This window comes from Stegostoma tigrinum, chromosome 13, assembly GCF_030684315.1.
Source record: "Stegostoma tigrinum isolate sSteTig4 chromosome 13, sSteTig4.hap1, whole genome shotgun sequence".
In the NCBI taxonomy this organism is placed as follows: domain Eukaryota; kingdom Metazoa; phylum Chordata; class Chondrichthyes; order Orectolobiformes; family Stegostomatidae; genus Stegostoma; species Stegostoma tigrinum.
Genome location: NC_081366.1, coordinates 31049577 through 31121665, shown reverse-complemented (window position 1 = coordinate 31121665; position 72089 = coordinate 31049577). Strand labels below are relative to the sequence as shown.

The 72089-nt window shown below is 38.7% G+C and overlaps 2 protein-coding genes across 6 annotated transcripts; both read right to left on the bottom strand.

The window, feature by feature from the left end:
- Positions 1 to 8047: 8047 nt before the first annotated feature.
- On the bottom strand, positions 8048 to 18099 carry txndc15 (thioredoxin domain containing 15). Of its 2 annotated transcripts, none has more exons than XM_048543871.1 (5): positions 17911 to 18099; positions 14864 to 15378; positions 12002 to 12165; positions 9249 to 9379; positions 8048 to 8439 (listed from the first exon to the last, which is right to left on the bottom strand). In XM_048543871.1, the coding sequence occupies exons 1-5, from the start codon at positions 17978 to 17980 to the stop codon at positions 8243 to 8245; spliced, it is 1077 nt and encodes a 358-aa protein (XP_048399828.1). In that variant the 5' UTR covers positions 17981 to 18099; the 3' UTR covers positions 8048 to 8242. The 2 variants fall into 2 exon arrangements, with proteins under 2 accessions (XP_048399828.1, XP_048399829.1); XM_048543872.2 differs by lacking the exon at positions 17911 to 18099 and adding an exon at positions 17734 to 17896.
- Positions 18100 to 35334: 17235 nt separating this feature from the next.
- LOC125458407 (UPF0461 protein C5orf24 homolog) lies at positions 35335 to 68729 on the bottom strand. 4 transcript variants are annotated; one of them, XM_059650644.1, is made up of 4 exons: positions 68378 to 68729; positions 57189 to 57228; positions 45157 to 45582; positions 35335 to 42628 (listed from the first exon to the last, which is right to left on the bottom strand). In XM_059650644.1, exons 2-4 carry the CDS (start codon positions 57199 to 57201, stop codon positions 42576 to 42578), a joined length of 492 nt encoding a protein of 163 aa, XP_059506627.1. In that variant the 5' UTR covers positions 57202 to 57228; positions 68378 to 68729; the 3' UTR covers positions 35335 to 42575. The 4 variants fall into 4 exon arrangements, with proteins under 4 accessions (XP_059506627.1, XP_059506626.1, XP_048399618.1 ...); XM_059650643.1 differs by lacking the exon at positions 35335 to 42628 and adding an exon at positions 54508 to 54553 and having other exon boundaries at positions 43306 to 45582; XM_048543661.2 differs by lacking the exon at positions 35335 to 42628 and having other exon boundaries at positions 43306 to 45582.
- Between the last annotated feature and the right edge of the window lie 3360 nt (positions 68730 to 72089).

Here is a 72089-nt window from a genome sequence, read left to right as displayed (position 1 = left end):
ACTGTGGAGCTCTGCTGGTCACAGGCCTCCAGTCCAAAAAACAACCCTCTACTATCACCTTCTGTCTCCTACCATCATGCCAATAATGTATCCAATTGGCAAGCTTACCCTGAATCCCACGTGATCTAACTTTACTAATTCAGCTACCATGCAGATCCTTATCAAAGGCTTTATTAAAATCTAAAATAAACACCACTATGCCTTCAACAATATTTTTGGTTACTTCCTCAAAAAACTCAATCAAGGTTGACAGACACAATTTCCCCTCACACAAAACCATGATGACTATCTCTAATCAGTCCTTGCCTCTCCAAATGCATGTACATCCTATCTTTCAGAATTACCTCCAACAACTTAGTCACAAGTGATGTCAAGTTGCCGAGTCTATAGATTCCCTGGCTTCTCCTTACAGCTTTTCTTAAATTAAGGCACGACATTAGCTACCCTCTAGTCCTCCAACACCTCACTCCTGTTATAGATACAAATATTTCTGCTAGGGACCCTGCAATTTCTTCTATAACTTCCCATATAATCAGGTCCCAGAGATTTATCTAACATTATATTTCTAAGACCTCCAGCACTTCCTCTTCTGTAACATGAATTGTTTTCAGAGCATCAATATTTAGTTCCGAGTTCTCATCTACCTTTGTTCCTCAACCGTGTTTGCTGCAAAACAGCCTTCATTCCTCTGTAATTAGTCTCATTTAAGTCTAGCACAATTGCTTCTAAATTAAGTTTCTCATTTTCAAATGGAATGCTCAATTCTACCATGTATTGGTCATTGTTTTCTAGTAGATCTTTTACTGAGATCATCTATTAAATCTCTCTCATTGCCAGATTCAATATATCCTAGCACCTGGATCCTCAGCATTGTCATTGAAAACTGTCCCAAACACACTGAATTCTTACTCATGGCTACTACTGTCAAACTGAAATTTTTCCATACTACATGAAGTCTGTTAAAAAAATGTCCTCCATATCTTATTTATTGTCTTACCATAACACTACTGTTAGGAGGCCTGTAGACTATCCCCATATGTTCATCCCTTGTTATTTCTTACCTCCACCATATTGATCCTATAGTTTCCAACTGAAGGACATTTCCTGCTATTGTATTTATTCAATCCCACACTAACAATACTACCCTGCCAACCTTTGCTTCCTGTCTGTTTAAAAAGTCACATGCCACTGAATATGTAGTTCCATGCTTAATTCTCATTGTAACTATGTCTTCATAATGGCCAAACTCATACCCATTAATCTGTACTTCCACCATTCATTCAGCTGTTTTACTCTGAATACTATGAGCATTGAAGAGCTATTAGTTTTGTCTTTTTACCATTTTATTCCCCTTTAATCCCATTTGCTCGTTGTTTTTGATTTGAAGTACGTTCACTCTGGGAATTGTTATTCAACAAGCTCTGCTGCAAAGCTGTCATATCCTTTTCTAAGCATATATTTCACTTCTCCCAAACACTCTCCCAATAAATTAAATCTCCAACTCTCAACAGGTCTAGTTATTCAGTTTGCCAGGACACTGGTCCCAGTGCGGTTCAAAAGAAGGTTGTCCCACCAGAATGTTTCCCTTCTACTCCAGTACTGATGCCAGAGACCATGAATTGAAGCCCATTCCACCCGAATCAAACTTTAATGCTGAAATTTGACTCAAAAATTTACGCTGTACTTAAGTAAATTATACTCCATACCGGAGTAAAATTATACTCTATACTTCATCCGTGGCTCAGGTATTACCTTGGGAGTGTTACTTTATAATTTAGGTCCTAACTCTTCAAATGATTTCAGCATAACTTCTTCTCTGATTTTATCAATGTTATTAATACCAACATAGACAAATATGATCCCTCCTCCCTTTCTAGCATGGAGATTTCTTTAACCTGGCATTCGACGGCCATTTCAATCTTCAGACTCAAACTCATGGCTGTAAAGGACACCCTAATTATACTGTCCCTCACCATTATTACTCATTTCTCCATCCCCCACAGTTGAATAGCCTTAACACCGCGGTGCCATGGTCAGTTCATTCATCCTCCCTGCAGTCCCCACTCTCATCAAAAACAGCTTGCAAAAACCTCATACAGACTTGGTCCCTACAAATCCAACCCTCTGCATCTCCATATCTGACTCACCTGCTGTCACACCCTCCTGTTCTTCATCACTGTCCAAATCTGAATTACTTGGTCTAAAGGGTATGACCATCACCTGAAGCAAGGTGTCCTCGTAAATACACCCTTCCCTGATGTGGCACACCATCTGCAAAGACCAGCTTCTCAACTCGGAACCAAAACTCCAAGCTGCAAACATTTACTACAGATATGTCCCGCAGTGCCAAAACGCTGCAATAGTACATCACGCAAATTCCCTGTATCAATATTTTATTTATTAATGTACAATCTTATTCCACAAAAGGAGAACATATATTAAACCATGTGTGAAATTCATTTATGACACTGGCGTTCTCGTTATTTGAATAATTCAATATTCTATTAATAAAGATCAGCAACAAGATCACTAGAATTTGTAACCAGTGTCAAAACGCTGTATGTAATGTGCAAATTCTTACATTGATAACACTAACAACTGTTGAAATGCTGAAAAATTTTTTAAAAATACCCAAAGTTGCAATAACACATCATGAACTAAAGTGGAGTGATAATGGGAACTGCAGATGCTGGAAAATCCAAGATAACACAGTGTAACGCTGGATGAACATTATCATCAATTCGTGGGGTGGTACATATAATCAATTAACTCCATGCTCTTTCTCCATAGTCTAGTTTTATCTCCCTTTCAGGTATTTATCAAACTTCCTTTTGATAGTCATGATTGTATTTGCTTTCATCACCCTTTAAGGCAGTGAATTCCAGATCAAAACTAGTCTGCAAAAGGAAGACAGTGTCCTTCTATCCCCTCTGGTCCTTGTGTCAAAACCTGCACTATCAGTAGTTAATTATTTGATCACTGCTTCATATTTAAATCTATTAAAATAAGGTTTGAACAGCTCTAATAAATCTCCCGATTCTAACATGTAAATATACACATGAAAATGAATTTGGAGCTCTTGGGAAAGCAGCCAACACAATCAAACCGCTACCCCCCCCCCCCCCCCCCCCCCCCCCCCGGTTATACTGCCTTCTGTCAAGCACATTTAACAACAGCCACGGTTATCAGACTTATGAAAAGACCTCTCATATGATTTTTCTCTGTACTTTCTCTGTAGCTGTAACACTATATCCTACATTCTGTTCTATTATCCTGATGTACTTATGTAACATATGATTTGTCAGGGTAGCACACAAAACAATGCCTTTTGCTCAATCGTGGTATGTGTATCAAAAATAAATCAAGTCAAATCAAATCATTCAACATCACGATGACTGACTGGAATACTTCACATTCTGGCCAATCACCAAACAACATTCCACCCCCTTGCTTATCAAAATCTTACCTACCTCTGTTTTAATACTCAAGGACTTTATTTCAACTGTCATTTAAATAAAGTTTCACAGACTAGTGGCTCTAAGAAAGCATCTCATCTCTGCCTTAAATATGCAACCTTTTTTTTAAAAAGCATGACCCCTAGTTCTAGATTCTCCCACAAGAGGAGACTTTTTTTGTACATCTGCACTATTAAGACCCCTCAGGATCTTGTATGTTTCACTCAAGTCACCTCTTACTCTTCTAAAGTCTGACAAATAAAGCCTAGCCTTCAAAAGTCAAACCATCCATTGGTAGTAGTAGTTTAGTAAACCTTCTCAGAACTCCTTCCAGTACATTCACATACATCTTTAAGACCAAAACTGTAACTAGTAGTCTAAATGTGGCCTCACCAGCACCCTATCCAACTGAAGTACAACTTATTTTTTTAAATTCAATTCTCTTCACAATAAATAACATTCTATTAGTTTTCCTAATGACTTGCTCTACCTACATCCAAACCTTTTGCAATTCACAGGCAGCCAAATTCCTCTGTTTCTCAATTTGCAGCCTCTTACCATTTACATAATACTTGTGCTATTTTCCCTACCAAATGAACAATTTCACATTTTCTCACATCATTCTCCACTTACCTGTTCATTGTCCATCCACCAATCCTAACCAATATCTGTTGTAATTTCCTATATCCTCTTAATACTGCATCCTTTTTTTAAAAAACAAAAAGTCAGCAAATTTAGCAACCACACTTTTGGTCCCTTCATCCAAGTCATTTATATACATTGTAAAAGTTGAAGGCCCAGCACTAAACCTTTGTCACACCACTTGCTACATCTTGCAATTAGAAAATGACCCATTTGTGTGTACTTTCCATTTTCTGTTGGCGAGAGAAAAAAATTTATTTTCTGTGCCGATGTCACCTGCACCCCCCCCCACCTCTGCTCCATAAACTTTGGTATCTTTTAATGCGTCACCTTTCCAAATCCTTTCTGAAAATCAAAATACAATGCATCCACTCATTCCCCCTTCATGCACAGTATATTACATTTGCAAATAACTCCAATAAATTGGTTAAACATGGTTACCCTTTCACAAAAGCGAGTCAACTCTGCCAGATTACCTTTAACTTTCATGGCCTTGTTTAAAATACTTTCTAATAGGTTTTAGCATCTTCTCTACAACTGATGTTGTTAGCTAGTTGACGTTTTCTACTGGTTTCCTCCGTTATTCGACAAAGAAATTACGAATGCAACTTGAGTCTAATGAAACCCTCTCCAAATTGAGATAATCTTGGAAAAATTAAAACACACTAAAATCTGGTACAAATAAAACCAACACATCAACTTTCTTATTTCCTTAAAGATCCTGAGGTGAAATCCATGAGGATCCAGAAATTTGTCAGTGTGCAGTGCCAGTAATTTTCTCAGTTCACTCTGAGAACTTAACTGTCTAGAGATCCACCCTCCGTTCCTTTTGCTGATTGATAGCAACTTCTGGGATGTTACTTCTACCCTTTACAATGAAGGCTGATGCTAAGTACCTATTCAACGTAATTCATGTGCCATCTCCCATTTTCCATTATTAATTTCCAGGTTCAACATCTGTTCATTGACCATTTAAATATCTATAGAAGATCTACTAGAAATATAAAAATAAACTCACTAAAACTTTCCCCATTTGCTTCTTTTTTTGCTGCTTTTCATCTGTCCAAGTCTTTCCATAAAACTATCTTCTATTTTAATCAAAATTCCAATAAATCTCATTCACATTCCCTCTAAAGGTCTACAGTGTGGTGTCCAAATTATCCACACAAAATTTCTATGCAAATTTAGCATAAACTTCCTTGCTTTTGCAACAAAAGGCTTGGCTTCCACTGGTCTTTTAAACACTGCAACTTCTCTCTAGTCTGAAAAATGAACCGTTCCCATTCCACTCCCACCCTAAGCTGATTTCAACACCAGGCAGCTACTGTCCCTTTTATTCTCAAAGCTTGGATTTTGCTAACAAAGTCTATTCATGCTATGCTTTACCAAATTCCTTTTGGAAGCCCCATGTACACATCAATCACACTACCCTTATCCACTCTCTGTAACTTCAAAACAGTAACACATGATCTTGTATTTATGTTGAATCACTTGCTATTACTTAATTTCAGAAAGACCAGCACAGAAGCTTGCATATCATCATACCCATGCTTGCAGAGTGCTACCCCACAAGTTATATTAGAGAAACAGTCGGTTAGTTATAAAGAGGGGTCCATGATCCTTTGTGGACTACAACCAATTACTTTATCTAAATTACCTTACACACAATCAAGTTACACAATACTGCACTAAAATGTAATAAAAACAGAATGCTGGAGAAACGCAGATCTATTGAGCAAAAACAAAGTTTACCTTCCAAGTCCAGTGACCCTTCATCAGAACATTAAATGTGGAGCCTATTTTGACCTTAATCTTCCTCAAACTTATAATTGCGATGTTCAACACCTGGATACAAATGTCACAAAATTATATCCATCTAGTCTGCTCCTATTTGATGAATAACAGGATCTCAAAATTCCATTCAGAACCAGAGCAACTATTGTTGAAAGTGAATAAGATTCATCTAGATGCTATTAGAGACATTATTTTAAATCAAATTATATACCAAATGCTTGGGCTTTCTGGCAGACAACACCTGAGATACACCAAAACAAACTGGGTCACAATTGAAAACATAAAAGCATCACTTATTAAGTATGGTAGGGCTTGTGGGAATACAGCTGTATGCCTGAAAAACAGTCAGTTGTCAGAATGCAAGAGTGTAGTTTCATTGCTAGCCAATCTCTCTGCTATGATCTATAAGCAATCATTCCTCACTTGACTGTTCAATTATGAATATTACATCACTAAGCTGATTTAAATAAACTGACACAAAAAGCCTCTAATAGCAAAGACTCAGGACATTGAGACAATAATATTAATGCCAGCTTTTTTTCTGATAGTGCTCCAGTACATATTTGATAAATTGATAGAATCAAAATTGTTTGAGCATAAAGGACATTTGGCCCATCATGCTCTTACAGGCATTTTGCAAGAGCAACTCCACTGGTCTCACATCCCCATTGTCCTACAATTATTTTTGCTGCAGCTGCGTATCCAATTTCCTTGAAAATTCCAGTTGTATGTTCCATGCTACACTTAGTGCGGGCAAAATCTAAAACACTTAGAGCCTGAGAGTGTTACAGCACAGAACCCGACCTTTAGGCCCAATATGACCTGGTCCCATTTGCCAGCATTTGGCCTACGTTTTTCAAAACCTTTCCTATTCATATACCCATCCAGATGCTATTTAAATGTTGGAAATGTACCAGCCTCCACCACTTCTTCTGCCACCGTGTTCCACACATGTATCACCATCTGTGTGAATAAGTTACCCTTATAAAAGGTCCCTTTTTAATTTCTCCCCTCTCACCACAATTCTGTCCACTAGTTTTGGGCTCCCCTGCCTTGGCTATTCACGTTATCCACCAAAGGCAAGCGTGCCAAATGCCTTCATCACCCTACCCGTGACTCCACTTCCAAGGAATTTCACACCTGCAAGTCTCTTTTTTTCCCAGGAACACTCACCAGGGTCCTCCCATTAATTGTATAAATTTGTCTTCCCAAAATGCATCACCTCACATTTAACTCCATCTGACATTCTTTGGTCCATCTGATCAAGGCCCCACTGAATTGACATATTCTTCTTCACTATCCACTAAACAACTACTGCAGTGTCATCTGCAAACTTAGTAAACATACCTCTTATACTCACTTCCAATTCATTTAATAAATGGCAAAATGCAAGGGAGGGCTTCTCATGACATTACTGGGTCATTTGACAGTCATCTTAAGTGTGCTTTTTCTTGATCCATCCAATAATTGGAAGTTTTTCTATTCATTGTCTAAACCACTCATCGTTTTGATCACTTCTCCATGTTATCCCAACCTTTTCCGCTCTTTTGCATCACTCTATTCATGTCACAATATACAAGATGTCCAAGATTTATCATGTAAATTTTGAAATCATGCTCTACAGAACTTCTCTGGCAACTCAATATCTGCTTCTTGGAATTAAAATCCAACATATCCCCTTCTCCGTATAGCTTTGGCAACTTTTCAGGTTTAATACAAATTTAAGGTGTACAAAGCATGTCTGTAAAATATATTCAAGATTGTTCCTTCCGATTTCCATTTGTCTTCAGCACAAGACAAACAGTAAACAGACTTGAGTGACATCTTGATGCTCATAATATGCTTACTCAATACTTAAGCTGATGTAAATCTGGAACTTGGTCCTCAGGATCCAATGGATGTAATTTTATTCTTCAGCAAATTTATTCTTCAGCAAAGTTGAATGCCAAGTTACCTATCAATGTTAAACTTTACGCTGGATTCCTCTTCCCTGCCTCAGTGTAACTGAAGACACACATGCCTAATCATGGGTTCACAAATAGTTAATCTTCTAAACTTGACAAGTCAGAGCATCTTAATTTTAAGAAGTGTTTGGTGCATGAGCAAATTTTTTAAATGAAGGTTAAGGAGATACAATTTAATATCAAAATACTAAGTTTGTGAAAGGATTATTTATTCATAACCGATAAAACACTTTTAGCTTCTGAATATTTATATACACAATTCAAATGCTGTGGAACAGAAGACTTTCAAATGATTACAAAGGTGACATGTTTGAGCATCTTCCATTCTCATTCATGTTCTTGTGAAGCTGCTCATTGTGATGGGCAATGATCACTATTTGTAGGAATTCAGTCTTGATGTTCATGCTCTTGTCCTGTGATCAACCGCTTGATACTATCCGACTGCACTGTACCATAAATTATAAAACCACAAACAAACACCACAGAGAAGACAAGCAGCCAGTCAATGCCTCTTACAGCAGCACTGGGAAGTGGACCACTTAGATCTTGTTCTATCACTTCGACAGCATCATTCGCTTCTATGCCTGGAAAACAGATCAGATTATTTAAAACAGATTGCAATGAAAAGAGTATGTCATGCAGATTATAGTTGAACAAAAACTAATATCTATTATTTTTGTGACTTAAACATTGCTGAAAATAGCATTTCTGAAGAAGGGTCTAGGCCCGGAACGTCAGCCTTCCTGCTCAGCCTGCTGTGTTCATCCAGCTCTACACCTCGTTATCTCAGAAAATAGCATATGTTATTTCAGAAATAGAGAACTTAAATATCATCAGCATATTAACAGGTTTAAGAAAGAAGGCGATGTATTGAATTAAGGAGGAGTACTGTAGAATGCTGAGGTAAAAACCATTAATTCCTAATTGTAATATGTGAAGTAACTGGAAAGGAAAGAGTCACAAAAGGGAAGAGACAGGAAAAGAAAAGTATACTAGTGAGTACTCTGAATATGTTTCATGGCTTGTGGAAGTTTGTTAGTTCGACAACTAGAGAGAAACAAGGGAGAAACAGGAGAACTGAAAAAGAAGAGGGACAAAAGACAGACAAGCACGCTCTATTAAAAAAGTGCATGTAACAAAATCAGGACATACACGAATCCTGTAAAACTAGAAAAATCTTAGATCCAGGTAACATACGAATATCATATTGGATCAGCAAGGCAGATAGGCCTTATTCCTTCTAATTTGTAGAACATGAGGCTAGTGGATGCTAACTTTTCAAAGAGACTACTAGATTGAAACTTTTAAAGTGTACCCATTGAGCAAAAATTGCTCTAGTTTTACGAACAACAGTGAATACTCAAATACAAATTTAAGAGTGAAAATTACTAACCGGTTTGATTAAAAATGAAAGCTCTCAATGTTGACAGCGTTCTATCTGTATGATTAAATCTGGCCATTGGTTTGACACCTTGGAACAGGAGGATATTTGGAACAGCTACCGTACCAAACCTGGTGGAAAGACTTCAAGTAATAGGAACAAATAATTAAATCAAATGACAATCACTATTTGCTCAATAGTTACTGAAGTACAACACTAGAAACTCTACTTTCAAAAAGGTCACATGTGCAAATTGTCAAATCCCAATGCCTGCAATTTAGAAATATAGTATTCATTAGTGACCAACAAAAAGGCTAAATGGAAATGTTCTATGTATTGAAGAGACAAAAAAAAATTTAAAAGTCAATAATTGACACAAATAAAAAGAATGGAGGCATATTCAGATAAGCAAACTAAATTTTTGTAAATTACTTGCAACATTGTGTTTGGGTAACGCTTGTTAATGGCCAAGTGCTCTAGCTGCAATGGGGCTTAAGAAGGCTATTAAAAAATTGGTGCTATATTGCTGCTTAAAACAATGCCACAAGAAAACTACACTTAAGTATATTTGCACATAGAGCTGTGTTTCTCTAAATGTTGGGGAGGTAGGAAGGGGAGATGAGGACCATTTAAAGAAAAGTTTTGATTTTCTTTTAAAAGTATGCATGAGCACATACTTAGAGTCATATTAAAATTGGTTGTGAACCCCACATTGTTGCTACATTCAATGCGCACATGGAATTCCAAAGATGGTCTGGGTGCTTTGCAGAATGCATACTAAGAAACATGTACTTTTAAAAAAATGTTACTTTTATTTCTGAGATAATGGGAACTGCAAATGCTGGAGAATCCAAGATAATAAAGTGTGAAGCTCGATGAACACAGCAGAAGCAGCATCTCAGGAGCACATTGATTTCCAGCGTCTGCAATCCTTGGTTTTATTTTATAATATAGCAGGATACTGTTTAGGGGATAATTGTGCTCCTGAGATGCTGCTTGGCCTGCTGTGTTCATCCAGCTTCACACTTTGTTATCTTACTTTTATTTCTATTCATTTCTTTGTGCCTTACTACTAGGTAAAATTCCCAAATCAGAATCTCTTACTCAAAACAGTTAAAGACATATTATGAAGCAAGTTCAGGATTACAATTAAGTTTCTTGTACATCCAAATGGAGCACAATCAACAGATCCTCATGATTTACTAAGTCAAGTGCTTTGATCAAATTAAACGAATACAGCAAAAGATTTCATATTGTTGCTTGATATTGTATCAAATTTGTCTCATACCAAAGGCTAAGTCAGAGATTTCTCCTCAAAGATCTAAACCAACACTGTCTCTTGAAAGTACATCTAGGGGAAAAAGTATTTTGCTTCTGAGCAATGGTCCTTGATGAACTCTGGAATACGAGTGCCTGTATGCATTCTAAACAATGCAGTTTGGAATATTGAAGTTTTCCTTTATTTTGGACTACAAAGGTAGTTGTCCCGCATAGTGTGGTTTCCCTGCCAGTAAGAAGTGACACAGACTATTTTCAGGGCACCTTTTCTAGCTCCGTCCCCATTTGGTATAAAAAGAAGAGGTATCCTGAAGAGGACTGCTCTGTCTCAGATGCTGCCACCCAAAGAGAGAACAGACACTTGTGTGCAGGTCATTTGTCCCAGCACATCAGTTGCCTGTCAGTCAATTGTTGACCAAGAACTCCCAGGTTCACAGCTCTATCTCCATCGGACTTGGCAAATAGGATCCTGGTGAATGCTTGGGTATGAATTTGTTTAACATGGGGACTTAGTGTCTACACAAACTTGATGAACTGATAATCTGATTATTTCAATGGCAGACAGCTGTTGAACATTCCTCCAGCCTTTGCAGCCTGCCTGCATGGAGGAACATGTTGGATCACCCATTTTCTGGCACCACATCCAAGCCTGGATATCCTTACTAGGAATATTCGAGGACTTTGCTCAAAAGATCATCAAGGCAAGCTTCTTCACCACGTTCAGATGTTCATATTGGTCCCTTCTTAAATTTTATACTTTTTCCTTGGCCTTGTGTCAACCAAAGATGCCAAGAAATCTGTTCTTAAGATCCTTGTGATAATGCATCCAGCTCAGTTAGAACATACAAAACACTGAACCGTGGACACAAATTCCTTTCCACCCTATGGGAACATGATATCCCTCTAATTGATACCTCACTCTTCAGAAAACCTAGAAGGCACCCTGCCCATGTCCCCCAATCTAATCATTTGCTTAAGCTCCACGGATGAAAAAATGTTGGACTCCGCCTACTTCACCCCAAAATTATTAGTAAAATACAAAATAATGCAAATGTTGGAGATGTGAAATTGAAAAAGTAGTGCTGGAGAAAGCCTGCAGGCTTGATGGCACGTGTGGAGGGAGAATGTGTTAAAAATTTGACTCTTCCTCAGTACCCGAGCTTTTCCAGAATTTCTAATTCAGAAGTATTACTCCCTGGCAAAAGCCATCATGTAAAACAGAAATCAAGCGGAACATCCAAGTTTACTGAATAGTCATTAAAATGTTTTTAAAAAGTTTTTACTCATCCATTTCTTCCCATTTAATTATTGGAAGAATTTTTTTTCTAAATGTTTAGTCCCTTGGATAATTTCAGGATCTGTGCATTATTATGAACGCTTATTGGTTTCCAGCTTGTCAACAAGCTTGCATTTGAAATGCATGACAATTTGCCCCATTTTTATGACATTCTTTCAGTTTCCAAGGAGACGTATGTTACTGCTAGTACCTGCTGTGCTGCGATGCATCCAAAGCCAGAAACTGTATTGCCGGGAAAGCCCGTGGCAGTGCATTGAAATGTGGACCAAGGTCTGCTGAGAACCGGCACCATGGCGTATAGAAGAGGACTACAGAGCAATCAGTGCCATTGGCATTCAGGAAATCCATCAGGTCCTGTAAATATATGTATTGCATTCTTAGCAATATTACTTAATTCTGTTGAAAGTACAAAGACAACAGAATAAATCAAAGCATATGCTGTTTAGCCACTAATAATAGCTTCACCTCCGTGCCTGCACCAAGTTGAAATGCATTTATTGCATAAACGTGAGCAAAGCAATGGAGTTGCATGGCACAAATTTGCAATTAAATCTACCGTGAAATTGCAAGCAAAGTCTTCCATTATCCCCTAAACAGTATCCTGCTATATTATAAAATAAAACCAAGGATTGCAGACACTGGAAATCAGTGTTTTGGGTCCAATGACCCTTCATCAGAATAGATGCTGCCAGATCTGCTGAGTTTCTCCAGCAGTTTCTGTTCCTGCTTTACCATATTCTTTATCCAGCTCTTTCTCCCATCTTTACACATTTTAATCTGGGCAAACGTAAAAACGTTTCAGTAACTTCTGCGTAATGGCACGAGGAAAATAATGTCAAGAAGCATCACCATTTGGAAAAAGTATGCTGTAGGAGACTTGGAGGTAGCAAAGATCAGCACTTGCATATGCTGGCAATTGGAGACAACAGCATGAAGCTGGGGGAACACAGCAGGCCAGACAGCATTAGAGGAGCTAGCAAAGTTGACAATTCGGGTCAGGACCCCTTCTTTTCCTAGCTCCTGCAATGCTGCCTGGCCTGCTGTGTTCCTTCAACTCCACTGTGTGTTGACTGCTGTAGGTGAATTATTTGCTGATTTCACTGGTCTTGTTGAATGACACTGCAATCAATCTCAGTTATGCACTTGACAATGAAATCCATAAATGATATACACATTTCTCATCACTAAATCATAGCATAAACACATTTTGATTCTGTAAAACTACCAAGCCAATTCAAGACTTCTACCCCATTTTTCCTGTCTTAAATTATACTGATTTTTGCTGGCACCAGTTCCACACATGGGTCAAATAGCTGGTTTAGGCAAACAGACAGCAACCGTTTGCACTGCTCTTCATGACAACAACAGAGCAGAGCCCAAATAGTGTCCTTGCCCAATACCATAGATGCACACTTTTTAACCAGTAAGTGACTAGAGTGAAACTGATTGTATGTTGGACCTTCCAGTCTGAGATGTTGTATCAAATCAATACTTTTACTAAGTTAACAGTTCTATTCATACTATAACTTCTTACATTTGTTACAAACAAGCTTTTTCATTCATGATTTGAACAACTAATTAACAGCTAATTCTAAAAGATTCTTGTGGGAAGCAAGTATTCTTTGGAAAGAGCGATTCAATACCCGAAGCAAACTTAGGCTCGATACATATATATTTTAAGATGCTGGGGCAGCACATGACAACATAACTATCTTTGTACTCTGGCAAAGCTCAGCTACTTAAGTGCTTCAAATTCAAATGCATTAACCAGTTTCTCTTTTAAATCCATGTCTGCTCTTCAGATTTTCCTGGTTCCCGCAGAAAGCTTTTTGAGCAGAAGCTAGCCCGAAAATTTGGTAGCATTGGTTAACAGCATGTTTGTAATGAAAGCAGAATGAGCCATCTTCCATTCCTTTGCAGAAAGCACCTGGCATTCAGTCTGCACCTGTCCCTGACTACATGGAGAGATAAGAGATCATAAACTTTAATAGGGTATTACAAACATCAAAACATGCATAATCTTTGCTGCACACAGCTATAACTCTCAACCAATACCCTATTTTTAAAAGGAAAAAGAACTTACATTTCAGGAGCAATTCCATACAAAGTATGTAACAGAAACATTTGCAGATTGATTCCTCATGATTAACCAATAGCACAGGGAAGTCTTTTATAGCTCAACGCACAGCTCCAGCTTCCACTAATTAACCAGTGGGGAGCAGTTCAAATATTCAGGCAAGAACTCATATAAAGCTGTAAATCTGGAGTATGTGAAGCTAGAGGGGTTGTCAGAATTGGAAACACAAAATGTGGTCTTTTATTTCTATCAGCACTAAAACATCAAAGTAACTGAGCCAATAAGCCAAAAGTATCTTTCAAGTCCTGGTTTACAATCAGGTAACCTAGTAACTACAATTTTCAATCAGTTAGTCCATCACAAAAGAACAGAATTTTGGATTATAATTTCTGAATTTGCACAGAACTTTTATACAAAAATATCCAAAGTCTATGAAATAAAACCAATTTGGTTTACCTTCTATCCCACACATGTGTTGTGGCTTCTTTCAATAGATGGGAAAGCAAATTCAGCATGTGTTTAAGTAAGGACAAAGTAACATCCAGTATTGCCCATCTGCATTCCAGCACCTACAATTTATTTGTAAATAATTTTGCCTGTGGATTTTTCTTCAAACATTCTTTCCAATTCCAAAACTAAAACAGTTCCAAAATGGTACCAGAATGGAATGTGTGCCTATGACTTCTAATCTCATTTATACTGCAATAAATAGCTGACTCGGAGCCAGATGTTTCCAAACAGGAAGGGAAGAAAAACTTCATGTTCGATGGCAAGTAGATATAAAAGCATCGACAGTGCCTTATTCTAGGACAACAGTCTTTTCTAAGTAGAAATCAAGAGAAATAAGATACAATTAAAACTATAAAGTCTACATACTGTTAGGCATATATATGATCATAATAATGGTTATGCAAGGCCTTGTAAGAGAGTTAACAGCCAATTCTCTAAAACACACAAGTTACAAATTCAGCTTACTTGTGAGCTATTAAGAATTTGGACAACAAAGTTCTCTAATCCAGTTGTATTTCTTTCTTCACAGTTAACTTTTGGTGCTCTGGTGGTTTCAGTTGCATTTCCTTCTTCTACTGCTCGATTCTCAACTTGCACTGGTTCCAGAATGCCGGTTTCTCTCTTTGTAAACAGTTCTCCCTCTTGACTACCAAATGGGATATACGTAAGGGAGGGAAATACCTCATCTGGACTACTGCATTCTACATTGTCTCCATTCCCATCAGTGCATTGAGTGTCTTTGAGTTCAAAAGCAGAGCGCTCATCTTTAATATTCTGAACAACAGACAATATTGCTTCTTGATTGGAAGGAATTCCAGTGCCTAGAACAGCATCAGCAATTTCTGCTATTGGAAACTGTATTTTTCTATTAGTTTGCTCATCCATTCCTTTGAGTTCACCATCACTAATTGTAATTTCCAATTCATCACTCTCTTCCCTAGAAAAAGGCTTTGAAGAATCACCATTCCTTTGATGTTCAGCTGTAAAAACAAAATAAAAAAACCTTTGATTAAAATTGTTTGACTACATAAACTCAAGACGCCAAAGCTTTAATACGTGGCTGGAGCTTGAAGTACAAAGAACAGTACAGCACAGCACAGGAACAGGCACTTTGGCCCATAAGCCTGCACTGAAACATGACACTTTTCTGAACTAAAAGCCTTTTGCTTATGCATAGTCCATATTGCATTATTCCCTGCCTATGTATCTGTCAAGATGACTCTTAAACATTGCTATTTTATGTGCTTCTACCACCTCCTCTGGCAGTATATTTCAATCACTTTTCAAGAAGTTTTAGAAAAAAACTTGCCTCTCACATCTCCTCTAAAACTCTGCATGTCCAATTGTAATTGGCATTCCTACCATGGGGATAAAAAGATACTCCAATCATCCGTTCCCCTTAGTTTTGTAAACTTCTATCAAGTTGCCCCTCAGCCTCTGACAATCAAATGAAAATAAAGCAAGTTTAGCCAATCTCTCCTCAAAGCTAATACCCTCCAAACCAGACAATATTCTGTTAAGACTACTCTGTACAAACAAGACTGCAATTCTTAAATTCTGTGACTTAACAAATTAGGACACCAGAAATATGAAAATGGAGATGGGTGGCAAATAATTGAGCATTTTATTTGGTAGAGTTTTGCTGGAACTCAGCTAACACTCATTCTCCTCATAGTGGTGTCCAAAATTTCACAAACTGGAGTCTGCATGTCTTGCTTTTACAGATTATGTAAAAAATTCATTAAGACCTGCCCAAAGATTTTAGTACATCAGCGCTGCTTCTAGCCAAAAGGCATTATAGTGTCAGTGCCACCATATTTTTCCCCCTAAAATACTTAATTTTGGAAAGCAGCTACTTAATTTATCCAATATGCAAACATAACTACACTTAGAGTCAGAGTCATTTGGTTCTAGATGTATAATGACAGAATAATTGAGTTTGTGATATAATAGCAGTTTTTAAATAAATTACCACAGCAAACCAGAACAAAATGTTCACTGTCTGGTGCATTTCAAAACTGTTATTTATATCGAAAGCAAAAATATAGCTACTGGACAAAAAGTCCGAGAATCTCTGCCTAGAGCTCAAACACCACACTGACATTGGAATAAAAAAAGCATGACTCAAAATAGCTTCCCGCCTTAGAAGAGTAAATGCTACAATTCAGTTAAGGGACAGCCCAAGGTCCTTTAGCTTTATTTATCTTATTCGTTTAGAATAATGTCCATTCATCATGTATCAGCATGCAATGGAAATAACATTTACAATCAGCAGGATAGTGAAATTGAGAAAGTTAGTAAAATCATCGAGCATGGAGTGATTAAAAAGAACAGATGCGGTAGCTAACGGCTATATTTATAAATGTCAAGAGATGACAATTTTTACTGTTCCACTGAAAAATAAAGATGATTTTGAAAAGATAAGCTAAAGTACCATTGGACTAACAGGAGGTTCGTGCCTACGCAGCTCTGCCTGCTTCATGTCCCATTATGATAGAAAGAGAGGAGGAGGAAGAGGCCATTCAACCCCTCAAGCATGCTCCTCCACTCACGACCATAGCTGATCAGAGTTCAATATCCTAATCCAATCAACCTCCACATTGCCTGATCTCTTCAGCCAAAAAGAGTTTTACCTACCTCCTTCTTAAAGACAATGTTTTGGCCTCAACCACTTTCCATGATAGCAAGTTCCATAGGCAAGGTTGAATCTTTAATGATTTATTGTGTCCATACACTAACAATTGCTAAGATTCAGTAATGGTAATAATCTGAACTGAAATTTAAACAGCAAAGTAACTTTAACATCCTCAGGATGGCCCATTTACAGCCAGTGAGTTACAAATGTGAATGCTAAATGAACTTGATTTCATTGAGGTAAGTGTGGCAGAAAAATTGTGCACAAGTATCTTATAAATCAGCTACATGGCAATGACTGGCCTCTTAGCATCACTGACCAGGCCATGCAGGGAGAACTGCATGCAATCTTTTACACATATCCAACAGAAGATGGTATGTCTATTTAGCACCTAATCCAAAAGGCAACACCTTTAGTAACTTCCACAATGCTGCACGGCACTACATTGCTCGTGTCTCGGAAGAAAACCCCTAATCTGGTGATTATGGCGTTTAAAAATACAGGGTAGGCCATTCTGGACGAGAAATTTCCTTACCTAGTGGTCAGCCTCTTAATCAGTGACAGAAAATGGCTGAGGCAAAAAATCATTGAGTGTTTTCAAGGAGTAAGATATAAATCTCAGGGATCAAAGGGTATGGGGCAAAGGCAGAAAGGAACAGAGTATAGCGTAAAGACTCGAAGGGCCGAAAGGCCTACTCACACTCTTATTTATCGTTTCTATCACAGACGAATGCCACCGCTAGCGGACCTGCCTGCCCTGCTTCGCCTCACAGTGCTACATGAAATGCTCTCTTCACGAGGCTCTCGGATTCAGACGATTCCCTGCCGGTGCTACCCAATGACGCAGGGACAGGTAGCCCTGACCTAGATCACTTACCGTCCGCGCTCACTCTAGTGGTAACCAACAAAGCGACGACTAAAACCGCACTCGCCCTAAAGCCGCCCATTCTACGCTGTCAGCGATCATGAGCCGGTACTAAATGACCAAGCTCGAGTCCGCCACGACCAGAATTGACCGACATCAACGCAACAGCTCAGCGTCGCTGCACACGAACTTGCTGCGCGCGACCTGTGAGTGGCAGCAAAGCCAACCAACCAGCGGCAGGTCCTCGCCAAATGAGCCACACAGCTCAACCATTAGCAAAAAGCTACGTTTGGCCACGTGCCTGAGGCGGGGCTTTTGTTAAAGCTTGTATGAACTGCAGCTTGTTCCTGGGAAACGCACTGAAAAGGAGTACTGCAGATGCTGGAGAATCCAAGATAACAAGGTGTGGAGCTGGATGGACACAGCAGGCCAACCTTAGGAGCAGAAAAGCTAACGTTTCGGGCCTAGACCCTTCAGGGGGAGGTGGACCGAAGATAGATAGAGGAGGATTGTATCAGAGATAATGGGAACTGCAGATGTGCTCCTGAGATGCTGCTTGGCCCGCTGTGTTCATCCAGCCTCACATTTTATTATCTCGGATAGAGGAGGAGATAGATGGAGAGGAGTACAAGACAGTTGCAGTGGGAGAGAGATTCCCTGAGGTTAGGCATCCCCGGAAGAGGCTTGGCAGTGAGGTTAAAATTGTATCAGAGATAATGGGAACTGAAAAGGGCAGGTGTTTCCTACCAGATTCAGGCCGGTTGTGAATGCAACACAGCAAAACCTGCCTCTCCAAAAATGCAGCCAGCACAACTTCACTCTTGCTCCAAATTATTTCGTTCACAAAGTAGTTGGAAATAATTTGTTGCCACGTCCTAACATACAGAAATTTGTAAACTCTGATTTTCCGAACTGAAAATCACGAGTTAGTGCCCTGTCTCATGTTTAGTTCACCACTAACACTTCCAGCACACATCACCTGTTTACTGTGAGTTAATAATAAATAAAAGCCAAAAAGTACAACAGATGCTATAAATCAGAAACAAAAACAAATTGCTAGAAAAGCTCGGCAGGTTTGGCAGCATCTGCCGACAGAAATAAGAAATGATGTTCCGGGTCTAGTGACCCTTCCAGTTTGCTACATTAAGCTTCATTTTGTTTGTGCAGTGACTAAAACAATGGGTCACAGTCTAAAGATAAGGGGTTGCTGATACAAGACTGAGATGTAAAGGAATTTTTTTCATTGGATCAGGACGATGCTTAGAATTCTGGAGAGCGGTGAAGTTGGGATCATTGAATACATTCAACAGATGTAAATTCTTGACTAACAAGGGATTTAATGGATATCCAGCAAAGGGAACCAGGAAGAAAAGCCTGTAAACCTTGAAAATGATGCAAACTGGTCTGACTCGTACATCTCAGAAGAGAGTGCTCCACTGTGACCACTACATTATTTCCTAGAATTACTGATTTTATAATATTTTTCCTCCTCTGGGAATTGTGGGGTTGGGGCCACAGTTGTATTGAATAGTAGTGCAGGTTAGAGAGGCTGCCTTTAATTTCTGTGTTTGCATGATTACATTTGAAACATGCTTAATGCTCAACAAAGCGAGTCGACAGGATAAATGCTACCAATTCTGAGGGACTAGGGCACAGAGATTTTCCGACTATGGAAGTCAAATGGAATTTGAATGAAAGGCCTTCTTAACAAATAATCATTGAGACATCCTGTCCAATGATGATCCCTTCATATTGCATCAGGCTACCCTATTTTTTTCCAAATATGATTGATGCCAGAGCATCAGTTTCTGGCAATATCAGCACACTCTCCCTCTCAGCTACTGCAATGCTTAATGTATGGCAAATTTCACATAAATAGAAATCTGGAGCCATTATTTACAACAAACATGTTATTCCCCAAAAGGTTGTCAATGACATAATTGGGCATTACAAAATTTTCCATTTCACTTTGCAAGAAAAGTAAAGTGAAAATTGCGTATTATAGACAAACTATACAGTTCTTTTTAAGTTGGAGAGAAAAGAAAAATCAACAACATACCAACTGAAATTTTTAAGGTAGATCAGTCCATTTCCACATGGTGTCTACATGATCCCTTATTTTCTATACCCACAACCAAGAAGAAGACAGGGCCGTGTGGTGCAATGGTACAGAAGGTACAGGTTCAAGTCTCTCCAGCCCCCATTGCCTGAACCTGTTTAAAATAACTATACAAAATACCATAACATACTATAAAAAAATTTTCATCCCAGATAATTTCTGATTTGATCTTAACCTGTTGATCATTGTGTCTAAGCACAAACAAATGATCAGAAATAGGAAATAAAGTTGAAAAATGAGTTATTAACAAAAAGGAGTATAAAATGTTTGATTCAATAACTACAAAATGTTACAGACTAGTTGCATGATCCCTACAAAGCTCTTAATATCTCATAATCTGAGAAGTTTAGCTAAACAAAGTATGACGTGCATTTTGTTTCACCGTGTGTTTCCTTTTATTAACTTTCTACTGCCTTTGTTCTCACCCAGAGAACATCTGGAGCAACACTGAACAGTGTATTACTTCAGAACCTCATGTTACATTATTAGCTTGAGACCAGAAGGAGCAGAATTAGGATATTTTGCCCATCAAGTCTTCTCCACCATTTGATCATGGCTGATATGTTTCTCAATCCCATTCTCCATCTTCTTCCTATGATCCCCTTCCTAATCAAGGACTGATCTATCTTTTACATAGCCATGAGGCTTGTAGAGCTTAAAATCACTTAAACAATGGGAGAAAATGACCCAGGGGAAAATAGTAAATTTCTTCCAAGGATTGCACCTGACAGACCTACCACTTGATAAGAAGGGGCTCTTGAGTGTATTTTGCTGCATCTGTTCCTTTAACGCATTTCAGAGACAAAGAAACTGAGATACATTAACTCAGACATTTTGTTGCCAAGTCAGTCAAGTGTTAACAATGTGGTACTTCAAAAATACAATATCTAAATTCTATTTCAAGTGAAGTCATAATATCATTATGACCAGTAAACAAATTTCTTTCATTCCAACAGGATGTACATCAAATGCAGGAAGGCTCAAGTTAAGATAGGTGATCAGCCATGATCTAGAGCAGGCCTGAGAAGTAGAATGGCCTACTCCTGCATTTATGTTCCTATATTTTTTAACTGGATGTTGCTCCACTCTGCTGCATTTAAAATCACAGGGCAAATCCTGTTTAATCAATCACGTTTTGGTCAATGTATAAATTCAGTCGACTGTGGCAATGTATTAATTTTGATAATATCCTTGCAGGCGTACTTTTTGAGCAACATAGAAAACATGAAAAGCCGTAAAGAAAGAAAAGGGGTTTCTAGCCAGTAATCAGGTCCTGCATGCACATTTTGACTCTTATGCCTTTCCTGTTTTCCTGAACCATACTAAGATTTAAAGCTTTTGCAAATTTAGCATCATTAGAGGTGAATATTCACTCGATTCACTAATCCAATAACTTCTGTCAAGCTGCCGAGCAAAGAGGTAACAATACTTCAGGACAGGCATGAACGTCACTTTGAATATTGTGTGGCAGCATTTTTCAACAAGGGTACTGCGGATGCAAATAATACCACTAGCGCATTGGTCCATTAAACAAGTGACAGAACATTTTACACCAGATCAGCAACTACATTTTGTAGTTCAGGTACATCAGGGAACAATAGAGTTATTTCGAGTAGCAAGGTTCTAAAATCCCATGTATATGACATGGCAAACATATAATCCTTCTTATTGCTAGCATTTGTATCATAAAGTTTCTACTGCATAAATATTTAACTTGTGCATGATAAGCTAATCATGTAAGCCATTTCCACGCACGAGAAGAGACATTACATGCTGAAGCACATGCATCTAATGGATCTATTATACAGCACAATACTGACATGTTGAAATAGTACCTTCAATATGTTGGAAAATATGAATGTATCCTGCATTACAAAGTAAGACTTATCATCAGTTGTTACATTCTACATCTTACCATATGTATTTTGCTATAAGGATCACAAGAAAATATCATAATGCAGGTAAATATTATTTTTCCCATATCCAAAAGGTGAATGGTTACAGTAACGATGCTATCTTGATTCTTGACCCCATTGTGTTAACTATGCCTTGGTGGTTGTGCTGTCACATTGAATCAACAGTTTATGAATTTAAGTTCCACTTCATCAGACTTGAACACAAAATCGAGGCTGGACCTCCATTGTGGCATTGAGAGAATGTTGCATTAAGATGACATCATTCCCCAAGAGACACTAAATTAAAGATGTTTAGAGAGTGACCTCTCCCTGCAGCCTTTTATCCACCACCAGTGAAAACAGCAGCATTATTAAATAACTTATTTATCAGCAGAGATTCCCAGAGATCTACACACAGGATATAGTCTTCATATGGCTGTAGATGTGGCAGCAACAGCAATTTCAAAATGGCCACAGGAAATAGTTACACTTTTGGTCAATACATAAATTGATGTTCTTCTCACCAGCTCTGGCCTCACTTACCGGTCTCAGTATTGTGTTGTATAGTCTGGCAGGAATCTCTGAAAGCAAATGGAACTAGGGAAACAGCAGTGGAGTTTTATGTATGTCTACATATATTTATGTGGGAGCAATAACCTTGCTGTGTGAGTTTGAATAGAGCTCTTACTAAAAAGTATATGCCTGTATCCTACCAAGCTAATATTTAACTATTAATAATTGCTAACTAATCAAGTTAGGACAGGATGGTTAGCTGTTTACAAGGCAAAGATTGAGCACTACTGTATCCAAAGAACAATTTGAAGGACTCTTACAGAGAGAATCAAAACCCAAAGAATAACACTATGATTACTCACCCGTGAATGTAAACTTTATGACCAATACAAAAATAAAGTAACCATATGGTTATTAACAATGCAATTAGAATTGTGCACAAGTATGAACCAAATTATTATGAATATGGCAACACCTTTTAGCAATGGACTGCGAGAACGGAGCCATGCAGTAATAGATCAAATGATGCATAAACTTTTGGCAGACCAGTCAAACTGTAAATTATCACCTACACTAGCATGGGGTGGCTATGCTAATATTTAACTTAGTATGGTTGTAGGAAATCATCCATACATGTTAGTTTTTCAAAGAAATACTCAAGTTTCATCAGCAGTAAGTCATCAGTCTTCAGCTTGGAAAGGGAGCATAGTTAGCCCTACATTTTTGAGTATTTGAATGCATTGCACACAGGCAGAAATGTGTTCCTTAAAGGCAGTATCAGAAAGAATATGGTGAGTATTAAGTCACAATGTAAGACCAATAGAAGCTACGTCCAACCAAGGAGACATGATTTATTGAGCAGCTTAAAGAGTAGAGAGGCCTTGGAAAGGTTATTAATAAAGACAGTGAACTAACAAATATACTGCAAGGGAAGCCTTTGGTTCAAGGTTGCATTGTATGGAAACAAACTTGCAGATTCTAAAGGAGGTTACAATGTAACAAGGATCTGAGTGCTTTTCACAATTATACATTACAAATCCATAGGGATCAGATGGTCACAATTGACAGTTTATCTGATGAAGGATAGGTCAGGTTTGATGATCAAAATGATGCCATTGGTCCTAACAGACAACTACCAAAAGTGTGGACTAATAAGCAATATTGATCAGAAGGGGCCAGTCAATACATAAATGTATAAATACAGTAGGGAAGGTTACAGGAAACTATGATAACTGGTTGGATGAACAGAATACTGCAGAAAGATAGGCTAGTGGATTGGAAACATTAAGTACAAAAATGGGAGACAAAAAATCTCAGTGTAAACTCGGACATTGGTATTTGGAGTGAACATTTTAGAAGAAAGAGATCATGAACCACTGAAAGCAACCCTATTAATAACAGGGGGGAGATCAAACAGGAAGAATCTAGGGAGAGATAAAGAGGTAAGATGAAAGGCAAGACATAGGCCCTAGCTTAATAAGGTCAAAGAATATTAGGATCAGAAATGGCACCAGGATCAGAAGCACATGATCAAGAAATTTGAATACAAGCTAATAAAAGCTGCCAAATAGCAAGAGCTACAAAGCTTGGGATGGACATAGACGTATCAAATATGAAACAAACAGTCAGCTCTATCACATTAGTGGAAATTGACAGAAAAGGTGTCTCCTGCTGGAACTTAGAAGGCTAAAAGTAAAACTAATGGCATGAGGTTTTAAAGTAAAACTGGAGGTCAAAGATATAGGAGAATATGAAGGAAAAGCAATTTTGAAGAAGTTCTTAAAATGATGCATGCTGGACTCAAACCATTAGCCCAGTTTCTCTCTCCACAGCTGCTGTCAGACCTGCTGAGTTTCTCCAGCATTCCATGTTGGTTTCAGATTTCCAGTATCCGTGGTATTTTGCCTTTCTTGAACATTTTATTGGCTTTGTTAGCAACAAATAGTTAGGAATACAGACTTGTTGCTATTAAAGCTATACTTTTGCAGAGAGAGCAATTCGAATGCGAATGTTTCCTTGCCCTACAAGCCAGGTGCCAGAAAGTGGGGACACTTCTGTTCAATAAATGCTTCAATGAAAGAAATAAGAAATTCTAAAGGCATTATTTCACAGTAAGGTTTTTGTCTTATTAAATTTGGGTCGTGTCCAGTGACAAGCAAACTGGCATGATTGTAAAATATGAGGGACAGCTTTTAACTTTATAATTCATGTCAGTGATTTTTTTTGTGAAGTGGGAACACTGAAATTTAAAAAGTCAAAATTGGACAACTGGTGTCTGAGGGAAGAATGGATTGAGTGTTCCTTTGAATGAGCAATCTTATTTAGAAAATGTTAGCCCCAGCGCTATTAGTCGAAGTAGGGTCTCACAAAAAGATGCAGTGGCTTCCTAAACTGAAATTGACAAATTGCCAAGTCTACTTGGACAGCTGAATTAATTGGGCACCCAAATAAGGCCAGATACCAGTTTTGTGGTGTTGGACCTGAGTACAACAATGAAAAATCACAAGGGGTAAAACACTGAAGAAATCAAAATATTAAAAATTTTAAAAATGATGGAATTTGTTTTGAAATTTCCATCATTAGATACAAGAACCTTCTGGTTTTAAGTATTGCTTCTTGTGCAAATTCCAAGATGGGTTCTCAAATGCAGCAGGATTTATCATTTTTCTTTTGACAAAGTGAAGTTAAACATTGCCCTTCAGCTTGGGAAGCTGAAAAGATCAAAAGAGTAGTAAAATGTCTGTTGATAGCAGAAATTCTTGCTCTTGTTGAGTTCTTAGTGAAAATATTGTAAGAAATTCTAAATATGATGAGTGTGTGGATGTGGTCAGATGCTAGTACTATTGCTTGCTTAGAACTGCAAGAAGTGTGATAAGGAATACTACATCTCCTCTACCTTATGAAGTTAAGGTCTCAGTGCTTTCCTCATCAAATCACACTTATTGCACTATTGTGACAGGAGATCTGGTTAACTTGCAAAGAAACATTGGTAGTATATTTAAGTACCAAAACTTCTGGGAAGGAAAGACTGATGTACGAAGAGAGAGAGAGAGAGAGAGAGAGAGAGAGAGAGAGAGAGAGAGAGAGAGAGAGAGAGAAAGAGAGAGAGGGAGAGAGAGAGATTGGATCGGCTGGGATTATATTTAGAACATAGAAAAGTACAGCACAGTACAGGCCCTTCGGCCCACGATGTTGTGCCATGGAATATTCCTAATCCAAAAGTAAAATAAGCTAACCTACATTCCCCTCAATTCACTGCTGTCCATGTGCATGTCCAGCAGTCACTTAAATGTCAATAATGACTCCGCTTCCACGACTACCACTGGTAAACTATTCCATGCGCTCACAACTCTCTGAGTGAAGAACCTCCCTCTGACGTCTCCTCTATACCTTCCTCCTAACACCTTAAAACTATGACCCCTCGTGGCAGTCAGTCCTGCCCTGGGGAAAAGTCTCTGGCTATCAACTCTATCCATGCCTCTCATTACCTTGTACACCTCGATCAGGTCACCTCTCTTCCTCCTTCTCTCCAGAGAGAAAAGTCCGAGCTCAGTCAACCTTTCCTCGTAAGACAAGCCCTCCAGTCCAGGCAGCATCCTGGTAAACCTCCTTTGCACCCTCTCCAAAGCCTCCACATCTTTCCCATAATAGGATGACCAGAACTGGACACCATATTCCAAGTATTCCAAATATTTGCTGGACTTTAACAAAATGAGGGGCGAATCTCACAGAAACATATAAAATTCTAATAGGATGAGACAGAATAACAGCAAGGATGTTCCCAATGAGCACGGAGTCCAGAAGTAGGGTGACATTTCAAGGATACAGGGTAGGTCATTTAGGATTGAGATAGAGAAATTTCGTCACACAGAAGGGGGAGCCTAAGGAATTCTCTGTCAGAGAAGGTAATCAAGGCTAAAGCACTGAATATTTTCAAGATTGATTTGGATATTGTTTTTAGAGATAAAGGGATCATAGCGTATTTTGAGAAATTAGAAATGGGGTACTGAATTGTATGATCATATTGAATATTGGAGTAGATCCAAAGGGCTGAATGGCCTACTCCTATTTTCTATGTTTCTACGTTTGAATTCCCTAAAGACAGGAGTTCACCCAGGTAAGAACAAGATCCCAGCAGGGTACTAGGAAGCAAACTTCAAGCCAGCACTCTGACTACCTCCCAATTTTAGAAACTGATTATATCATATATATGTTTTTACAATCTAAACATTATCACAGATACATGATTGAAGCAACAGCAGTGGTAATATGTCTTTACATCAGTGAAAAGCAAGAAACTGAAGTTCGCATAAACCATTTAAAACACAGCACACAATTAATTCACTACAGATTAACATGTTTCTATCCTTTCTCCCACCGTACATCTCGAGTGGCATCAATTTAAGAATGCCTATTGGAACTCTAAAACAATTCCAAGTATGAATCAGCAACACAAAGTGCAAGAAAACCTAATTAGGAGGGAAATAAATTTCCATTCATAAACCATCAGGATGGGTTATTGTTATTACAGAGTAGGAGCAGTACATTTTGTTGAATTGAAGATGACAAGATAATAGTTTAAAACAAATGACAGCTACACAACAATCCTGAGCCAGGGTTAAACATTGTTTCTGACTCTGGCTTGCTCGCTACTCCAGTGAGGCTCAACGCAAGCTGGAAGAACAGAATAGAAATTTATTGTAACATATACTTTAACATGAAAAATGCAGTGAAAAGTTTTATAAGCCTACATCAATGACAGAAGTCATACATATCAATAAAAATAGTAGGACAAAGTTTATCACAGTTCAGTTAATAGCTCCTGGACTTTGGGAAAGGCGATTAAGGAAAGATTGGATATCTTGAAGATACAGCCAGGACGAGACTGCCATTCTGGGATAAGACCTCTACACTTGGCCACTGCAATACTAGGCCAGAGATGACCATTCCTGGACAAGACAAGCCCCCACCCCTAGGCCATTGGAATACCTAGAAGCCAAAGAACGAGGAAAACACATTATCTTCCAACTAGAGATAATGGGAACTGCAGATGCTGGAGATTCCAAGATAATAAAATGTGAGGCTGGATGAACACAGCAGGCCAAGCAGCATCTCAGGAGCACAAAAGCTGACGTTTCGGGCCTAGACCCTTCATCTTCCAACTAGACACCTTACAGCCTTCCAGAGTTTAACAATTTCAGAACATGATGAAACAAAAAAAAATTGTGGATGCTGAAATCAGAAACAAGAACAGGGATTGCTGATAAAACTCAATAGGTCTGGCAGCATCTGTGAAGAGAAATTAGAGTTAATATTTTGGGTTCAGTGACCCAAACCTGGTTCTGAAGAAGGGTTGCTGAACCCAAAATGTTAACTTTGGTTTCTCTCCACAGATGCTGCCTGACGTGAGTTTTTCCAGCAATTTCCACTTTTGTTTCTCAATGTGATTATTCACCTTCCCCCTTCCCAACACCCAACATTGTATGGGTTGCTCCAGCCAACTCATTTTTACCTATTTACACTTCTAGTTAGACCCCACCTAGCATTCAACTGTCAGCATATTGTCGGCTATCTCTTTGTTTGCCTTTCCCCTTTTTTTCCTCCATTGCTACTCCATTATCAGCATAAAAGCATCCTTTCCCAGCTATTGTCAGTTCAGACGATCGTTCACTGGACTCAAAACATTTACTGTTTTTCTCTTAATAGAGGCAGCTGTACCCGCCTCATTTCTCAAGCACACTGTTTTTGTGTCTGATTTCCACATCTGCATTTCCATCTGTTTAGTTTTGATAAACATCATGACCCTGAAAGGCAAGATTTGGATAGTGGCATGGGGACATCTGGTGGTATGGAGCTGCAAGTCAAGAATTGCTCACTCAAACTAGGCTATGCTAAAATCAACAAAATGTAGTGTTTAAGCGAGAAAATTACAATTCATCGTTAATCTACACACTCTCCACTAAAACATAAAAAGCATATAATTTTCCAGGTAAAGGTTCTCAAATCTTTTGAGATAAAAACATCTTAGTTAAAGTGTTTCATAGTTAAAATGTTGTAAATAATAGTGGTCTGAATGTGAAAAATTAAGATTACAAATCGTGGCTGCATTTTTGTGTAATGGTAGTGACTGGCCTGCAGTCTGGTTCCCTGGCTCCAACTTTCCCCTTGCATGAGGCAGCCAAGGGAGGCTAAGTAACCTTGTTAAAAATCCAGTGAAGGCTGTTGACAGAAGCCACTTTCCCAGTTGTTTTTCAGGTCCTCACAGTCCTTGGAGAATAGCCTGAGAGAAGCCTCCTGGCAGCAGACTGAAGGGCAAATATAGGCCAATAGGGCCTCTTCATTTGTGTGGTGTAAGATGTGGCCAACCACTGCCCTTAATTAAGTCTAATCTGTGGCTATTAATTAGCCAAATCATAGCCAGGTGACTCTGCCGTTCAATGCTGATTTCTGAACTTGGAGAAGTAACTAACAATATCCTGAGGAGTGTCCATATTACAGACGTGGTGGTGCTGGGCATCTTAAAACATATAAAAAAAGGTGGATAAAGCCCACGGTCCTGACTAGGCATATTGCAGAATTTGCAGGAAGCTAGGGAGGTGATTGCTGGGCCTGTTTCTGAGATATTTGTATCATCGATAGACACAGAGGAAGTGCTGGATGACTGGAGGTTGGCTAACGTGGTGCCATTTTCTAAACAAAGGCGGTAAGGAAAAGCCAGGGAACGATAGTTCAGTGAGCCTCCCAAGAGTTGTCAGGGGGCATTGAGGGGACAGGATTTACATGTATTTGGAAAGGCAAGGACTGATGAAGAATAGTCAACATGGCTTTGTGGGAAATTGTGTCCTACTAACTTGATTGAAGTTTTGAGGTGACAAAGAAGATTGACGAAGGCAGAGTGTTGGATATTGTCAAAACCTTGCTGAAGTCTGAAAAGACAACATTCTGCATGGTACATGGGTTAGCAAGGTTAGATCCCATTGGATACAGCAAGAACTAGCCATTTGGTTACAAAACTGGCTTGAATATAAGGGACGGGGGGCTGTGCTTGAGGGCTGTTTTTTCCACACTGGAAGCCTGTGACCAGTGGTGTGCCACAAGGATCAGTGCTAGGTCCACTGCCTTTTGTCATTATGTGAATGATTTGAGTGTGAATATAGGAGGAATGGTAAGTTTGTTTGCAGATGACACCAAGATTGATGGTGTCCTGGACAGTGAAGAAGGATACCTCAGAGTACAGAGTACAACAGGACCTTGATGGGTGGTAGACAGAGTTTAATTTAGATTAATGTGAGGTCATACATTTTGATAGGGTAAGTCAGAGCAGGACTTGTACACTTAATGGTAGGGTCCTGGGGAGTGTGGCTGAACAAAAGACCTTGGAGCTCATAGTTCCTTGAAAATGGAGTTACAGGTAAACAGGGTAGTGAAGAAAGCATTTGATACACTGGCCTTTATTTGTAGGTACAGTGATTTTAGACGGTGAGATGTTGTGGCTATACAGGACATTGATTTGGCCATTTTTGGAATCCTGCATTAATTCTGGTTGTCCTGCTGTAGGAAGGATGTTGTGAAACTTGAAAGGGTTCAGAAAAGATTTGCAAGGATGTTGCCAGGGTTGGAGCTATAGGGAGAAGCTGTATAGGTTGGGACTATTTCAGAGTGTCAGAAGCCGAGGGGTGACCTTGTTGAGGTTTATAAAAATCACGGGGGGGGGGGGGGGGCATGAGAAGCCAAGGTCTTTTTCCCCAGGGTAGGGGAGTCCAAAACTAGATGACATACATTTAAGGTGAGGGGGGAAGATTTCAAAGGGACCTAAGGGAATAACATCATCATGCACAAGGCGGTGTGTGTATGGAATGAGCTGCCACAGGAAATGGTGGAGGCTGGTTCAATTACAACATTTAAAAGGCATCTTGATGGGTCTCTGAATAGGAAGGGTTTATAAGGATTTGGGCCAAATTCTGGCAAATGGGACTAAATTAATTTAGGATATCTGGGTTGGCATGGACCAGTTGGACAGAGGGTCTATGTCTATGCTGTGAAACGCTACGACTGTCTATAATTCTGTGACTTTTGCTTACCCATGACCAAAGGTTTTTTCCCTGTGGACTTTAGAAGCCTATGTTACAGATATGGCACTACACACCACATTTATCCCACATCCACACACAGCACACTCACACTCACACACAGAGTCATACAGTACGTTAACAGGCCCATCAGTCCAACTAGATCATGCCAACCATAATCCCAAAATAAACTAGTCTCATGCGCCTGAACCTAGCTCATATCCCTCCAAACATTTATTTATGTACTTATCTAAAATGTCTTTAAAACATTTTAACTGTACCTACATCCACCACTTCCTTTGGAATTTCATTCATACACAAACCACTGGTGTAAAATAATAGTCTCCATGCTTTTTTTAAAAACAAAACCCTCATGTTAAAAAACCCTGAACTTGAAATCACCACCCTTGGGAAAAGACGCCTGCCAGTCACCACATACCGGCCCCTTATGATTTTATAAGCAGCTACAAAGATTACTCCTCAATTTCCTACATTCCAGTATACTTAGAACTCAAATCCTCCTTCTCAGCAACATTCTTGTAAACCTCTTCTGAGCCCTCTTCAGCTTAATTTCCTTCCTATAAACAGGGCAACCAGAACTGGACACAATATCCAGAAGAGGCCTCACCCGTTTTCCTGCATAACCTCAGCACAATGCTGCAACTCCTATACTCAAAAAGTCTGAGCAATGAAGGCAGGCATGCTAAAGGCCTTCTTAACTGCCTTGTCTATATGTGATGCAAACTTCAAGAAGAATTGTCTCTCTGATCTACAACACTACCCAAGGCCTAACTTTTAATTGTACAAATCCTGCCCCTGTTTGTTTTACCAAAATGCAATGCCTCACATTTATCCAAATTAAACTCCATCTGCCACTCATCAGCCAGTTGACTGAATTGATCATGACCTCTTTGTAATCTTAGATGACCTTCTTCACTGTCTACCATGCCACTCACTGTCATACACACTTCAATCACACTTACTTATTCCTGCCCACTCTGATGCTCCAGCTGTCTCAGGTGGTACTGTTGCTGCAACCACTGCTCAAGATCTACACATCTCCTTCCACTGTCCCCGGTCACTCAAAATGGTGGCCTCTCATTCTCATTCCCCTCCCAATCCCCAAAGCATGTAGCCTGACTCTCATTCCAACTGCCCCTTCAGCAGGTGGTCCAACACATGTCCCTGCTCTCCAGCACAGGGTCTCCCTAAAAGCCTCTCCCAGTCCCCATCCCACCAACTCATCTCCGTGGCTCTGAGCCTCAGGCTGTGAAGTTGGTCAGTTGGCACAGTGAGTTGCTCCTCCGGTTACACACTGTTTTCCTCCTGCATTTTTTTGGATGATTGGCTTACTAGTGAGACTAAATGGAAGGGAAAAGAGAAATGGCCTCCAATTGGAGAAGCAGCTTCTTGAAAAGCCTGCCAGCCAGTTACACATTTATCTGTATTTTGAACAAAGACTTGCTGGGCCCACAGGTCAATTAAAGGATAAGCCTATGTTAAAAGCAACCAAGGCTACCATTCTTTCATAGATAACACCGTGTGAAGCTGGATGAACACAGCCGTCCAAGCAGCATCAGAGGATTGACCCGAACCGTAAAACTCTCTTGCTCCTCTGATAACACACCGTGTTATGTCAGATTCTCCAAAATCGGCAGTTCCTATCTCTCTACCATTCTTTCAATCTACTTTAGTTATTAGTCATCTTGATACATCAAGAAAAAGGCAAGGGGAATGGAGCAACCAGTACACAAGCTGCCACTCCATGTGATGGGGGTATAGATTCTTAATTGCTGTAAAACACCAGAGAAAAACCTACATACAAATATTGAAGCCCAATTGTTATTATGGTGTGGCAAGGAATCTTAAAAAGGTAGTATACTCTTAGAGGCTTGGCATTGTAATAGCTTCCTGTGTCCTCAGGGAGGCATACAGAGATCTCTAGGCAATGAGGATTAAATTCACTATCACACCTTTTGTGTCACTTTATCCTCAAATTACTTTAAAGCAGATGATAAAATGTAATAAAAGTCTTAAATCTGCACAAAGAGGGACCTACAGCAAACAAGCTCTACCACAAGGAGGACAGGGACACCAGGTCCTGAAACCACCCCAGCTAGGATAGGGATTAAACTCACTGCTGTTGACAACAATCTGATCCGTATGGTCATCCCCACCCAACTAAGACAACTAGCCCACCCCACTACAGGAATGAGGATTGCATTGAGTCATGCAGACTGTAATCTGGAGCTACAGAGAATAACACTAGAGGCTTCAATTTCCTTCTATTACATGGCTGACCGGGAATCTTTCCTTAGTCTTACAGCACAGAAACAGACCCTTCGGTCCAACTCATCCACGCCAACCTGACATCCCAATCTGAACTACTCCCATTTGCCAGGTTTTGGCCCATATCCCTCTAAACCGTTCTTATTCATGTACCCATCCAGATGCCTTTGAAATGTTGTAAGACTTAAATGTTTTAATCAGATAAAGATGAAACTGAATTTCAAACAAACATTACATAAATACACCATGCCATTATTTCACCAAAGAGTTTGCTATCCCATCACCAAGTCACCTTTAACTTACTTGTGCACAGTATACTAGCTGTGACCAGTCAGTTGCCTGGACTGATAATATTGTAAATCCCCTGTTTATTTTGATCAGCCAGGGCTTCCTGATTGGGTTGTTAACCAAAGCCAATCAAGGCTCTCTACAATCACCACAACCCTCCCCTCTTAAGTCCAGGAATGTGGGCCTGATCTCTCTGCTTTTCCTGTCACCTTTTTGCCCCAGGCCCAGCTCCTGACTCAGTCAAGGGTGGTATGCATCAGGCTGCAACCCATCCCCATGTCCAGAGCATCCTGGGAAAGACCCCTCCCCTTCAGAGGTGGCAACAGCAGCGAGGCTGCATCCATCTCAGATACCGAGACACCCCTGATACTAGACGGAGGGACAGAACCCACAGTTTCCAACAGGCCCCCCTGGTGGAATAAGCACTTCAAATGCTGAAGGCAGGCTTAAAGCAGCAGCCTACAGCGCCACTCGATACCAAACTCTCACAGGCCCTGTTTGACTTATAGGACCACCTCTTAGGCAACAATAGGGATAGCTCCAGCAGAGTTGCTGATGGGGAGAACACTCAGCACCAGGTTAAAACTGGTATTCCCAGAGCTGGGGTGGGAGGGTGAAACAGCAGCAGGTACACTAATGCCAGACACAATCCTCTTCTAAGCAGGAGAGACAATTTAATGCAGGGGGTGAAGTTTTGTGTTAGAACTATGGGAATGGGCCTGTATGGGTACGAGGTGGAGTTGACGTGAGGTCAAAGTTCAGGTAGGTGAGGCAATCCTGAACAAACCTGTGCATCTCCCGAAAACTGTTACCTCACAAACTGGGCAGGAGCAAAACATACCTGACCCCTCAGAAACCACAGCACTCCCTCTCCATCCAGTGTTGAGGAATGCCCCAGGAGTCAGAGATGTATGCAGCCCCGACACCACCACCAGAAGCGCAGGAAGCTCTCCCAAGATGTCCCGAATGCAGGAGATGGGCAACAGTCTAGCACACAGCACCAGTGCCAGAGTCCTACCCAGAGGAACCAGAGCGGGGCAAAAACCTTACAGCAGGTTAAATCTGGTATTCGCAGTCCCTGGGGGCTGGGGATGTGAAGGTCAATGTGCAGCAGGATCAAACAAGTCAAGCTTCCCTGATAAATGCATGATGCAAGGAATGCTTACCCCAACTCCAAGATGACTGTTGTGATTGAGTATTCTTCAGGCACAACTGTTTTTTCCTGTCACTACTGAAATAACTGCACCGAAGCTGGTATCCTGTCACCCTTTATTTAGAGATAGTAGGAAGTGCAGATGCTGGAGAATCTGAGATAACAATGAAGAAGAGTCTAGGCCTGAAGCGTCAGCTTTCCTGCTCCTCTGATGCTGCTTAGCCTGCTGTCTTCAGTGACCTCATGCATGAATTGCAGAAATCTCAAAGCATACAGGTACAGCAGTAACAAGGAAAGAAAATTAAATTTTGGCATATATTGCTAAAGGACTAGCATATATAAGTAGGGAAGCTTTGCTGCAACTATACAAGGCATTAGTGAGACTGCATCTGGAACACTATGTACAGTTTTGATCCTCTTTCTTGAGGAAGAATGCAATTGCTTTGGAGGCAGTTCAGGGTAGGTTCACTTAATTAACTCAAGAGGTTAAAAGCTTGTCCTATGAGTAGTTTAGGCCTACACTTGAGAGTTTAGAAGAATGAGAGATGTAATTGAGGTATGAAAGATGCAAAAAAAAAGGTTGACATGAAACTGACATTTCCCCTTGTGATACAATCTAGAATGAGATTCATAGTTTTAGGCCAAGGGGTCGCAAATCTACAACAAAGATGAGGAATCATTATCTGCTTTTGGAAAGACTTGAGATTATAATTGACCTCTTTAGCCATGTTGTGAATTCAACATCTTGCACCATCAAGTCTTAACAGTTGGACAGGAACCCAAAATTTCTGTTCAGAGGCAGGGATACTATCCATTATAGCACAAGATTATCACTTTTAACCTATCTACCCTGAACTAAATCAATGTATGCTTATATAGTAATAGTGCAGAAGGAGGCCATTTGGCCCATTGTGTCCACATTGGTTCTCTGAATGTGAAATGCTCAGAGTGCCATTCTCCTGTCATTGCTGCATAAACTTGCACATCATCATGTAAATCATTTATTAGGATAGTGTCGCAACCAACAGGTGGGAAATTATGTTTGAATAAAAGTCTCTCATTTAAATTTTTAAAGTTTTGTTTATTATAAATATTTACAAAGCAGTGGATACAAGATACTTTCAAGCAGAAAACATCAACAAGGACACAATTGCATCTGTTTCAGAAATAATTATATTAATGCTTGGTGAATGCTAAATGTCAGTTTTTTTTCCCCCACTAGATGACAAACAAACAGACAGACATTATACTGCTCTTCATATGATCACAATGTTTTGCTTTATACAATTCACCATATATTATATATACATCATACATATTCCTTCAGTGTTATATTTAAAAGGCCTCTATTTCTAATCCTTTTCAGTCTTTAATACAGGTGAACCATTACTATAAAATACAAACTGATCATTGTCCTGGTATCTCTGAAAGGCAATGTCACAATAGACTCTGCAGCCTAAATAAAAGAATCAGAAAATCAAAGTGTAAAGTTATATTATGATTATTATGTAACATGGTTGAACAGCCCTTGAGATACACTGAAACTTTGAAAAGGTGTAAGTGATTATGCAAACTGCATCCTCCCCATTATAGGGCATTGTTCAAGCCAATCAGCAGACTGGCACTGAAGTGATAAACTACGTGAAGTAAATTAAATGCCACCAACTCAATAGGCAAGAATATATTCTAATGGCTGTATTACAATCCCTGATGTCTTTCGTCAGTTTCTTGATGTATAAATTTCAATGTATTTATAGTTTGTGTTAAGAAGCTTCACTTTTTAAAATATTGAATCCAATAGTAAAAACAGACCAATGGAAAGAGGACTATGATTATTTACATTTACATCTGGAAATGAAACAGCTAATTATTTACTATACTAAGGCTGGAATATTTCTAAGATGTAGAGCTGGATGAACACAGCAGGCCAAGCACCATCAGAGCATCAGGAAGGCTGACATTTCGGGTCTAGACCCGAAACGTCAGCCTTCCTGCTCCTCTGATGCTGCTTGGCCTGCTGTATTCATCCAGCTCTACACCTTGTTATCTCAGATTCTCCAGCATCTGCAGCTCCTATTATCTCTGGAGTATTTCTAATGCGTCCACTAGGTCTCAGAGGAAAAACTGTATGGAGAACAAACAATGTAGACAATGAAGACTGAAAATAACAAAAAAAACACAAGAATATTAGGCCAATGAGGAATTTTTGATGTTCAACACATCAAACATAAAGAATAATCATCTAAAATGAGTGTTCGTGGTAGCTAAGCAGCTCTAAGTTTCCTGGAGGTCATGGGAATTGTCATGGAAAAACCAAATGTGCTAGTCATTTCTTAGCATTTTATTTCACCAGTTGGTGGGGCTCATGTCAAGTATGGCAATTTTCAAAAATTTTGTTTCCACAATTACCACCACTAGCTAATGTACATATAAATTTGAATCAGCAGGTGGGCAGAGACATGCCTAACATTGACAGGCATACAATGGCATCAAGCTGATACACAGGTGTCTTTTTGGTACCTGAACCTTAGTTTGATACACTTCCAATGGTACTGCAAAAATAAGATATGCAGGATTTCTAATTGAATGAAACCAAAATGTCATTCATTGCTTGAGCACACTTAGTTGGCAATGACTGTGGGAACTATCTTGTCAGCGGCTGCTTCACAGACAGCCAAACCATGCTTGAAGGACGTTTTAAACTACTACATAGCGTAGAAATAGCATAATTAGTGACATAATGAGCTGACAGTTATGCAGATTTAACTGAAGTGTTTAAAGTGAAGAATGGTTTTGATACAGTGAATAAGGAGGGCACTTTTTACTGGCAGATGGATCAATAACCAGAGAAATCTGATTTAAGCCAACTGACAAAGAATTAGAAGGGAGATCAGGTGAATTTTTCCCCATCAGCAAACTTATGCTCCATAATTCACCAATGTTCCACCCAAAGTACTTCACACAAAATCACCTGGCACTTCAATATTCATCAGTATGATGAGTATGATGTACTTACCTTCTCAGATAAGCCAGCCCTTTGGGCATCCTTTAAGTTTTATTCATCTCTTTCGTCCTTTGCCTCTTCATTCTTGACAAAAACTGAGAATCATTTCAAACGTATTTTAAAGAGTACTATTATTTGTCTCAATGTCTGTGGTTTTCACTCTCAGCTTAAATGTATATTGTACATATCTGAACCTGCACCTGTAACTACATTAATAGGCTGACCCAAGAAAACCCAGTAGGCAAGCACACTTCCATCTCAGTCTGACTGACCCTGTTGAGAATCAATCATTCTTGCATGAATTACGACAAAGGGAAAAAGGCTTCATGAGTTCTTCATGATCCATGACAAACTGTCTTATTTACTTTTAAGCCGTAAATTTTTATACGCGTTGTCATGTCCCACCTGCCAGAAAGCACATCTGACACAAAGTCTCACTACCTAGGATGAAACTCAAGTGCACCCAGATGTCATCCAGGACAGGCAACCTGAAGTTAGGTTTTTTTGTCAGGGCAGGCTGTCCCAGTTATTGTTCTTATAATAGTCACTATCTGAAATGCTAAATCAATATTGCACATTTAGTTTGTAGGACAAATCTGCTTCTTGTGTTGCACCCCCTTCCCATCTGCAAGGTAATGGGCTTTAAAAAAAAAAACAAACACTAGCAATTTAAAAATTTATTAACCGTATGCACCAAGTGTTTGGTGCAAAAATGTTCTCAGGCTGGAAATTAAATTGATTTTTTGCAGTAATGCAGAATGTACATTTTATGCGCAATCCAAGTTTCTATGCTGTTTGCCTGTGATTTGCTAAAGTCTAATTTTTCATTCAACTGCTAAAGATCAATTACATCTCCAATTAAAAGAACTCCGATCTTTGCAATTTTTATATTTTTAGAGAAAAGTTTAGGAAGTTAAAACGTAAGTTTCAGAAGCCCCAAACTGTACTGAAGCAAGACTTATGTAGGTCCAATTCAAGGTAGAAACAACATGTTTATTGTTCTTTCAAAGAAACAAAATACAAATATTACAGAGCATAACAGTTGTTGCTCAATGTTAGGGTTTGCTAGTAGAAACAGATTGTGACTGAAAAAGATTGCCTTCCCCTTTGCATCACTGGCGCTCGCAAGCACCATCAAAACAGACAGGGAGACTACACATTTGAATACAGAATTATAAAAACTGAATCAAAAAAATGAAAAAAAGTATTCGAAGTCCAATAAAACAATAAGCAATAGCACATCTCTAAATATAGAGCCAGATACAATGCATTGACCCACTCTCCCACATATTTTACCATGCATTGTGACAGAACAGAAATTCTAAATCTAGTCCATTATTATTCTGAGCAGTATTTAATAGAGACACAAAGTCAAAGTCAAATAAATAAGATGCTGTTTCAAATGTCCAGGTGACATTTTAAGAGTTCTAGAGAAAAATGAGGGCTGACCATAGACTACATCCCAACTATCTCAGTCAAAATGCAAAATGTAAATGGTGACAGGGTAGAAAGAACAAATAAATATATAGATTAATTAGATTAACTCAAATGTAGTACAAGCAGGTTAAAAAAGTGGACTGTCTTGAAAACTAAGAAAATGATCACAGTTTAAGCTACAAGTGGAATAAAAAAGACAGACAGAAATTTCTATGGTATTTTGGTATGATCAGGCTGAGAATAGATGATGGACATCAGCTCAGAGAAGTCTGTTAATAAAGCTTTTTTTTGCCAGCTATTAGTTCACAGTAAACACTAATAGCTCTCTCTCAAGAAGTGTCTTTTCCAAACAAAAAGGATAGCTAAAGGCCTCAGCTTGGTACTTGCACATAGAAGTACTGTTAACATCAGGATTCTGACTGATAAACACACATACATGTAAAACTGAATTCCAACTATCTGTGACCACATCAGGCAACAATCAGCTGTTTTATTAAAAAATACATACGTTTACTAACCAACACGCGCATTTGAAAGTTATGTAAGAACTGAAAAGACATATGCCAAGGTATAATAATTTTTCTTTTAATTTAGCGAAGGAATGCAGAAGTGGAGAAATCAGAGGATTTCCCAGAAAAAAAAAGTACAACGTGGATGTCTAGCTTATTACAAGGGTTTAATCTGAAACATTTAAAAACATAAGTTAAAATGAGAATACTGTAAACTAATGCATTTCTTGCTAATATAAATATTTAAATTACATTCAAGAAATATTTAAACACTGAAGTGGGGGACAAGTACCTGATTACTTAAAGACCAGTAACTTGGAGGTCAAGTTTAATTAGAACAATTTTTAGATCAATAAATATTTAAAATAGATTTTTTGACTTTTAAATAAAAGCACAAAGTGATTTATTTCCTGGTGAAATACATTCTAAGACGATCACATTTGGGAGTAACCAAAAATGTGACTGCCATAATTACAGTTTCAATAGAGATTTGGATAATAATTTTTTTAAGACATGGATTTGCTAGCTTCTCAAATTCCAGAAACCAAAACTCTCAAACAATATTGTTTAGATGAAGGCAATGGGTTTATGCCCTTTTTTGGTGGAAAGATGATGATGTGTGGATACAAGTATTAAATATAACCTTTTGCCAAATAGACATAACATTTGACACATTTCTACATAATTTACATTATTGGCTTGATTAAAAATTAAACCAAAAACTGTTCACAAAAATAGCCAGTGTACACAGGAGTTGAGCTGCAGGGGTAACTGACCCTTGAACCCAGCAAAGTTTAAAGCAGTGCTTCCCTCTTAGAAAGTGAAAGAAGCTAATGCTGCATTTTCAGAATCCTCAAATGCTACACACAGCAAACTGCAGCTGTAACTCTGAAGTTACATTAGCTTACAGTAGTTGATCTACTTTCCCTATTAGTGGAAAGAAATTATCAAGGAAAACAATGGGAACTATAAAATTCTAATAGGTTTAGACATGGCAGCTGCAGGATGGGAGTTCTTGGTGACTTTGGAGACCAGAACTAGAACAATCTACACGGGTAGGCCTTTTAGCACTTAGATGGGGAAAGATTTCTTCATCCAGTAAACGTGGTGACCCTATGGAATTCCCCACTACACAATGTGGTCGAGACCAAAACATCATTATTTTTTCAAAAAGGAGATAAATGTAGTTGTTTGGGATAAATATCAATGTGAGGAGAAAGCAGGAACAGGATACTGAGTTGGATGATCAGCCATGATCATACTGAAGGGCAGTGCAGGCTCAAAAGAGCTGAATGGCTTACTCGTGTCTCTATATTCTATGTTTCTCTTCAGCATATTGCTTTAAAACATGTCCGTGACATATCCCAATTCTAATTATAATGTTGTAAGAGAATATTGTACAACAAAATAAATAAGCATGACTTTTTTTAGCAATGATTTTCAACAATATAAAATGTTCCTTCCAGACCAGAGAATAATTTTAAAATTACACTTGTTTTATGCCCTTTCCTTTCCATCAGTTACTAAGCAAGAATAGGGAAATATTGCATCCATAGTCCATTGACTAAGGATTTTTAAATTCAAACCAAAAATGTATTACCCAACACTACTCCCTCCAAGTGTGACAAACCTTCTTTAAATGTGGGGATATCCAGCTGATAAAGGAGTTTCTTCACATGGGAGGCATCAGTCCTCCTCCATGTCATGCCTGAATGCACACTGATACTTCCTTTTAGGGAATTCTAACCGTACGATAGGGTATAGTATCGAAAATAGCAGATTCTAAAATTTTAACCCAAAGTAGTTCAAGGTCAGAAAACAATTTCAGCCATAAACATAAATACTTATCTCCTTTCTTCACATCAAAACTGCTTTGTTATTCAAGTTCACTTTCCAGCATAGACCTCAAAAGGAGGAGGAAGACAAGGAAGTAAGCTTGCAATGATTAAACAGGATCTCCGAGTGACTTTGCAGCATATGCTGAAGAACAGTTAAGGATTTTTTTAATATTCTTTCAAAACATACTTTTCAAAATCCCACTGACCCATTCCAAAAATATATTTATGCCTTCCAATTCCATATCAGATTTGTTGGAGAGAGAGGAATTCCAGAACTTTTTAATGCCAATTTAGACCATTAAGTTGATTTAACAATTTTAGAATGTAACTTAGTTTCCTAGTACTGTTCCCTTTTTGCTCTTCATTGGAGTATATTGGCAACTATTTGCTCACCCAGAGAAAATATGCAGAGTGCAATGTGAAGGGCAGCTAGTAAAAAAAAGATCAGCATGATAAGTTGAATGACTTCTTTCTTTGCTGCAAAGTTTTGTGATCCTAAAATGTCATTCCACCACTTATTTTAATTAGTCAATTATCTGAAGGTTGCCTAGACAGATTGACAGCTTGTTATGCAACAATACAAAAGGTCACAGCTAGGTACAACCACAGCTCCACGTCACATCCACAGTGCCATCTCTGTAGAAATGAACTAGTGTCATAATGAGCATGACATTTGGGACTTGCCTCCTCAAAGGCATTTAAACTATTTACCCATGAAACTATCAGGGGATGCCCCAATGAGACAGCTTTTAAACAAAAACATGCTTTCCAACCATCAAAAAAAAAGTCATTCTCCAAATACAAACAGTTTTATCACATAACCATACTGGTTAAACTATGTCTCTTACATACAAGTGTTCTGATGCGGCAGTTGTATATACAGTACATGTAACAGTAAAGTTGAAGCATGCAGTTTGTATCCAAAATGTTAGAAATACAACCAAGGCTCCTTCAAAGCTAATGGTCTTCGGCACTGTCGCAGCATCTGGTGGCAGACGCCTATTGATGTCCAGAAATACACAGTATCCATGTTACTGACATATTACCTATCTGCCTACGCAAAACGTTGAGAAAGGTCTTCTCTTACTCAGGTGCACAGCTCTAAGCTTCCTTATAAATGTTCAGAATTTAAGTTGTAACTTAAATCACCTTCAGGTACAGATCTTTTATAAGTCTAATTAAGAAAGTGTCTGCAAGGATTTTTGGAAAAATTGGTTTTATTATGAAAGAGAAAACTCAGATTTCCAATTTGGAAACAAGAGTTGTTAGATATATAAAACCAGTCCAAGGCATGTTCTTGACTGGAGAAGATGTCTCATGTGATGGATTAGTGAAAATAGGCAGCTACAAGGGATGCCACGATAATGTAATTAAATTTCAAAGATGTACACATGGAATACTTTAGATAAAACATCAGTGTTACCATTACAGTAGTACATGTTGAATAAATGTGAAAACCTGCTTTTCTAAGAGCGATTCACGTAGTTGTCAATCAACCCTAGTTGTCAATCAAACCTTTTGCATGTCCAATTGTGATTATGTAGAAGCGTTAAAGTACAGTGCTTAACTCTTTGGTTGTTGAGTTTTCCTTCGGTCTTGCCTTTGCCTGTTAAACACTAATAGAGAGAGATAGAAAGATATTGTATAGTTTTACAAACAGAAGTTTCACATCACATTGCAATTATTTTTTAAGTGCATTTATTACAGAGAATGCCATGCAACTGAGACTTTTAATTATACAAAATACAATGACCATGATTGCAGTGCCACCTGTGCTACTGAAAATGTTAGGAGGAGGATATTAATAGCTGTGGTTTATCTCTGGTGTAGGCTTTGTTTGCACTTGATTAAGTTTACGGATTTGGTCTATTTGATGCAGCATTAACCGAGTTTTCAAATAGGTCCAAAGATGTAAAATACAAACTTTCTATTAATGAACAGATTGTCAAATTCGAAATTTGCTTCAGTCATAAAGGAAGATGGAAAATGGTCTATTTCCCACAAGAAGGCAACCTTTTGAAAAGATAGTTCAGTCCGCTGGTGAACAAAACAACTGCATAAAGTTCTGTTCAAATCTAATGAGTGATTAAACAATTCGCACAATTTTGAAAACAGCAGTTTCACTGTTTCATGGGATTGTCGAATAAATGTTCTCCACTAGCAATTTGTCATTTGTAAGCAACCAAATGAAATGGACTAACACAAATGTTGTAATATCACTGTTGATCACAAAAGGTAAAGGCAGCACAGTGGATTAGTGAATACCATCACCCCCCCACCCCCCCGCCTCCAAAATATGTCCTCTATACTAGAATGTTAACAGAAGCTACCTTCCGGTGTACAATCATGAACAATGATCTTTAAAGATGAATCTTAGTAGAAGTGTCTTGGCCAGTGAATAAAGCAAATGCATTCCAAGTTTTTGCTTTCACAAGGCTTTTCAAAACCTTCAATTAAAATTAAAGAATATTTATAAACTGAATATCTGTTGATGAGTTATTCAGTAGTTACATAACTCCTAGCTTTACATATAGTTTTTGCTGTGCTGTAGTCTCTACGTCTGGTCTTTCTTCTGCTTCAGTTGGGCACAAGGTCTTTTACGTAACTGAATTTGAATACAGGTCACTTCGTTACTACTAAGCCTGCTGAAAAGCAAGTTTATTTTCTAAGATTATTATCTGCAGCAATATTCTGAGAAATGCACAGTTGTTCCTTTTGAACAAGTATTTTTCCTCTTTCAACTGTAATACAATTCCCTGCAATAAAGCTTAACCATTCTTCCTTTAGTGTGGCTATCTCATCTATTAATTGCCCATTCTCAACGTACCTTTGACAAACGCTAAACATTCTACAAGTTTGTTAACAAGAAGTGAGATTCTGATATGCCATCCAACCTAAACATCTGTATGACCCATAGCTACATTACAGTCCTTCAGAATAACCACTAAAAAAAGCACTAAAAACATGGGATATATCAGTATTCCCAAAACACTTGATTAAACAGCAATGTGAGGGATTTCACGATGGTTTGTAACCATGGGAAAATTTATTTTCAATAAAGTATACAAGATTTCTGTAGAGGTTAGTTTGCATTAAAAAAAAATCAACCATCACACAAACTCTATCATACTGATAATCACTCTGCAAGAACAGTAATTAAAACCTGAATTATTTTTCATTAAGTACCATTGTGCACACCTCCCACAGTTTCAGTAACACACCTACAAGGTGTCCTGGTTAAGCTTGTTTAGCAGTTGACCACTTCTCACAGAATAAGCTTCAGCCTGACAAGTCATCTCGCATAACTAATACTTATCCCTTTCTCAATATTGCCTATGGCAATAATAAAAAGGTAGCTAAAAGAATTCATTCAAATAAACGTAAAAACAAATGTTTACACACACTCAAAAATATCCTAGCAGCTCCAATGCAGCATGAGACAACATATTAAGTCGACACACAAAGTAAAAATTTCTCTATTTCCTGTAATCATTTTTGTCAACGATGCTAAATAATTAATACTCAATAACCAATAATAAAGTTAGTGGGGTTGCCATGGTAGTTCTATGTACAACAGATCAAAAATGAAGATCAACAAAACCCATATAGAATTTCAACTGCATCAAACTGTGGGACAAATACCCCGCCCGCCCTCGGTAATCTAAGATAGCATGTACTGAAGAAAGAGGAAATCATGTGCAAAACTGGACACTAATGAATAATAGTTCTTCCAAAAAAACTGTAGCTTTATCTCTGCAAGTAATACCATACAATTCCACTATAAAAAGAAAAAATACATTATGCCCATTAGTTACAATGTTATACACAATGGTCCACAGATGAGTTTATTTCAGGGCTGGCATTACACATCCTCCACGCTATTTAACAGTGTGCTGGGAAATTGATTATATGGGTTTGCAGATCAACATGTCATATAAAAAGTTACCCTACTTTATCAAGAAGCAGATTATAGAAAAACAAGGCAGATGTTTGACTGATCTCTACTGATTCAGTTCCATGCTTCTACTTGTGGTTTCAGCAGGTCCACTTAATGTTTTGCTGTGCACCATTGAATAACTAAAGGCAGCACTGCTACATGGCGGGAAATCAAGACCTGAAATACGGGAGAGTGTTTTCATGGTACCTGGGGGCCTTCCTGGGCTGACCCGGTATCCCGCAGCTTTGGTAGTTCCTAAAGGTCTGCCTGGGCTGGTCTTGAAACCAGCTGCTTTTGTTGTTCCCAAAGGTCGGCCTGTACTGGTTCTGTACCCAGCAGCTTTCGTCGTACCTGATGGTCTTCCTCGTTTCCCCGCCCGAAAAATGTTTTTCCTTCTTTTCAAGTCATTCTGAGCTTCTGCATTCCTACCAACACCCATTTGTGAATTCGGCTCCTCCAACGATTCTTGTTTTACGCAGCTGATCGACTTATAGCTGTTTCCATAAAGTTTGTCCGGTTGGGGAGAGCATAAATCAAACTGGTCATCGCTGCTCACATCATCAGCACCAAATGTCACCTCCTTCTCTGGCTCACAGCAGCCAGTGTTACTGCAGCCAACAGGATGCATAATTTCTAAGAATTAAATTAGGGACATATTTTAAAATAGTTTATGATTACTTAACTAAAAATATCTAGCAAATTAATACATGAATGAAAATTATAATAAGACTGGAATTCTGAATACACGCTATTTTCAGAAGAAGAAATTATTGGAATTCATTCAAACTCTGTGCAAGGAAGATCAGATCTAAATTCAAAACCTGTTTACAGTCAAACTAAGCCCTTGCCAAGCTGCCCCACCCACAGTATTCACATGTATCTTTTCGAAATAATTTACAATCTTACATACCTCTAGGATTATCTCATTAATACTTTAAAGCTTCAGGAGCTCAATTCTTTTTAATCCTTCAATAATTACAATTTGGATGGATATTATGGCTGGAAAAAGTCAACAGGGCATGGAAACAGTCTTGGATGTCACTCTGTAATTAACCCAAATCTATTATTTCTGATGGAACTGGCATTCAATCTTTGGGCTGTCTGTTAATTTTCATGATAGCTGTGTGCAGCCAGCACTAAAGGCACCGCTGGATGTCTGTAAATCTCAGTAAAGGGGCCATGTTTGAGAGAGTATAGCACTTAGTGCTAGTCTGCACCTCGAAGAGCAACTGCAATTTGAAATGGCTGCCGAAGAGGGAACAAAGAGAATGTGAATTATGGAGCAACAGGGCACAGTGAATACTCCAGGGTCCTGAAGTATCACTGATGTCTTAATAGAGGTGGTGGACAGAGGTCCTCCATACACTGGTGGAAAGACAAACTCTGCCAAGGCAGTGGGCACAGACATCTGTTGATGTCAACATCAGAAATTTAGCCCCAAGGATCCAGGTGCAGGGCCAGATAAGGTACATATTCAAATACCAAATAACCCCCACATACACTACTAGCCTCATGGTTTGTTGAAAGGCAAGTGATAGGAGTGTGCTAATTTAAACAATCTCCATCAAGGCACTCACAATGACACTGGAATATCATTTGGATAGAAACGGTGTTCAAGGATATGGGGAAAAGACAGGAGATTCGCACTCAGTCCGAATAATGTCCTTCAGCGTCATAACAATTCTGTGATTCTGTGAAGTGTGACTCTTCTACAGGTCCTCCTTATGGTCACATTACTACAAGCCTCAAATCTGCACAAATCCGTTCAATCATTGTAATACATCACCTAAAAAGAAGGCAAAACACATTTCCCTCTCTCTTGTAGGTGAGCCAGGAGCAGCTGTAGCAGCAACGATCTGGAGGTGAACAGGAACATTTGGATGTCATTACCACAAAGGGTGAAAATGTGGTTGCCACTTTCCATCATGGCCAATAGATGAAACCACTGGTGATGATGGGACTATGTAGTTTCATTCCTTGGTTTCCACTTTGTAGTTGTTTTATGCAAGCCATTCCAGAGGCCTGTTTAGATATGACCACTTTGCTAGAGTCATATGCAAGGGGGTAGCATACTTAAAGAAGCAGAAGGATTTTTGCAATCAATCCAATCATGGCTAGCTTTTTACTCCAGATTTCTACTGAATTTAAATTTCACTATGGAGGGATTTGAACTCATGTCCCCCTGACCATTAGCATGACTTTCTGGATTACTAGTCCAGTGATATTACCACAACGCCACTGCTGCCCAATCCTTCTGAGGAAGAGAGGATTCTAAACATTTATGGTCCTCTAAAAGGAAAACAAAATTCTCCTCATCTCTGTATTTAGTGGGCAAAGACTTTATTTTTTTAATCATGAGCCCTAGTGTGGGATTTAGCTCAATGAGGAAATATCCTTTCCACATCCACCTGTCAAAATCCCCCTGGGATCTTGTTATAGGTTTCAATCACATTACCTCTTACTCTAAGCTCTAGCAGATAAAAACCTAACCTGCCCAACTTTCTTTGCAAGATAACTTGCCCATTCCAGGTATTAATCTAGCAGTCTTCTTTGAACTGCTTCCAAATTCTTCCTTCAATAAGTTGACTAATAACTTATACAGTACTTCGGGTGTGATCTCACCAATACCCCATGTAAGTAAAACTTAAATCTTCTTAACTTTGTTTTCAACTCCCCTTCAATAAATAATAAAATTCTATTAACTTGCTTAATTATTTGCCGTTTCTGCACGCTAGACACCCAGATCCCTTTACATCACTTGAATTGAAGGCTAATGCCATTAGAATAGTAATTGTGTAATTAGGTTGTGAAACGTGAACATAAAGGAAAATCCAGAATTAAAAGATAGTCCATGGCAACCACGTAACTATTGTTGATTGTTATTAAAAACATCTGATTCACTGATGTCCTTTAGGGAACGGCATCTTCCATCCATGCATGGTGTAGCCTCCATGTGATACTAGACCCACAGCACACAGCAATGTGGCAAACTTCTAAGTGCTGTCTGAAATGGCCTAGCCGTCCCTAATTGCCCTTGGGCTAAATGATCAGTAACAAATGCTGGTCTTACTAGTAATGTTCACATCTCATACAAGAATAGATAGAGAAAAATCTCACAGCTCTGCAATCTCTCCTCATTTAGATAAAATACATCTTTTCTTCATTCTGCCGGCCAAAATGAACAATTTAACATTTTCCCAATATTGTACACCATTTGTCAGATCTTTGCCCACTCTTAACCTTGTTATGTCACTCAAAAAAGGAGGAAGACAAAAAAAAAACACAAGGTAATTATAGGCCATTTACCTTAACATTTATCAATGGGAATTGTTCATTATCATGGATGTAAGAGTGCAGTATTTACAAATGGATCAATATCAAGCAAACACATGGTTTCATAAAGGCAAAATCATGCTTGCCAAAATTAATAAGATTCTTTGAGGAAATAAACAAGCAGAATAGATAAAACAATAAATAAAGGAACAGATAAAGTACATACAAGATACTTGGATTTCCAGAGGTATTTGATAGGTACTGCACACCAGGCTGTTTAAGAGCCCTTGGTATTCGAAGTAATGTTTTAGCCTAGGTAAAGGATTGGCTAACTAATAGAAGACAAAGAGTTACGATAAGGGTTCATTTTAGGATGGTAATCTGTAACTAGCAGATTGTGTCCTACCACTGATTCTTGTGGCAATTACTTACAACATATATTGATGATTCGGATGAGGGAAGTAAATGCACTGTTGCCAAGTTTGCAGATGACTCAAAAATAGGTGGGAAAGCAAGTGGTGAGATTGACAACGTCTTCAGAGGAACAGTCAACTGACTGGACAAAGGTCTGTCAGATGCAATATGTATGGAAAAATATGGGGTTAGGTACTTTGGAAGGAATAATGGAAGAGCTGAACGATATCTAACTGGAGAAAGATTGCAGAAATCAGCAGCACAACTAAATTTGGGAGTTCCTTATGCATGAATCCTATAAAGCTAGGATTCCAGTTCAGTTGATAGGAAGGAAGGCAAATGGACTGTATGCCTTTAGTTCATAAGGGTTGAAATATAAAAATATATAAATATTGCTAAAACAATATAAGGTACTGGTCAAACCATACCTAGTATACTGTAAACAATTATGGATCCCTTATATAAGGAAAGATACACTGACTTTGGAGGCAAGCCAGAGAAGGTTCACAAAGGTTGATCAAATTTGGAGGGATTTTCTGATGTGGAGAAACTGAGTAGTTGTATTCACTTGACTTTAGAAGAATGAGAGGTGATCTATTGAAATATATAAAACTCTTCGACAACTTGACAGAGTAGACAGGGAGAGGTTGTTCCTCCTTGTGGGAGAGTCTAGGAATCTCATTTTCACAAAGATTTTCACCGGTTTAGTTTTGGACCCCCCCCCCCCCCCCACCCCCCAACCTTGGAGCAAAGATTTGTGTATTTAGCCTATCCATGCCCCTCATGATTTTACAAACTTCTAGAAGGTCACCCCTCAGCCTCTGGTGCTCCAGAGAAAATAGCCTCAGCCTATTCAGCCTCTCCCTATAGGTCAATCCCTCCAATCCTGGCAACATTCTTGTAAGTCTCTTCTGAACCCTTCCAAGTTTCACAACATCCTTCCTATAGTAGGGAGACCAGGATTTAATGCAGTATTCCCACAGCAGCCTAACCAATGTCCTGTAAAGTTGCAACATGACCTCCTAACTCTAAGACTCAATGCACTGACCAATAAATGCAAGCATAACAAATGCCAACTTCACTATCCTATCTACCTGCAACTGCATGTTCAAGGAAATATGAACCCGCACTTCAGGTTTCTTTGTTCAGCCACACTCCCCAGGAACTTATCATTAAGTGGATACGTCCTGCCCTGATTTGCCTTTCCAAAATGCAGCACTTAATATTTATCTAAATTAAAGTCCATCTGCCACTCCTCAGCCATTGGTCAATCTGATCAATATTCCGTTGTACTCTGAGGTAACATTCTTTGCTGTCCACTACATCTCCAGTTTTGGTGTCAGCTGCAAACTTACTAACAATAGCTCCTGCATTCACCTCCAAATCATTTATATAAAATGGCAAAAAAAGCAGTGGACCCAGCACCGATCCTTGTGGCACACCACTGGTCACAGGCCTCTAGACTGTGAAGCAACCTTCCATCACGACCCTCTCTCTTCTACCTTCGAGCCAGTTCGATATCCAAATGGCTAGTTCTCCCTGTATTCTCTGTGATCTAACCTTGCTAACCAGTCTACCATGAGGCACCTTGTCAAACTCCTTACTGAAGTCCATATAGATTATGTCCACTGCTCTGCCCTCACCAATCCTCTTCATTACTTCAAGAAATTCAATCAAATTAGTGAGACATGATTTCCCATGCACAACGCCTTGCTGGTTACCCCTAATCAGTCCTTGCCTTTCCAAATACATGAAAATCCTGTCCTTCAGGATTCCCTCCAATAACGTGCCCAACACCCATGTCAAGCTTACTGATCTATAGTTCCCTGGCTTTTCCTTGCATCTTTCTTAAATAGTGACACCGTGTGAGCTAATCTCCAGTCTTCCAGCATCTCACTTGTGGCTAATCTTTGCTGCTTTTTATATTCCGTCCAATATCCTGAGCTGCCACCCATCCTTGTGCAAACAAATTATTTCTCTCCAGACAACATTTTTTTTTAAATTAACCACAGTTGGCAGGTCCTCATCTTTGATATTTTTTCTCCTTGGAAGGTGTCTGTTCTGTGTATTCTGAAATAGCTTCTTAAAACGTCTGCCACGGCATCTCCACTGATGTACACCTTAACCTAACTGGCTAGCTTGCTGTCGTTGGTTTTGTTTCCATGCCCTAATAATTTAGGGGAGGCGATGGCCTAGTGGTATTATCGCTGGACTGTTAATCCAGGGACGCGTTCTGGGGACGCATATTCAGGCACATGGAATTTGAATTCAATTAAAACAAAACTGGAATTAAGAGTCCAACGATGACCATGATTTCATTATTAACTATTAAAAAAACACCCATCTGGTTCACTAATATCCTTTAGGAAGGGAAACTACCATCCTTAACTGGTCTGGACTATATTTGACTCCAGATCCACAGCAGTATAGTTGATGGTGGCTTAGCCAGCTCACCCTCACCCCATGAATTAATAAAAAAAAACTCTTTAAATTAGTTTAAATTACTAATCTTATACAACCCCTTCCCTTCCCCAACTGAATTTAAAATTCAGTCAATAAATCAATCACATTGTGATTCTTGGTATCTAGAGACACTTTCACTGAAAGATTATTAATCCTTCCAACACAATACCAGGTCTAGAACTGCATACTGTCCAGCTGAATCCAGAAAGTGCTCGTGCACAAAAAACAGTTTTAGAGACATTCCTTTGCTCATCTGATTTTTCCAGACTATATATAGACTAAAATCCCAATGACCATCACCATACTTTAAAATGATAAGGTCTCATTACGTGTTCTTTTATTTGTTGTCCAATTGTGTGGTTATTACTGGCAGACCTATATCTCAAATCTGAGAATTACAAAACACAGGGTAAAGGAGTTTAATTATCCCAATGTTAACTGGGATAGATTTAATCTGAAAGGAATTGATGGGAGCAGAATTCTTGAGATGCATTCAGGACAATGTTTTGTTCCCTATGTAGCAAGCCTGACAAATTGAGAGGGTGCAGTCTGTCGGAAAATGAGGCAGGGCATGTGAAGCAGTGGCATGTATCATAATTTAATTAATTTTAACAAAACTATAGAAAAGGGAAAGACAGAACAATAGTTACAGTTCCAAACTGGAGGAACCCAATTTTACGAAGCGAACAAGTTGATTTAGATTAAATGGACTGGAAACAAAGTAGATCAGTATCCAAGCAGTGGGAGGCATTCAAAAGGGGCATTCAAAGGGTTCAGAGTCAACACATTCCCACAAGAGAAATCTAGAGCCCTGGCTGTCAAACAGCTTACAGATTAAGATAGGGCAAAACAGGAAAGATCTTGTCCACCAGCAAAAACTAATGCTACTGAAAGCCAAGAGTATAGAACACAAAGGGGTGAAATCAAGGGAAATTATGAAAGCAAAGGGAGGCCATTATAAGGTATTGGCGAGTAAAGTCAAGGTGAAGCAGAATAAGAGAATAACTAAGTAAAAATGCCCATAAAAACGACCCACGTAAAAATGTTATCTCTAAAGTAACATATTTCAAAGCGTGGAGCCGGAAGACCACAGGAGGCCTGGCAGCATCACAGGAACAGGGGAGCTGACATTTCGGGTTGGGACCCTTCTTCAGAAAGGGTCCCAATCCAAAACATCAGCCTTACTGTTCCTCTGATGCTGCCTGGCCTGCTGTGTTCCTCCATCTCCACGCTTTGTTATCCCTGACTCCAGCATCTGCAGTTCTCACTATCTCAAATAGGTTTCTTTATTCTTTCATGGGATTCTTCAGTGGCAAAGTTAGCATTTGTTGCAAGTGCATTTAAGAGTCAAGGCAACTACATAACTGCAGGTCTGGTGCCATATGTAGGTCAGACCAGGTAAGGATGGTAGAAAGTGAGGTACCTTGGGAGTGAATATCCAGAGGTCCCTAAAGTTTGCAGGACAAGTTAATAATGTGCTTAAGAAGTTACATGGACTTGCTTACTTTATTAGCTGAGGGATAGAATAAAAAGCAGGAAAGTTATGACTGAACTGTCCAGATCATTAGTTGGGCAACTACATACCCTAATGTGTGCAGTTCTGGTCACTTCAATCAGAAAGGATATAACTGCAGCAGAGGATATTGCCAGAATAAAAAATGCAGTTAATAGGAAGAAATGGACAGGATAGAGAGTTGTTCCCTTTGAAACAGAGATGACATAGGGGAGATTTGAGGAAATGAGCAAAGTTGTGAGAAGCCTTTATATGGTGGATGGGAAGGGCCTATTTACCTTAGTAGAGTGGTCAGTGACTAGGAGATACACATTTAAAGTGATTAGTAGAAAGATTACATAAGTTGAGCAAAACCTTTTTCACCCAGAGGTTGACAATGATCTGGAACTCACTGCCTGCAAGAGTAATAAATGCAAATGCCTCAATTCAATGAAAAACTGTCTGGTTGTGAACCTCAAATAACGTAACCTGCAGGATAATGGACCAAATGCTGGAAAATGGGATGAGGCAGGGTGACTTGCTTTTGAGCTGGCACAAACACATGGGAAGAAGTCATCTCCTTCTATGCTGTAGACTTTCATTCTAAGCTGTGAAGCTCAGTTCACTAACCATGCAAGCTCAGTCTCCTCTCATATAATCTCAGCTCATTACTGCACAAATCAGCCCGAATAGTTGGAGGAGTCAATTATGGACAGCCTGCCTGTAAGAGACAGTGCTGATTACCTCAGCTGATCACTGCAGAGCTAAAAGAAATGGTTGTGACAACAAATAAATCTTGGCGCAGATTCTGTTGAGTACAACGGAGCTCCTCCACAGGCGTCCATGCAAAAGAAGCAACGATTAAGCAATCAATGGTCTGCTAAAATAGCCTTGGCTCTCACTTGTGTTTATGAGGTTCACTAGATTCAGAGCCACGTGAGCAACAGATGAGTGGTGTTACCGAATAAGCACTTTCTAGTTTGCCACCATGGCTTAAAAGAAGATGGGATGGTGGACTGAAACACAATGAAGGCATCAAGATTACTGCCAGGAAACTAGGCATTGACCTTCATAAGGCAAAGGCAGTGACACACGAGCTGGAATTTGAGGGGATGCAGTCCCTTCTGGTTACATTGCACAGTTGACATGCAGCACCCAAAAAGAAATGCAAATGCTTTTACTGGTCCCCTACACTATCAAGGAGCCTGTAATTTACGTTAATCCCCATGACTGCCTTGCCTGAATCTCCCTGAAATATATTCAATTCTCTACAGCAATGAAGATTCAATAATCCCCAAATGACTGATGAACAGAGAGATGTTGCAGTAGTGCTCCAGACTGGTAGAAACTAGATATATAAGGTTTTGTGAAAATTTTAAAGGAATGCAAACAACTATTTGATGTGCTGACCTTGCTCCCAAAGTCATTCAACATGTGCCAAACTTCTCCTTATAGATTTCAGCTACATCAAAACAACATGGAAAATGTTCCCATTATCTCTGGAAAATGCTCTAGATCTCTAAAATTGAGCAAAATAAAAGTCAATTAGCAATTAATCTCATAATAGCTGGAGACCCCTTTGAGGAGTGCTGTAAGTGGTGGGGTAAAGATGTGGAAGCCCTTTCTATTGCTGAACACGAGTGCAGCTGAGCAACTTTAACCCTCAAGATGGTACTGCTCACATCAAACTGGGAAAAATAGTACTGACCGATGTCACAATCTACTTGCTCTGCATAACTACAGAGGACATTGTCTGCACATTCTACTGCCCTCACTCAAGTGGAGGCAGGCACAGTTAGTACGAGTAGCATGCTTACTCAGTTTTAGTTTCAAAATGTCAACTCTATGGCAGAAGAACTGGGCACTAAAGTGACAATTTCATGACCAGTAGCTTTAATATTGTGAACATAACTTACTGCTTCTGTTCCATTCACCGCTTCTGTTGCAATCGTTATGGATCTGCTGGAATTCCAATTCTTTTGTCAACAACTTATTCTTAAAGCTTAAATAAAAATAAAAAAGGAATGTTGGAGAAACTCAGCAAGTCTAGTAGCATCTATGTAGAGAGAAACAGACAATGTTTTGAGTCCAATCTTTTCAGAACCATTCTTCCTTAAACTTCCTCTTTTCCAAAAAATTGGGAAGGCACTATATTTGAAACACAACCTTTGGCAATTTTTTTTCATCCTTCCACTTGTTATAAAAATAAATGCCATTATATTTCTTTATTGATCCAATTTGCAGTCAATATTCTGTTGAAATTAAAATACTCTACTCATTCAGGCCCCCCACCAATGTCCTCTCTTCAAGACGCTTGGCCTGTATGCTTAAAGCAGGGTAATTTCTGCACTACAATGTGACCACGCATCCACCTAGTAGGGAAGGAATGTCATTTCCCACAGATGAAAACTACTTAGCAAGGCAATGTTCCTTTAAAGGCTTGGAGCAAGCATAGTCTTTTCAAAATAAAAATAGCAATCAATGTTATATTCTTTAAAATCCCATCCATTTTCTCACCTCCTCTCCCGAAACTCCCGAAACAACATGTCCTTTTGTCTTTGTATTGATGGCCTTTTACAGTGACAGTTATTATGTAAACAGAAATATTAAAGCATCATTAGAAATAAATAGCTGCCTGGAACAATGTGTAGGCTTGGATATAAAAAAAAAATATGAATTGATATTAAATAAAGTATCTATTGAGAGACAAGTCATTAACTTTTAAGGATGAATTCATTTCAATTACGGAGACAGAAATTCAGCTTCTTGTATTACAGCAACTCCTACAAGGCAGGATTTCAAAAAGTGGGATGACAAGTCAATAAAGCTGTGACAAAAATATATGGAATCCCAAGTTAACTGAATAGCAAAAAGTGTAGAAGTGAAGAATTAATGCTAAATCATTGGCTTTCCATTGTTAAAATATTGCACTCACTTTGGGTGTCCTAATTAGGAAACAGGGGATATGCAAAAGAGATACCCAAGTAAGCAGAACCCTGGATTTTTCTCAGTATAAATAGGATTGTGATATAAAGGTGCTGTAGATTATGAAGGATTTCAGTAAAACATGAAAGCAATTATTTCCATGGTCAGTGAAGTTGATAATTAATATGCATAAATTTAAAGTCATCACCAAAATGTTTTGTTCTGCAAATGATTGTTCAGACATGGAATATATTTCTTCCAAAGACAGCGGTGAGGCAGAAATTTCATTTTCAGAAAAATATCTGCATAAATATTTTTAAATGAAAAGTTTAAAATAGGATATTCAAGAAAGAACATAGAAAGACTACAAATACTGGCTAGCCTTATCACAGTGGTAGCACACTCACCAATTACTCAAAGGTTGTGTGTTCAGCCCTATTGGAATACACAATCTAAATTGAAACTTTTGTTGAGGGGCTAAGAGAATATTATTTTCTTGAAGATACTGCCTTTCAAGTGGATATCATTGTCTGTCGTGCTTATTCCACTCCAAGTAGCAACTAGCAGAACTGAAAATTGACCTTTGCATTCTAACCCACAGCCATTGTTGCAGTCTCATCCAATAGATCTGGCCAAAGTGAACTCCAATTTATTCTTACCACTTGAATACAAATGACTGCTTAATAATCTATACAGAAGAGTGACAGGGAGTTTTCTTGCATTTTGGCTAATATCTATTCTGTCATCAGCACTACCCAAGCAAATCATCTGATCTTTTGCCTCATTGCTGTTTATGGGATTTGCTATTTTCAAATTGCTTACCATAGATTCTTAAATTACAACATTACCTAGACTTCAAACATATTTCATTTGCTCCAAAGCATTTTGTGAATTTCTGAGGTTGTGAGGGGCAAGTTCTGTCTTTTCTGTTTCTTTCTTTTAAAAGAAAGGGATTGATGACAAAATAGTCATCTTTTGACCTGTAACATTTTATAAATGCATATTATTTCATTAAGGTGTTAATGTTGCTCATGAACATCACTGAAAAGGTGTTCATTTAGAGGTGCATTACTTCAGGGGCATCCATAAACTATTAAATGAACGTTGAATGCAATATGGATTGCTAAGCTCTCATGGGGCCATGAGCAAGTTCAACTGCTGAGAAGAGGGACTCCTTGCAAAACAAAAACGCAGCAACATCACCCACACAAATGTACTTCAGGCAAACTATTTTCGGGGGGGGGGGGGGTTGTTTTTAAAAAGTGTCCAAATTTAATTGAAGTCTGTTTAAAACGCTTACAAAGTAAATGTGTATGGCAACTATTGGCTGAAAACACAGTGAGCTTGTGCAAAATATTTCATTTGTACACAAACCCAAAGATGCCGTTTGGGTGAAGTGAAAGTTTAAAGTTCTTTCCAAAACCAATTATACAGATGAATTCTGAAGAAGGGTCTAGGCCTGAAACGTCAGCTTTCCTGCTCCTCTGATGCTGCTTGGCCTGCTGTGTTCATCCAGCTCTACACATTGTTATCTCTATGTACAGATGAAGTAGAGAGTCTCTTCACCATTCATTTCAAATAACAAAGTAGTTGTGGGAGGAGATGGATTCACCGACTTTGACAGTATTCTTAAAACCAACACTGTTGAATATTAAATTAAATTTATACACACCTCTGTAATTCATACCGACCCTCTCAGAAACAGAAACTGCCTGAAAAGAGAAAAAGTCACAAATTAGACATTACTAAATCCAATATAAGATTAAACTTTCTGCCTTTCAGGCCATTTCACTGAAAGGCTTTCCATTAAATTGTACACAATACTTACAGAATAAAACCCATTTATAACTTTAATGTGTAGAAGATCTTCAAAGATATTGTATTTTGTCATAATATGCAAAAGAACAGGCCCTAAATAAAATCAACTTAGAGTCAATATGTTAAAGTCATTAGGTTAAAAAGAAAATACATGCTAAAATATTTAAGTATACAATGTAGTGCATGTGGCAACAATGAAAGGCTTAAATACCAGACAGATGAGTATAAATATTTAGTGATATCAGTAGCAACAGAAAACATGATCCCCTATATCAGATCAATATATCATAGCTACATGTTTAACACTTTCCTCAATCATACCACAATTATATCTGGACAAACAAGATCACATACAAGATTGCATTAGCACAGATTTGAAGAGTCATATTCGAGGGGAAATATGTACTCCATCCCTCCTTCCACAGATGCTGCCAGACCTGCTCTTCCCAGCATTTTTTGGTTTTATTTCAGATTTCAGCAGTGTTTTACCATTATTACAACATTATTTTAGATTTGCCACCAACTTCATTTGGACATTTGACATTAAATTTCTATCACCTTCAATTATTCCCAGCTGTGTAGGGTCCTTTGCCAAATGTTCTTCTTTCTCTCATGCATCTTACTGAATATGTTCAGAGATAACTTGACAAGAAATAATATTCGATTCTGCTTGGAACAAACTGGATGGTTAGAAGTTTCAATGTTTATTTGTTATCAGTATTGTTTCTCATGACCTTTGGCTAGATCAGCAATTGCCCACAGTCCTCTGCCTAGTCAAATTAAATGCAAAGTAAAGAGTCATTTTCAGATTTGACATACAAGCTGTGCATTCATCAACATAAAGCCTCCAAAGAAACATTTGTAACGAGCTTATAGCTAGTTACCCTAAAATATTGCAACAATAAAATGTACTCCTTTCTATTTTGCGAGATGGTTTAGTTTTATCTCTGTAGGGTAAATCCATTCTGGTCAAAGTGGTAAGGATCTCTCCTTTACAAAAATTAATGCCTGTATATTAATAATTATTGCATGATGCAATTCAACACAACTATACGTTTACACTCAAAAAATGCATGTTACTGGGAATGAGAATTTATGGAAATTGTACTGCCATACTACACTTGAAAAGCAGGTTCCAGCAACTCAAGATCTGCAAGAGATATTCTGTATTTCAAATGCCTCTGCTTCATTCGTTTCAACCACTCCTTGTTGAGCGAGACTCATTCTCACCAACCCCAGGTCGTTTCTGAATCCCCTATTTGATTCCTTGATAACTACCTTATTTTGATATCCTTTAGTTTCTCTCTCACCCCCAAGTAGAAACATTGGGTTGAATTTGCCAAGACCATGAATAAATGTTTTGAGGAGTCAGGTAAGGAAAATACATTCCACTCATGCCAGTGCAGCTCCTGTCATGTTTTTATCTCCTCATAGTTTTCCTGAATGTGGGATGCCATTTGCAGGAGATCAACAGGAGATGAAATGGGGCATTTAGCCCCAATTACACAATTAGATTGAAATATCTCTGAACATAAATGGGCCCCTTATATGTTAAGAGCCCAGAAATTGAGCATCATGGTTTCATTGTTGGACCAGCAAACCACTAACCGTGTGTGGCCTTATTAAATTACTGGCAACAAATTGCAGTGTTCAAGCCTCCCAAGTGAAAGGCATGCCATCTCAGCCACGTCATGCAAAAGGTATCACCAGTAATGTCACATTTGCTGCACTCCTACTTGTGGTATATTCATGCTGTTGGTCACTCAGCAAATTTCAAACTGCAGAGGGAGCTGGCATTTATATCCAGGTTAGAATCTGGTCACTATCCCTTACTGGATGGGAGCCTAAAGGGAAATTCTTAATTGGCAATCTCCAGGAAGATCCTATCATGGCCACTTTCTAGTTCCTGAGCTACAATTGATATTGCTGCAGGACTGTGACTTAATGGAAAAAGCCATCCTGTTCCTTCTGTGTATATTCTTTCAAAACCTTTCAAAATGTTCAGAGGCTTCTTTGGGGTTACTCCTCTGCCATCACTTTTCAAGAGAATGGAGATCCAACCTGGTCACCCTCTCTTTATAGGGGTTTCCTGACACTTCTGAGGTACCATTCCTGTAAATCTTTTTTCTACCCTCTTCAATGCCACAAGTCATCTTCATAATATGTAGACAGTATTGTATGAGCTTCTTCGTGTGTGGTCTCACCATGTTTTGATACAAATTCAACATAGTTTTCAATTCTATCTTTCTAGAAATCCAAATGTTTGGTTTATTTTCTGGCCTTGTTAACCCAATTCACTACTTTCGCCGAGCAGTTTACTTGTACCCCTTTCACTCCTGTACCCTAGTGAGATTCTAATTTCCTCAGAATATTCATGCTCCTTAGCCTTTTTGCCAAAACATAACAGCTCACATTTATCCTCATTGCAATCTATTTGCAGAAGTTATGCCCATTCAGCAAGTTTGTTAATACTTTCTTGCATTTTGTTGCTGTCCTCCTTATTTTGACCACTCACGCATGTCCACAACTGTTAACTTCAAAATTCAAAATTGTGTTTTGATTTTAAAGTCTAACTGATTGATATTCCATTTAGCCTATGAAGTATTCTTGTCCACTTACTCAACCAGGCTGTAACTTTTTGCATTTTCTGCGCAATCACTTCACTAGGTCCTTGGCTCTTCACTATTTTCATAATGCTTTTTTTATATCTTCTACCATGAGCATGTACGAAAAGTCAAACCATGATTTTAACTCTTTCCAAAGTCAACCACTTGCACAGGATTAAGATCTCACCCAAAGCATTTGTCTTAATGTCAATACCATTTCTGATCGGTCCGCATTCATTCACGAGACAGGTCTCATGAAGAAGAGAGTCTCTCAAAGATATTGCCATTCTCTCGCTGTTACCGGGTTGAAGTCCTGGACCTCCCTTCCTAACAATACTGAGAGTGTCCCTACACTACATGGGCTGCAGCAGTTCAAGAAGGAGGCTCACCACTAACTTCTCAAAACCAATAAGGGATTTACAATAAATGATGGCCTGGCCAGCAATGCTCAAATCCTGGGAGAGGATAAATTAAAAAATGAGCTCAAACAGGGTATACTGGTAGACAGGAGATAATGTAGGGAAAGTTGTAAGTTCACGGTTAGAATTTTAAAAGGAAGTTTGGAACAGTCAGATATAGAATCGTAGGGACAGATGCAGCAGAGGCAACTGAAAGAAAAGTTTCAATCTTAATGACACAGAAATTCATGAACTTCTAGCACTTCAAGTTGAAGGCAAGTGTGGAGAAGGCAGAGGAAAGGGAATTAAGAAGACAATTTGATTAAAGAATAGAAGAAAATTTTCCCAGACAAAAGCTAGATCATCTCGTGCTTTGTTGTCCAGCTCAATACGGCACGAAAGCTTTACAGCCTCCTTTAAGGAAGTAGAGATATCAGAGTACGATTTCAATTGAGAGTCACCAGAAGAAACTAATTTTTAACATTTTATCTGGAATTGGTCTCATTTTTTCAGCCAATTTAAGAAATGTCATTTAATCTCAGAGCAAAATAAGCATCTATCGAGATCAACTCTTTGTGCCTTGTTCATTCAGATTTGAAACTGAGCCAAGAGGAACTCTGTGGATGTTCTACAATTTTATAGGATTTGGGAAGCATTTTATTCCCTCACGTATTGGGTTTTGTTGTACTATGCACCATTTATCAACATGCACAGTGACCGACAGTCACTAAAATCCATAATCACTAATATGTCAAGAAATGACATGGAAAATGTTCCCATTATCTCTGGAAAATGCTCTAGATCTCTAAAATTAAGCAAAATAAAAGTCAATTAGCAATTAATCTCATATTAGCTGGAGACCCCTTTGAGGAGTGCTGTAAGTGGTGGGGTAAAGATGTGGAAGCCCTTTCTATTGCTGAACACGAGTGCAGCTGAGCAACTTTAACCCTCAAAATGGTACTGCTCACATCAAACTGGGAAAAAAAGTACTGACCGATGTCACAGTCTACTTGCTCTGCATAACTACAGAGGACATTGTCTGCACATTCTACTGCCCTCACTCAAGTGGAGGCAGGCACAGTTAGTACGAGTAGCATGCTTACTCAGTTTTAGTTTCAAAATGTCAACTCTGTGGCAGAAGAACTGGGCACTAAAGTGACAATTTCATGACCAGTAGCTTTAATATTGTGAACATAACTTACTGCTTCTGTTCCATTCACCGCTTCTGTTGCAATCGTTTTGGATCTGTCGGAATTTCAATTCTTTTGTCAACAACTTATTCTTAAAGCTTAAATAAAAATAAAAAGAAAACCGTGAACTTTCAACTTTGTGCCTTGTTCATTCAAATTTGAAACTGAGCTAAGAGGCACTCTGTGGATGTTCTACAATTTCATAGGATTTGGGAAGTATTTTATTCCCTGACGTTTTGGGTTTTGTTGCACTATGCACCATTTATCAACATGCAAGGTGACCAACAGTCACTAAAATCCATAATCACTAATATGTCAAGAAATTCTTGGATACACCACTAAAAGGCAGCGAGACAAATCTGATGAGAGCAATACAGAATATGCAAACTCACTGACAATAAACAGACTGGACTCAAGTCTTCGGACGAAAAGCTTTCTCACCAGATAGCAAAAGTGAAAGTTCAAAGAAGCACTTGTATTTAAAATACATTGATAGACAGGAAAAGCTGTGAGAATTAAACTCACTGACAAGCAGATCACACGTGCCTTTTTCAAGGCAACCACAGAGATCTATGGACTCCCAACACAAGGATTAACACTGGCAGATCCAAAGATGGCAAGAGTCTCCTCGGAGACCAGGACAATATCCATAGCGAATGGAGGCAGCACTTTGTAGAGCTTCAGGATGAACATGCACCTGCAGAGCTTCCCATAACATACCCAAGACAAGTGAGCTAGACAACAATCTAATGCTCAATATAGTGATAGCTGCTATCAAGCAGATCACCAACCACAAAGATTCCATCCTGACAACTTTCCTGCTGCAGGACTGAAACATGGCAAAGATATACCAGATCTCTCCGATATCCACCCTTGTGAAAGGTGGCAGAATGAAGATGTTCCAAGTAAGCACACACCATACAGATTGTGATCTTCAAGAAAGGAGACAAGTCAAAAATCTACCAACTACAGAGGTATAGAATTTTTCTCAACTGTTGGTAGTTAACCTGCTATTCAGCACACCCCAACGACAGTTACTCTTTATCAATATTTCTCCTCAGAATACCATCAGTATATCTTTTGCCTCTGATCTGGGCCTTCTCACCATCTGTTCCACCCATTGTTGCTCCTCCTCCCTTTTTGTCAACAACCATCATTTTCAAACCCCTTCAATTCCAAATAGGCATATTGGATTCAATGTTAACTTTGTTTCTCTTTCCGCAGATACTGCCAGACCTGCTGAGTTTCTCCAGATTTTTCTGTTATTAATTCAGATTTCCAGCATCCATAGTACTTCACTTTTATTTGAGTGGTTCTGACTTAATTGCACTTACAGGAAACCCTTCAATATCAATGGGCTACAAGCAAAAACCAAGACAACAGCCATCTCTATAATGTCACTACAGTATGCTGAGAATGCACAACTTAGTCCTCACTCTGAAGAAATGACATATTTGAAGCACAGGACTTACCCTGAACACCAGGAAGACCAACATCATTTGCCAACTCACAAGTATCAAGTCCAATACCTTCAACTGAGGCTGATGGTGAAATAGGAAATACATATATCTTTGTTTCTCTAACCTTAAGAGTCATTTATACTAAAAGGCTGAAACTGATGAAAGAGTATGCCACTGAATCCAATGTGCTAGGTCATCCTGTAGCAAACTGCATTAGATTTTAAGAATTACAATATCAGACCCCACACCAAACTCAATGTCTACTGTGCAGTGATTTTCTTCATGCTTCTCTACAGTGCCAAAGGTTGAGGTTTATAGTGGCCATGTCAAAACCCTAAGACTGCAGTATCAGCACTGTCTTAGAAATATCTTTTGAATCAAGTGAAAGGTCAAAAGAACAAACATAAGCATTCTCCAATCAAAAACAAACCAGTTTTGGGGAATGTGATTTGAAAGGAATGGAATATTTCCTGCCACCACAAAGGTACGGTAAGACAGTGGCATTAACATCACTGATGTGCATTCAAACTGGGTGAGACTGGAACTAAACTAGGCATACTCACTGCTGCTCTGGAGAAGCCTGAACTGTGTTTTGGGAGCTGGTACCAATTCCGATAGGTTTCCTGTATTTTACAGCACACTGCGTGTGTGATGTCCACCACTCCACAGCATGAATTGAGAAAAAGCAGAAGTTTCTGCTGCCTCCCATCCAACAGTGGCTTGAGCAGGACTGCCAGCTTCCACATGAAGTTAGCCCATGAGAACAGCAATGAGAAATCTAACCTACAAAATAATTTTTCTGCCATCATTCAATCCCATTCACGATGCACTGATTGAGATTGTCAACTGGATGAGATTTTGAGTTCTGAAAATGCCTGCCAATCACAGTGCGAGAAAAGGGTAGTAAGCAGAATGCTAATCTCCTGAAACAAAAACAGAAATTGCTAGTGAAACTCAGGTGGTCTGGCAGCATCTGAAGAAGAAAGCAGAGTTAATGTTATGAGTTGGGTGACCCTTCCTCAGAAGGATCTTTCAGAACAGACCGTTCTGAAGAAGGGTCAAGGGATTTGAACTGTTAACTCTTGTTTTTCTCTGCACAGATGCTGCCAGACATTGAGTTTCTCCAGGAATGTTTTTTTGTTTCAGATGTTCAGCATCTGCAGTTCTTTGTTTTATTTCAGTGACATCTCTCTTCAATCTGCAATGAAGAAGCATCCTCAACATAGAGGGTTTCAAACAGATTTGGCCATCCTCTGCCCAGATGCTGAAGAACTGATCTACACATTGTTAATAAAATCTAGAAGGTACATAACAGCTTTTTACAGTATCTAATCATACAATTTTAACAGTTCTGAGGAAAGGTGACTGGACGCGAAACATTAACTCTGATTTCTCTCCACAGATGCTGCCAGACTTGCTGAGCTTTTCCAACAATTTTCATTTTCTGTTGCTTACAATTTTACATCCACTAGCAGAGATATGGAGTTGAGAGAGAAAAGAAACAAGATTTAGCATCTGTTGGTCATTTGACTGACAGATTGGGCATTGTAAGGGAGAAAGAGGAAGAAAATACAGCCTCAAGCAGTTGACCAACTGTTACAGCAATTAGAGTAGAAAGACACATCTCTCCAAATAGACTTTTGATTTGCTTTTCCAGATCTTATAAGTATGAGCCCATCTCAAAGCTACCAAAATTTTCAATATGTCAGTAAAGAAACTTCAATTTGCATGGTATTAAATGGTTTCCCTCATTTGCCTGCAGTTACTCAGTACGAAACACTTAACTAGACTTATGTGCCCATTCATTTCCACAATATCTTTGTTGCTTACCATGCAGCTAGTTATGTGCTGTCATCTCCTTTTGAGGTCTACAGATAACTGTTAAAGTCTTCAGTAAAATGTTCACTTTCTCTTTATTTGATGTTCTATAATTAATTTTTTCGAGAATCAAACATTCAACCCACCTTACCCTGTATTTGAGCTTCTGCGGTAATTCCTCTTCAATTAGTCCTAAGTTATTTGTACTTGAACACTATAATCTGTTTAATAGTTACTGGGTAGTCCTCAAGAGTTAATAATTTTTCTCAGAAATTAACTTCAGTATTTAGGTCTGACACAGAGCATTTAAAACCCAAATTAATTAGAGTATGATAACACTTGATATTAACAGAAGAAGAAGGATATATTTGAAAGTTCCTACAAATGCAATCAAACTGATTAAGATAGTTAATAGGAATATCCAACATTAGATACTTTCTTAAGATTAAACACGTCAAATGGAGAAACTCAATGCTTGGTTGTTGAAGGAGGATAGCACAGATTAGAAACAAGGGGACATTTTCTCTCCTCGTATACTTCCTAACCCACAAGATCTCAGGTGAACTCAAATTCACTCAAAGCCTATTCAATTACAAGTCCATTTATATCCTGTGGAATCAAACCATGTGTAACAATGCTTGCAAAAACCAATGTAACTTTATATTGGATGCAAAATTACCCCAGTAGATGGATTGAGGCAGTGACAAAAATGGTCCACATTAAGTGGGCAGTCTTTGTAATGGTAAGGATATAGGGTCAGAAGCTAAGTTTAGGATCAAAGGTGTTATGGTTGTGAACAGTGTGGTTGAGTAGATCAATGTTGTTCAATTCTTCAAGAATGACCATTTCCTGGATAATGATTTGATTCCATGATGATATCAAGACTGGAAATGGGAGAGATATGGTTTTTTTCTTCTCAGTGTCAGAATCCGACATTGACATTTTAGATGCCTTCTAGATAACTAACTCAAAACTTAGATTAATCTTGTCAAAATGTGTACAGTCTGATAACTTAGCTGTACAACTACATTCCGTTTGCTCAAAAAAAACTATACACACAAAAATCTCCCGTTATACTGACCTGAGTATCCATTTTCAAAAAATGTATCAACCTGATCAAGAGACAGTTGCACAATTACACAGACTTTGCACATGCTACTGGGACTGGGTAATCAGCAAACCCTGACTTTTACTTGGTAAATGCAATGGATAAAAAGCTTTCCAATTCACTACATTACAAGTGACCTTATTAACATTTTTAAGTCCAACTGATCACTTTTACCATGTGTATGTGAAACAATCACTTTGATTAATCAAAGAGATTTATTTATGACACTGGATTCCCTCTTGATTTTTTTAAATTAATTTTTTCAATTAAGTGTTTGCTGAATAACACTGATCTCGCTGTACAACTGGGCCAGAAATAGCAAAGATGGCTGGAAATGCTGCTCGGACAGTTTGCATCCTCAAGAAGGTTCAGCTTTATTTGTTGCTCTCAGCACCATCTAGTGCTGGAATCCTGTAACTTTAATTGGTAAGAAAGCCCACTAATACTCTGGCACACTACATACCCACAACGTGGGCAAATGCAGCCTATTTTACTTTCTCCCCCTGTATGGTGTGGAGAAATGCCAATCTGCTACATCAGAATAGATGGAGCAACACCACAGGAGCTGGACATCTGTCATCGCGTTAGTAACATAACAGCTGTTACAGTCAGACCATAAAATTGTACATCAATTCAAAAAGCCTGTAAGTACACTTTCCTCAACGATCCCTCACAGTACATGTCCCTCAGAAGTCCTTCATTTCTCAGCCTAAATTTGGATTGTTATAAAGTTAATAAATATCCAGGGTATCAGAGGTGAGCCCAATTATCTAATGCTAAAATGCAAATAATTGCAACAGCCACTGCATGGTAATTAACGGAAAGATTCCCAATATTGCCCAGTCTCCACCAAACCCCTTTGTCCAGGGGCATCAGATGAAATTGCATTTACCAAGTAAAAGTCAGGGTTTGCCGATTTCTAATACAGGTTAGAAATCAAGTCAGAATGTATATTTACGTTTGTCTTACAACATCACCAAGGAGTACTCACTAGGTCATCATTTGTTGAACCAGGATTGCTGAAAAATGCACTGGCTACAGGAAATCTGTGACTTGTCCTTTTTACACCAAGTACAGTTTCCCAAAGTCATTCCATATTTCCACCAAATCCAAGATCAAATTTGTGAAACATGAACTTGTGCTACTGTTCTTTTCAACAGCACTTAAAAATATAAAACTGTACAACAAATCTGTTATCTTAAACTGCAACTACTAGGAGTCTTAAATTTAATCACACTGATGAGTTAGCTACGTCGTCAGGCAGCCTGGATTAAATGCAGTGAAATTTGCTGTCCTTGCATTTGACATTAATGGGATACCTTGCTCACAAGACTGAAAAACAGGTGTCCTCAGCATTGGGCAGTAATGCATGTGCATGAGAGTGAGCAGTACCAGTATGCTGGTAGGAGGTACTACATCATCAAGCTGCTACTAGAAAGAAAAATAATGTTTCAGCAGTTCTAATATAAATCCAAATCTTGTCTAATCCCATGATAAAATTGTCCTTACTATTCACATAATCTAAATTTCTGTCCTTTGCCATTTTTCTTTACTTTTCAAAAAAAAAACCTGTCCATTTCTCTCTCATGCACTTCCAAAATGAGGTGGGAGTTTGTAATTATATTTTTTCTACTTTGATAAATATTGCATTTCATAGATTTAAGGTTAACAATTTACAGCATATACTTGATTCACAGATAATATGTCAAATTATTTTTAAACATTTATGATATAACCACAAAATGCATTTTTTGGATGTAAAAAGTTTCACTATATATGTTATTTGACTGGAACTCTGATACTGGGCCATCTATGTGCCAAATGATACAATACAATCACTACAGAGATAGGAGGAACTGCCGATGCTGGAGAACCTGAGATAGCAAGGTGTAGAGCTGGATGAACACAGCAGGCCAAGCAGCATCAGATGAGAGGGAAGGCTGACGTTTCGGGTCTAGAATACAATCCCTAATTGTTTTGCAAACTTCCCTTACTGACTAGCTATCTACTAATGCACTGAACACCGTTTGAAACGTTACAAGTTCCTCTACAGCAAGAAAGAGTTCAGAAGGACTGCCAATATTTTGTACTTTTGTGCCCTTGTTCACTTGTTGGAAACATTTCCAGCATGCAAATGACCACACAAGCGGGGCACAAAAAGTATAAGACAACTGGAGAAGAAGAATGTGGTGGCCACTTCCAGATCGTTAACTGCAACAACCACCTGAGGGAATTACTTGCGTGAATCATGCACCCTGCCCGTTATTATAACTAGTCTGTGTCTATTTCTGAACACCAAGTTGCAAGCTGGAGTAGATTTTAAAATGTCATAATCGGGGCTTTAGATCTCTTAAAATGTATTTCTAAATCTTTCATGAAGAATCAATGATTTTTTTAAAAATAGCTAGTGCTGTTTTTGTTTAATACAACCTGTTTTAAACGCACTGAAAACGATGCTCTTACCTTGATACAATAGACCGCAGCAGCGATCCGGCTGCTGCATCCAGGGTCTGGCCAGGAGCCGCTTTGCACTGACAAGCGCTGGAAAGGGTTAAAAGCTAAAAGCCAAGTAAGAACATGGCACAGCTCATCCTGCCATATTCCAGTTCCTTTTTTATTTTCACCCAATTCCCTCCGAAAACGCTGCGACCGAAATAATTCAGATGTAGATAGACCACCTTCGACCAAACTCTCTTAGAGAAAAAAAAACCGCGATGCTGCAGAAATGCAGTTCTGGGTTGATGTCCGCTTCTCCCCCCGCTTTTTTTTGGCGTCCACAGGCGCCTCGATCCCTTTTCAACCTTTATTAAAGCAACGAAAGTCACAACACGGAAATACGTGCAGCGCAAGCGCACTTCCGCCTCGGGAATAAAGGACCAGCAGTGCAAATAAATAATTAAATTTTAATATTCAGTATTTACTAGCTATACCTTGCTCATCAAAGGCCTTTCTCTCCTGGAATAATGTTCTTTTTATTTAAATCTTTCATCAACGCTTTTGCTCACCCACGTCTTTAAATATTTTCTTTTTGCAAATATTAATATTTATACATAGGAGAGTCAGAAATGTTACTGAGTTTTTATTTTTCCACCACGCATACAATATATATACACAGGCTTAACATAAAGACGTGGAACAAAAAATAGTCCACATTGGGTTTTAAGTGTTAGCATTTCAAGTTTGGCTTGTTTACAGTGTGCGAGTGAAATATTTCTAATTTACAAACTGGCAAGTTGCGTGTTTTAGCTGCATTTCAGACAGGACCATAGCCCTTAAAAGTCTGTGGCCAAATGGGTGGTTATGAACATCAGTTACACGAAGTGAAGCTTATTTAAAAGCAACACTGATTTAAATAAAAATCTTGATCTTGTCCTTCAGGGCTGTGCCCCACCCTACTTCTTTAATCCTTTGCATCACTAATTTCTGAGTTCCTATATCTGTTGTTCATACATCTGTTCTTCTGATCGGGCCTATTCTGGTCTACCATTAGTGGCAATCTGCTCTTTGGCACATCGTTCTCCATTTTCAATACAAAGCATCTTAAGTACAAGATAATAAAATGTGAGGCTGGATGAACACAGCAGGCCAAGCAGCATCTCAGGAGAGACAAACTGTGTTTTCTGTCATCTCCTCATGCCATAATTTCAAGCTGCTGCTGGACATCCATTTCCTCTTTGAAGATTGAATTTGATTGTTTCCCCATGTCAAAAGTCCTGCGTGTAGGCGTTTAAGTCACGGCTATGTGCATAGAAATAAAAACATGCAGCTACATTCTTGGCAAAGGGAGACCTGTTTTGTATTCAGTAATATTACCGTGGCATAGAAAGCATTCAACATCATATTCACTAAGCCTTCAATGCATCAACGTATGTTTAGTATCTGTAAATAAGCCATTGCAGATGGCAGAATAGGATCTTAAGAAGAAAATTGTTAATTATTTTAAGTGTCTTTGATGCTTCAAACCTGAGGAATATAGAGTAAACAAAGTGTTAATAAAGGTGAGATTTATAAATTAATATCTGCAGTAAAAATTAAACCAATTTAAAGGGTTAAAAGCCAACAAATTCCCATGGTGTCATGGTCTACATTCTTGGGTTCTAAACGGGTAGCTGCGTAGATAGTTGGTGCACTGGTTAACATTTTTCCACATTCCATTGATTCTAGAATGGTCCAAGTAATTTGGAAGTAATCAAATTAACTCTCCTATTCAAGAAAGAAGGGAGAAAGAGACCAGAAACTCCAAGTCTGTAATCTGACATCAGTTAATAGAAACTGCAGGAATCTATTATAAACAAAGTCTTAACAATGCCAATTAGAATGTCATGGTATGATCACATCAAGTCAGAGACGGGGAAATCTCCATTGGTTGGAGTCACACATTGCATAAAAGAGAGGGTTGTGGTTTTTGGAAGCTAATCATCTTGGTTCGAGGACATTGATGCAGAAGTTCTTTCAAGGATAGTGACCTAGGTCCAGCCATCCTTTGCTTGTTCATCAGTGGCCTTCCTTCCACCATAAAGTCAGACATGTGGACACTTACTGATGATTACACAATTTTCAACACAAATTTTATGACTATTCAAACATTGCAGCATCCCTTAACCATATAGAGCAAGACCTGAACAATATCCAGACTTTGTGAAGTGCTAAATAACATTCACGTGGCACTGATGCCAAGCATTGACTTAGATATAAAGTAAGGGGCAGGAAGTTTAGAATTCTTTTTCTCACTCGGGGGTGATGGGAATCTGGAACTAACTGTTTGTAAGAGTAGTAGAAGCATAAACCTCATAAAAAGTATTTAAAAGTATATTTCAATGCCAAGTCATACAAGAGTATGTGCCAATGTATGGATTTTCCACACCTGCTAATTCACTGATCTAACAAGTGGATCTGAATGCTTAAATTTTTCCAGTGGAAAGATTTATATTGGAGGAATTTGATGCAATTTTTGATTGTTGATAGGTATTTAAAGATGTTGCAATTTTCTTGCATTGTAAGAATATTTGAAGGACTTTGATCTCCTTGTACTACACAATGTTTGTTATTTTGCATTACTTTTAGTTGATTAAAGTTGTTAAGGCTTTGTTGTATAGATTGTTGTTGTAGTTCTAAAACTGAAAGCTGTTAATGGTTTCTGTTGTTCAAAATGCCATTTCCCTTGCAAAGTTCGGTTTTTCTTGTCCAAAATGGCACTTACATTGAGATAAATAAAGATATTCCTTTCCAAATGACTGAAGAGATTTCAAAGGATGCTCTCAAGATGACTTCACTCAATAAGACTTCTTGATTTTGTTTCGAAGTATTTAACATGTTTGCTATGCCATCGATTGTGCCAAATTTTTCTGCAACTGAGGTATTTTCTCTTAAAATTTGACAACATTGCAAAGAGAGTTGCAAGATAGTACAACATTGTTTGACAACTGCCCTTTTGCTAACTTCAAAGGGGTCTATAATGGATTCATTGCTCTAGTAATGCAGACATACCTTCCATTTCAGGTACAGATTGAAACAACTCTACAGGGAACGGTATCCCATCATCAAGTCACCCTTTATTTACATGTAGAGAGTCCTTGACAATGATCCAGTTCCCTCGGAGCCAGATCGCAGAATAAACAGGATGTCTGACACTACTGTTCTTATCTATAAGCTGGGTTCCCTGATTGGACCAGATTAACTGTCCCAACCAGGGAACCCATACTGTATGAAGGCCCCCTGGCTGATCTCGTTACAATCATTACACCCGGCCCCCTCTGGGTCTGAGGACACATGCTAGTCTATTTTTTTGTAGCTCTTCCTGGGGCATTTTAGCACTGGTCAGGTTCCTCCAATTCTACCTCTGATACAGATGGTGTATAACACACAGCAGCTCACCTATTGCATCTGGAGGGTCTCAGAAGAAATTCATTCACTTCTTCTGGCAATAAGGGTGTCAAGGAAGCAACAACTTTAATCAACTAAAAGTAATGCAAGATAACAAACGTAATGTAGTACAAGCAGATCAAAGTCCTTCAAGTATTATTCCAACGCAAGAAAACTGTGTCCATCTCAGATTCCAAGGTATCTTCAGCACTTGACCAAGAGGGAGAACCCATGGATTCTAGAATAGCCGGAAAGGCCGTTGAAGATCCAGGCACATTTTGCAAGTTTGTAGCTTTCATATGGTCCACATGCT

Coding starts and splice junctions, on each gene's coding strand:
- txndc15 (XM_048543871.1), bottom strand. CDS start 17,980: ATGGGCGGCTTTAGGGCGAGTGCGGTTTTAGTCGTCGCTTTGTTGGTT. Junction 12,166..14,863: donor AAATTCTTAATAGCTCACAA/GTAAGCTGAATT, acceptor ATATATTTACAG/GACCTGATGGATTTCCTGAA. Junction 9,380..12,001: donor GATGCATCGCAGCACAGCAG/GTACTAGCAGTA, acceptor TATTACTTGAAG/TCTTTCCACCAGGTTTGGTA.